Below are 72,089 nucleotides of genomic sequence, written 5' to 3' on the forward strand. Positions count from 1 at the left end.
AGTTGTTCAGAAAGAATCTCACTGTTATCTTTTAGGTGAGATATATGAGAATTCATTTTCTCCTGTAAATAAACCTGTTGATGTTTGTTCTCTGGAAAGAAGTCCCTTTCAGCTATCTGACTTTGATCACAATCATGTAGAGCAGTAGTCAGTCTACAATGACATGATTGAATTTCCATTTCCAGTGTTTCCTAGCTGTGTCTTACATTCTCCAGTTCAAAACTGAGCATTCTCAGTTGTCAAAATCCTAAGCTGTCCACTGTACTTAAATACTGGTGTTCGTTAATGCTTCTTCATTCAATTGTATAGCCTTTAGAAGTTTATCACTCTTTTCTTTTACACTTTCAAGTTCCTCCAAAATTTTATTTTCCCTTAGCTGGTTCTGATGTTTTGTTTCATCTAGTTCCAGTCTTAGCATGGCAATTTCTTCCCGCAACATGCTGTTTTCACGCAAGAGACCTTCTTCTTTCTTATGACTAAGAGAAAGCTAAGTAAACAAAGGGAACTTTTCGTTAGCACTCAATAGAATGACATATCATGATTTCTTCTAAAATTAAAGAATGACATTTAGATTTGTATAATGAAATAATTCCCATAGTGGATATTTCACTGGAAAAAAGTTGGACAAAACTTCAAATCTAAAAGAGTGTAAATTCCAAAAATTGAAATATTTATCTAAATACCATGAAAAATAAATCACTAGAGGATTTTTAAGAATTTCAGAATTGGAAAAGCCTTTCTCTGAATTACAAAAAACCCAGAGGCATAAAATAGAAGATTAATACATTTGGCTACATTTTTTAAATTGGGTTTACACTCTGATATCTAACCTACAAACCACACCATCATAAGAGCCTTAGCTATGCATATATTAGGACAGAAGCAATTCCTCAAAGTTCTTTAAGTTCCTTTTTCTGAGGAATGTTTTATCAATATACTGCTTTTCTAATATTTTTACAGTCAGTTATAAGAATTACATTTATTCATAACTGTTAAATCTAAGCATTGTACCCTTCTACAATGTACACACCGGCATCTAAGCATTGCACTTCTACATACAACACTCAACTCATTTAAGATCACGATTCTTAAAAGGAGAGGTCAAAAAATATATGCAGCAAGGACCAGTGGCTCACACCTGTAATCCCAGCATTTCAGGAGGCTGAGGCAGGAGAATCGTGTGAACCTGGGAGGCAGAGGTTGCAGTGAACTGAGTTTGTGCCATTGCACTCCAGCGTGGGTGACAGTGCAAGACTCCATCTAGAATACACACACACACACACACACACACACGTATATATGCAACGTGCAAGATTTTTGCCAGGTCTTCTGATGCTACTTCTAGTGATCCTCCACAAAATCAGTTGCTTCTGTGGTGTAAATATATAAATACAAAAGAAGCCTTTTATTTCAAAATACAAATGGTAAATAAGATATAACTTACAAGGCTTTTCTTAGAAATCATGAGATTATTTGCCATTGCAATAACTTTTCTTTCCTCTTCATAATGTTTGAAACATTATAGTAGTAAGTGTGAAATACGGGAACCATACTGAACTATTCATCTGGGAACAAAATACTTATCAATAAATTATCACTAAATGTGTATCATGGCATGTCATTGTTTTCAAAGCTCTTTGCATTGAAATGAGAAACTACTCGGAGCAAACTGTTCCTCTCCTCAAAAGCAAGGATAATGACATCCACAATGTGGCCTCTGACCCAGCTGTACATTTCCTACTTTCCTATTAGTGAAAATAACAAACTGACTTCTCTATTAATATTTTAAAAAGAACTAATGTCCCAAAACTAGCAAATCTGTTGTTAGTAGCAAAACTTATTTTTGATATTGGAAAGATAATCAATTCTTATGAAAAATATCAAATGCTTTTCCTTTGGATTGAGGCCATTGTGAAGGTCACTACTCGACTGCTGCAGGCAAATGCAGTTGAATTAAGAACATGGCTTTATCCTATGTGTACATATATAGATATATGATCAATGATATACAGGGTGTGTGTGTGTATATATATGATTTAAAAATCCTTTATACCTTCCAAAATAAAGCTTTTTTAAAATATACACACATATGAAAACATTTGATAATGACTAAAGAAAATACCTCAGAATTCATTTTCTTTGCAGCCACTTCTATCTGCTTTTGTTTATTAGTCAGAATCTCATCTTGTGATATTCCAGTGTTCTGTTCTTCAGAAAGTTGTTTCTGGGTATCATTTTGTTTGTCACTAGAAGAAATTTTAATTTTCATGAAATACTGGAGGTGTCCCTAAAATGATCTACAGGGCAAGATGGCACCATCAGATGTCATTCACACAATGTATATCTGCACATTAATCCAAGACAAGGCAAAGGGGTCTCACATCTGTTAACCCTGCTCTCCCAGTCATGTTGGCACCAGGGACTAGTTTTGTGGAAGATAATTTTTCCATGGACCTGAGGTGGGGGATGGTTCCAGGATGATTCAAGCACATTACATACGTTGTGCACTTCATTTCTATTATTACTAATATATAATGAAATAATTACATAACTCACCATCATGTAGAATCAGTGGGAGCCCTCAGCTTATTTTCCTGCAACTAGATGGTCTCATCTAGGGGTGACAGGAGATGGTGACAGATCATAAAGCATTAGATTCTCATAAGGAGTGAACAACCTAGATCCCATGCATGAGCAGCTTGCAATAGGGTTCAAGTCACACTCCTATGACAATCTAATGTCACCGCTGATCTGACAGGAGGAGGAGCTCAGGTGGTAATGTGACAGAGAGTGGCTGTAAACAGATGAAGCTTCACTTGCTCACCTACCACTAACCTCTTGCTGTGTGGCCCAGATCCTAACAGGCCAGGGACTGGTACTGGTCTGTGGCCTGGGGATTGAAAACCCCTGTGTTAACCCAAACTTTTTATGTTTATTTTTTGGAAACAGTTTCCACTTATATTCTTGATTCCTCTGTAATTTATAGACAACTTAGAAATTCCCTTTGGAACAAGACAGGGTCTAATATTGTGTTTTTAACATAGAACTTTGAATTAATTTTATCTGTGTATGAGAGAGAGATGTGAAATAAACTGATCATTAATCGCTTTCAATTTTACTTTTATTTCATGCATATTAAGAAGAAAACTGGGAAGCCCTAGGCAGAGCAATTGGGCAAGAGAAATAAAGGGCATCCAAATTGGAAAAGAGAAAGTCAAACTCTCTCTTCACCAATGATATGATCTTATGCCTAGAAAACCCTACAGACTCCTACAAAACACTCCTAGATTTGATAAATGAATTTAGTAAAGTCTCAGAGGTTACAAAATATACAAACACCAATGAATAGTACCACTATACACCAACTACAACCAAGCTGAGAGTCATATCAAGAATCCAATCTTTTTTACAATGGCTGCAAAATAGTAAAATACCTAGGAATATACTTAATGAAGGAGGTGAGTGATCTATCAAAGGATAACTGGAAAACGCCACTGAAGAAAATCACAGATGATACAAATAAATGAACATACATTCTATGTTCCTGGACTGAAAGCACTGATATTGTGAAAATGCCATAGTGCCCAAAGTAGTCTACAGAATCAATACAGTTTCTACCAAAGTACCAATGTCATTCTTCACAGAGTTATTTTAAAAAGCTGCCATTCATGTAGAACCACAAAAGAGCCTGAATAGCAACAGACATACCAAGCAAAAGGAACAAACATGTTGGCATCACATTACCTGACTTCAAATGATACTCTAAGGCCACAGTAACAAACATCATGGTACTGGTATAAAAGTAGATACACAGATCAATGGAACAGAATAGACAACTCAGAAAAAAGGCCACTTACAACCAAATGATCTCTGAGAAAGGATACAAAAACATACACTGGAGAAAGTACACGTTATTCAACAAATGGTGCTGGGAAAAAAAGATAGTCACATATAGAAGAATAAAATTGGATCTCTATCTCTCACCATGTAAAAAAATTAATTCAAGATGGATTAATGGCCTAAACCTAAGACCTGAAGACATTAGCCTAGGCAAATAATTTATGATGAGGACCCTGAAAGCAAAAGCAACAAAAATAAAAATAAATAAATAAATAAATAAAGACCTAATTAAACTAAAAAGCTTCAGCACAGCAAAAGAAATAATCATCAAAGTGAGCCAACAACCTATACAATGGGGAAAATATGGGCAAATTATGAATCTAACAAAGGATTAATGTCCATAACCTACCAGAAATTCAAACAAATCAGCAGGAAAAATACAAATAATTCCATTAAAAAGTGGGCACATGACATGAATAGACATTTCTCAAAAGAAGATGTACAAATGGTGAACAAGAATATAAAAACATGCTAAATATTACTAATCATCAGGGAAATGTACAATAAAACAACAGTGAGATATCACCTCACTTCAGCCAGAATGGTCACTACTAAAATAAAAAAAACAGCAGATGTTGGTGTGGATGTGGTGAAAAAAGAAGAGTTATACACTGCTGGTGGGGTACAAATTAGTACAAATCTATGGAAAACATTATGGAGAGTTCTGTTAAAGTAGATCTTACCATTCTATCCAGCATTCTCATTTCTGGATACCTACCCAAAATAAAAGAAATCATACTCTCAAAAAGACACCTATATACATATGTTTACTGCAGCACAATTCACATATGCAAAGATATGTTATCAGCCAGTGTCCATCAACTGATGAGTGGAATAAAGAAAATCATTATATATATATATATATGTATACCTGAGACTGGGCAATTCATAAAGGAAAGAGGCTTAATTGATTCACAGTTACACATGGCTGGGAAGGCCTCAGGAAACTTACAATCATGGCAGAAGGTAAAGGGGAAGCAGGCAGCTTCTTCAAAAGGTGGCAGGAGAGAGAGAAGTGAAAGGGAAAGAGCCCATTATAGAATTATCTGCTCTTGTGAGAACTCACTATCACGAGAACAGCATGGAGGAAACCGACCCATGATCCAATACCTCCCAGCTGGTCTTTCTCTCAACACCTGGGAATTACAATTTGACATGAGATTTGGGTGGAAACACAAAGCCAAACTATTGGGGGGGGTGTGTATCCTTACTTTTAAAATATCAAAATGTCATTATTTATATTTCAAAAGTAGCAATTTTTATTAGTAATGATTTTGTTTGAAAATAAAATGACCTTGTAAATTTTCTTCAATTTTAGCCTAGTATTTAGTCAAAATATAAAAAGCTGAATTTGCCAGCAGAAAACTGTAATTACTTTTAAATGAGGTAAAGATATATAAGAATATCACTGTTATTGTACTGAGAAGAAAGTGAATGAGAAAAGGAATTTAAAAAGAGAGTATCACTACCATATACATACATGAACTGACAAAGAGACTAAAATCTCCTACTGGAGATTATGTTAGGACTTGAGCAAAAGCTTCTAAAAATACCAAAAACAGAAAGAAAATAATTAATTTTAAGGAATAAATTATACAGAGAAATATGTATTTAAAAAAAAAGAAAACAGATCTTCCTGAGAGCTATTATTAACCAATTCATCTTGACCAAAATTTTAAAATGAAGTCTACAATTCTGGAATATAAAATAGTTTCATTTTGAACATAGTTAATTGAAGGCAACTTTTATACAGAAAATTTTCGGTTAAAGTTGACTCTAACTTAGGAAAGAAATGACTTGTACCAATGGTAACAAGAAGCCACCCAAAGCCAGTTTGAAATCTAGTCAATCAATGACCACTGCTCTTGCTCACCAACCAATATCAATGTGAGCAGCTTGCTTCTGAAATACAGCCATGCAGCAGCACGTGCTCCATCAGAATAGACAGCGCCTGACCAGTATTCCTCTTACTATAGGAAGCAAAAAATTCTAACTGTCTCTTTATTTCAAATACCAAAGGTTCATAATCCCTTGAAAAGAATTTGTAAGTCTATTAAATGTGCCACCGTATTAGATAAAATACTAGTGGCCAGGTGCAGTGGCTCATGCCTGTAATCCCAGCACTTTGAAAGGCTGAAGTGGGTGGATCACCTGAGGTACAGAGTTCGAGACCAGCCTGACCAACGTGGTGAAACCCCATCTTTATTAAAAATACAAATATTAGCCGGGCGTGGTGGCATGCCCCCGTAATCCCAGCTCCTTGGGAGGCTGAGGGAGGAGAAATGCATGAATCAGAAGGTGGAGGTTGCAGTGAACTGAGATCATACCACTGAACTCCAGCCTGGGGGATACAGCGAGACTCCATCTCAAAATAAAATAAAATACCAGTAAAGTTTGCAATTCCTCTGACTCAGTTTGCCATAACTACAATTATGATTACTAGTAAAAGAATAAATAGTGAATAACCACAATATTGGGCTTTTCTCTCTAAATAAAAAAAATAATATAAAGAATGTAGCTTATTATAAAAAGCCAAAACAATTTTAAAAATGCACGTAATTACCGGGCAAAACTGTTAGAATGAACCATGTCAAACATTTTTAAAGTGAGAATTAATCAAACAATATATCCAGGATAAACTCCATTCACTCATTTAATAAGTATTTATTAGGTAGCTTCATCCAATATGCTAGGCCTTTTTCTAGGCAGTGAGGATACGGTAGTGAAAAATAAAAACCCTATTCATGAAAGTGAGAAAAACACACAATAACAACAGACAGATAAGGCAAAATATACAGGATGTTACAGGAGAAAAACTAAAGCAGGAAAATGAAATGTTTATGTGTTTGATGGGGAGGGTGGTGGGAAAGTTGGGATGGTCAGAAAAGTCCCTGCTGAGAAAGGGGATTTTTTTTTCTAATACAAAAAACCTTTTATTTGTATATCAAAGTCTCTAAGAAATGATGACATAAGGTTAACAGCGTTGATGTCAAGATACAAATGGGTTTGAAGTTAGAGATGATAAATCACTTTGTTTCACTGAACCTTCCCTTCGTTACGTTAGAGAGCATCCCTGGTAGGCACCCAATTGAACCTTAAGCATGATGCGTCTGGGTAGCACACCGTTCTTCCTCAGAAAGTGGTTGTTCCTTAATGTGTTTCTTTTTACCCTTTTTCCTCTTCTTCTTAGAAAGGGGGTTTTAAATAAAGAACTGAAGGAATGGAAAGAGAAAGCTAGGAGGATATCTGGGGAAAAAGCATTCCAGACACAGGGAACTGCGAATCACAGAGGTGTGCCTGGCATCTTTAAGCACTAGGGGTAGATAAGGGATGGCAAGAATTCAGTGTGGCTGAAGCAGAGCAAGGGAGATAATTAGGAGGAACTTTGACAAGTACTCCGAGTGAAATGGGAGATAATCAGAAGGGCTGGGGCAGAGGAATGACACAATTTGACTTATGTTTTAAATACATCCACTGAGTTAAGAATTGATGAAAAGGGAAGTTTTTAAAAACCAGGACTATCAATTCCCAGTCTATGACACTCATCTAGACTGCAGATGAGGGTGGCTCAGATGTATGAGATATGACTGGCTTCAGGACATATTCTTCAGGTAGACCTGACAAGATTTACTGAGAGATTAGATGTGAGGTGTCAGAGAGAGAGAGATAGAGATGAGTCAAGAATGACACCGAGATTTTTGGCAGAGCAACTGGAAGAGTTGCCCTTAACCAAAGTAGGAAAGACTACATGAGGTGTAGATTTCAGGAAGGACATCAGTAGCCCAATTTTGGATCTGACAAGTGTGTGATACCCAATAACTAACCAAATAGAGATGTCAAGTAGGCAGGCTGATATAGAAATCTGGAATTAAGGAGAGAGATCTGAGCTGGAGACATACATTTGGAAATCACTAGCATATACACAGTAGAAAAAGTCATGAGGGGCTGGGTGCAGTGGCTCACACCTGTAATCCCAACACTTTGTGAGGCCAAGGCAGACAGATCACCTGAGGTCAGGAGTTTGAGACCAGGCTGGCCAACATGGGGAAATGCTGTGTCTACTAAAAATACAAAAATCAGCTGAGCATGGTGGCATGCACCTGTAATGCCAGCTACTCAGGAGGCTGAAGCAGGAGAATTGCTTGAACCCAGGAGGCAGAGGTTGTAGTGAACCGAGATCACACCACTGAACTCCAGCCTGGGTGACAGAGCGAAACTCTGTCTCCAAAAAAGAAAAAGAAAAAGTCATAAGAAAGAAGATTGAGGAGTGAGCCCTGGGAAACAACAATGTCCAAAAGGAGAAAGATGAGGAGGAGCAAGCAAAACAGAACATGATGAATGGACTAGAAAGGTAGGAGGAAAAGCCTGAGGCAGTGAGGTCCTGAAAGCCAAGTGAAGACGCCCTTAGGGAGGAGATGTCCTCCATTGCCTCAAATATTGCTGACAGATTAAATAAAATGAGGTGGAAGAAAAGTGCCTAGATTTATTACAGAAAAAAAATAGTGATAATCTTGAGGAAAAACGTTGGAGGACTGCTGAAATTGAAGACTTACTGGCATGAGATCAAGAGTGAATGAAAAGAAAATTTGAGTTCATGAGTGTAGACAGTTCTTTTAAGGACATCATACTTAGGAGTCATGGCTGAGAATGTTGTAATTTTCTTCCACAGTCATGGAAAAGTAATAGACAAATAGTTTCAAATTTTACATAACAGGTGTAGTTTTCAAATTTTATATAACAATTACATATTTTAAAGCTTATAAAAATTATACACATTTGGCATTAAAAATGCCAGACCAAGGTGTTAAATTCTTAAAACTATAGAACTAAAAGTTGCCTTGACCATTTCTAGATTACAGAAGCTGATTATTATTTTGTTCATGCTTATAGATAAAGACCAAGAAAAACTAAAAGCTTCAAGGAGAGTATTTCTTGCTTGATAAAAATCAGCCAATTCTAGGACAGTTGATACTCATCAAATACACAAAGTAATTGATCACCGTAAAATACTGAGTTCTATTAACAGGAATAAAGTGGCAGAAATGCAGAAAATAATCTTATTTTACAAATGAAATTTTAAAAATTATATGACATCACTGTGGAAAAATATGGTGAGGTGACTACTGAAATATATCCTTTTTTCAAAGGAAAGATAATGTCACACATGCAGGGCACTTTTACAAATAAGTGTTACTGCATTAGCAGCACCTTCCTTTTAGCACACGGGTCAGCAAATTAGCGCCTGTGGGCCAAATCCAGACCACTGCCTGTTTTTGTAAGTAAAGAATCTTGGAACACAGCCATGCTTATTCACTTTACAGTCCATAGAGTCAATTAGCTGGGTGTGATGTTGCACACTTGGGGTCCCAGCCAGTAGAAAGGCTGAGGTGGGAGGATTACTAGAGTCCAGAAAGTCAAGGCTGCAGTGAGCTGTGATCACACAATTGCACTCCAGCCTGGGCAACAGAGACCCTGTCTCAAAAAAAATAAATATATATAGTCCACAAAGCCTAAAATATTTACTAAATGGCTCTTTGCAGAAAAAGCTGGCCAGCTCCTGGTTTAGCAGATGAAAGATACTTTGATATATTTTAATAAAAGTTTTACCCAATATACTCAAATGTTTATATTAAATATAGATCCCCATGTACAATCCCTTGGCAATATTCAGATTGAAGGTCCAATATTTCGGCACTCAGGCACTGACAACAAAAATTTAATAACTAGCAATCTCGTTGCTAAGAAGGTACAGTGTCAATGTAGCGTGTAGCTTCCATTTGCAACACAGCAGATATTACAAGAATTCTAACAAAATTATCTTAAGATGTGTTACCAAACTAAATGCTTTAAATACATTTTAATTGTGAAATAATCAGTATACTCTAGATCTAACCTCATTTGTAAAAAATGGTTGCATACTGTATTATTTTCTGGGTATGAAAATTGAGCTATTTCCTATTGGTAAGGATTTACTTTTGATAATGATACATTCCTATTGATAAGGATCCATCTTTTTGATATAATAATGCTGTAAGAAATGTCCTTACACATAAGTATATATGTGACAAATCTATACAAATATCCTTAACATACCTATATATCCTTACTATGTTATATATATGTGTGTGTGAATATGCTATTAAATTAATGTTCAAAATGTATTTACCAACAGTGTATGAAATGTCTTTTTCAATGAGACCATTTCCCTTGCAGCAACACACATGGAGCTGGAGGCCACTATCTTAAGCAAACTAATGCAGGAACAGAAAATCAAATGCCACATATTCTTACTCATTACTGGGAACTAAACAATGAGAACTCATGGACACAAAGAGGAGAATAACAGACACTGGGGCCTACTTGAGGGTGGAGCGTGGCAGGAGGGAGACGACCAAAAAACTACCTTTCGAGTATTTTGCTTATTATGTGGCTGATGAAATAATCTGTACCCCAAACCTCCATGATACAGTTTACCTATATAATAAACCTGCACATGTACCCTGAAGCTAAAATAAAAGTTCACTGAAAAGAAAAGAAAATGCCTTTTCCCTCACATTTGCCAATGCTGGCTATTTTTCAAATAAATTAATGACTGGAAAAAACGGTAACTCATTGTTTACTGATTTTCATTTTTCTGATTAACAGGCAAGGCTGAATATTCTAGTAAAAGTATAAAATTTGTTCATCATGAATATTAGCCCAAATTAGGATTAGTTTGACAGCATATAGTTATCTCCTATTAAATGTTGCCATAGGCTTACCTGTGATACTCTTCATTCTCAGTGTCAGGAAATTGCTGATTTTCAGGTTTTCTGCTCGTCCTTTGTGGAATTAATCCATCATCACCATTGCCAGCAGCGACACCATTAGTCAGGTTTTCTGGGAATCCCACAGGATTACTTCCATGCTTCTTTATTTCTTCTTCAACCTTGAGTGGAAGTTTGATATTAAGGATGGTTATAACTTTATTGAATAAAAATAACCTTTTTAATTGATTTTATCAATTGACTCAGTTTGCCATTATTTTAGTCATTAAAAATATCTCACACTTAAATTTGATCATATATACAGAACTATTACCGTATAATTTTAAGATGTAATTATCATGTCATTAGTATATCATTGAAATTTTTGTAAAGTTTGCTTGATTGCTGTTTGAATAAAACAGAATTTTCCAAAATTCAAAAAGGGCCCTCCTTCATTTTGTGCTTTTATTCCCAAAAACTCTTCAGAATCTTATATATGAATTTACCCCATTTGACTCGTGGGAACACAAAAATAAAACGACATAGACACAAAATGTGTCTTCTGTCTTTACCACCTAGATTTTACATTAAACACTCAGATGTAGAGGATGAGACACTGGGGGACTTCAGGAATAGAAAGGAAGATGGCCCTTTTCTGCACTAAGATATTCTCCTCCCCCACTGCCTTTGATCGTTCTTTTTTCCTTTGGTTCCTGGATATCAAAAACATGATGGTGCTCACTGAAACATGAAAACCAAAGTTTGCCACAACACAAGGAGCAGAGTGAAACTGCTGAGGTGCAAGCGTGGAATTCCAGAAAATTAGATGCTCCCCAAATTTCACATTCAATAGCTATACAACTTTCCAGCTGGAAGTTACAAAGAATAAGTAATTATCTTCTTTAGCCACATTATCTAGTGATAATCAGACTAAAACCAAGAAAGATAAAATGATTGGTCCAAAGCTCCTAAAGTGGCATTTCCTAGCATTTTATGGCACCACTCAGGATTGTTCCATAATAATGAAAGAATCTCTCTAGGGTTTGTATCTCTTGAAAACTCAATGTACAGAATTCTTTCTGAGTTAAATATTAAATTTTTCACTGGTGATTTATGCTACTTACATGATAGGATCATGTATGCCTACACTTACTACACTTTGCTAAACAGCATAACATAAAAATCTAATTCAACAGAAACATTTGAACATAAAGGTATACCTCTCTATCCCAGTCCTTATTTATTTCTGGTTCTTGAGACATTTTCTGCAGATGCAAAAATAGAAGGTTAATTTGCTTGTTGTATTTCCGTGTATGTCTCCTCTTTTGGAATGCATGTTAAAATAATTTTATTCTTAAGTAATCAAGTATGGACATGAAAAATTAGAAAATAAAATAAAATTTAACTGTTAAAATAATTAAATAAATAATTAAAATTAAGAATTAACTTTTTAATCTATGTTTAGCTACTGCCACATCATTGGCTTCTGAGTAACATGTGAAAAATAATTCACCTCAGACAAAGGGAGAATAAAAACATGAACCAGCAAACTTAACTTTGTTACCATTTGTTTGAACTAAACTTAATTTGTTATGTGTTAAATCTACCAAAAATGAATTAGCAGATGATTTGTAGTGTTCCAAGGGCTTCCTCACTTGAAAAGAGTATATCTCATGAAACCCTAACTAGTGAGCCCCTACAGTGCACTGAAGTGCTTTTTTAAAAGATTCCTAATTGGATTGTAGGCATGCTTCAAATTTTTAGGAGCTGAAATCAACACCCAACAGAAAGAAATGCAAATTCTTAAATTTTAATTGAAATTATATGCTGTAATATGATAGTGTTATGTATCTAGATGATCTGCTTAAGTCCAGTTGTAATATATTCTAAGGTGTACTAATTACAATGGATAAAATTTTTTTAATAATCTGTACTGATTTTCTGCAACTAAAATAAGGTAGAAGGTTATTGTGTTTGTGCACTAACACCAAATGTCCCATTCTGCAAGATATGATTCTTGTAATAGGCAGTTGGGTTGCTTTTATGACCTGGTTCCCTCCCTGAACAGAAATGCTGAAGTCAGTGAGAGACCACAAGGCAGAATATGTCTTTAACCTTGGTATCAGTGACTGACAATATAAAACTGCAGATTTTCAATCACTGGATGTGATTATTCTTTAACCATGAATCCAGCTCAGGGACCTTCAGTGTTACATTGTTCATAGTTCTATTGCTTAATAATATAATCCAATAATTGATGTTACTTTATCATGTTAGGGTGTTGTAAAAATAAAAGAACAAACAAAGGTCTGGAATATGTTTTTGCCTCTATTCCAAAAGGAAAGATTAGCTATAAGCTAATCAAAAAGGCAGATAAGAATATTTTAAATAAGAATACTGTAAAATAAGAGTATTTTAAATTTTATAGTGGTTATGTTTTTAAGCTAAATATGAAATGTTAAATTAGAATTTATTGATTCTTCTGTTAATGAGATTGCTGAATTTATTAAAATAAATTTTAAGAATCTTATTAAAAAATTCTTAAAAAAAGAATCTATTGATTCTTAAAACCTAGTCTGAAAGGTAATTTCATTTGGACTATCTAATATTGTTAAAGCAAAGAAAACAACATTAAATCAAAAATTTAAATTTAAAATTTTCCATGCCTCTGACTGGCTATTTTCACTGACTTCAAGCCTTTGTGACTCTTCCTCTGATGTCAGCTTTAAGTCTTGTTCTGTTGAGAAATCCATATATTCAGTTAAGATGAACCACTTAGAACAGTTAAAAACTATTGCCTTTATAAAAATAGATTGAAGACAACATTTTATTTTATTTCATAAATTGAGTGTTTAGTCTTTCATGAAATAGTTACTTAGGAAATAATTCTCCAAAACTTCAACAAACCACTTGGGGAGACACCTGATATGATTCACTCACAAATTCATCCACCCCACATAAATGAACAAAACCACCAGAAACACAACTTTAAAATACAGTAGAAACATATAAGGTAACTCAGTATGTTGTTCACTTCCTAATAGTGAAGCAGTAAATGTAAAGAAAAGAAAATTTAGTTTTAAAGAGAAACAAGTTTTCCTGCACTTAGCTACTCTGACTCTAAGGATAGTATCAGGCAGGGCCCAGGAAAGGTTGTGGTGACCCTGTCTGAGAAGCCAGAGCCCACAGGTATGGGCTCCAGACATCCCAGAGAAAAGTTAAGAAAACAAATTCCTTTACCATCTCCCCTCCCCCTCAGCATTTATTCATAGCTATTTTTACAAATGCATATATTTTGCAAATTCTTGTTTTCCTTCAATGCAGCTGCAAGGTCACAAGCTATGCAGTGGTTGCAAAACTGTCACTATATGATTAACTGCCTTTGTTCTGCTTCTGTAAGTTTGCCTATATAAGCCAAGCCCTGTCTTTGTTCAGGGCTCAGGTTTTTGATGCAAATCCGCTGAACTGGTGTGCACCTAAATAAAATCCTCTTGTTTGACAAACTGGGTCTCTCCTGCCTCCTGTTTTCTGCAAAAATAGTACCTTACAAATGATTTCCAAAATTACTACTGACACCTTTGTTAGTGTACAATGTCTTCTTAACATCTAAAATGTTTCCATCCACTATTATGACAAATTTATATTCATTTTTCTTTTTTTTGTTTTTTTTTGTTTGAGCCAGGGTCTTGCTCTGTCACCAGGCTGGAGTGCGGTGGCACAATCTCAGCTCACTGCAACCTCTGACTCCCTGGTTCAAATGATTCTCCTGTCTCATTCTCCTGAGAAGCTGGGATTACAGGCACACACCATCATGCCCAGCTAATTTTTGTAATTTTAGTAGAGATGGGGTTTCACCATTGGCCAGGATGGTCCTGATCTTTTGACCTTGTGATCCACCTGCTCCAGCCTCCGAAAATGCTGCAATTACAGGTGTGAGCCACCACACCCAGCCTTATTTTCATCTTTTAAAACAATGCTATGGGAAGTCTTCCTTGATTCTGCAGATCTTTCCCCAGATAAACAGGTAACTCCTTCCTTGAGGTAGCCTTAGGACATCACTGATTTTTCTACTGCACCTTTACCACCTGAACTGTACATTATTCCTCCACAGGTCTGTCCCCTCTACTCCAAGACTGCAGAGGACAGTCTTGCACATCATCTTTGTAAAAACAGTCTTTATTTTACTCAGAAATTTCTTATTGAGTCCTGCTACATACATGCTAGGTGTTAGGGTTTAAAAAGAATGAAAATAAAGCCTGTCAGGGATGGCTTTTCTAGAACACCTGCCCAAGCAGAGACTTAAATACTGAGGCTAGCTAGATTAAAAGTGGTAGAGGGCAAGAAAGGGTGACAGCATGCCACACAGCAGCAAGAGCAGGAGCGAGGCCTGAAAGAGTGAAAGTATTTGCCTGCAATAGAAGGAGGAGTGAGTAGGGCATTAAGAGCCACTCAGTAATTCCAGAGAAAGGGCACACAGGGAAAAGGGCTAAAGATGTAGAGTAGGGCAGAAGTCAGATTATGAAAGCCTTATGTGTACTTTTAAGATGCTTAGACATTAACGTTCAAGAGTGGTCTCTGGTCCTATCTGTATTTAGATGTAGATCATTTTAATGCCAAAACCAATATTCCTAGTGAGCCATTATTCATTAAGACAAGGTGACAGCTAGCTCATGTGGACACAGCTGAGATGATACTATGTAGCAAATTCTCAATAATTCTAATGAACGCTTGGAAAGTCAATTCTACAATAAGTCATAGAAATTATAATAAATCACTTAATATTTGGGAAGGTGCTTTATAAAGTTATAGTGTATATGAATATAACTAATAGTTGTGAATTCAGAGCTGTGACAATAAAGCAAAAAAATCACACTGTGTTTGAGTCAGCAATATTTAGATTTCTATCTAGTCTTCCTACCCAGTCCATAAATTCTAAGTATAATCCTAGTACTCGCTCTCAAGTTTAAGTTAAATGCTAGCCTATACAAAAAACACTCTTTCTCTTACTTCTTTTTTGTTATTTATATGTTGCTTTGTTTAAAGGAAGAACACAAAAGTGCCCTGCTAAAGGGATTCTGTTTGGCTGCAGGCTGCAAGAGGGGAAAAACACAAAGCACATTTTGCAGAAAATGATTTTTTAGAAGTCAGAACTATGACATGAAGTCAAGCAGGGCACTCTAGGACTGATTTTGCTGTGATTCCTTAATATGCTCCTTGCTCTTTCTTTTCTGGAAGCTGTGACTCACACAGGTCATGGAGAAAATTTCCTACTCCTTCCTCATGTCCAGGTTAAATACTAGTGTACAACGTGGAAACCTGTAAATTATCTGACATTTCTCTGTCCCCCAAACCTTTCTCATTCAATTATCACTAAATCATATTGACTATACCTCTCTTCTTCCTCTGCTTTATATTACCACTGCCACTGAGAATATAAACATTTACAAAATGGCTTTTATTACAAACAACCCTTCCAACTATTAATGTTATTTCTTACATGAAAAAAATTAAGCAAAACAAATGAAAAAAGCATAACACCAAAAAAAGGCCAACACATTAAAATGAGTAACTGAGATTCCAAACTTTATTTTGCCACGGGCAGGTGAAAACCCTAGAATACATTGATACTAGTCCAAGGATGTATGACATGGAAACTATAGCTGACTACTGCAAAAGCTTCCTTTGTCTCCTGGTTTCTTTACATGGTTATCTTCCTTTTTTTTTTTAAATTAATTTATTTTTTATTGATAATTCTTGGGTGTTTCTCACAGAGGGGGATTTGGCAGGGTCATAGGACAATAGTGGAGGGAAGGTCAGCAGATAAACAAGTGAACAAAGGTCTCTGGTTTTCCTATGCAGAGGACCCTGCGGCCTTCCACAGTGTTTGTGTCCCTGGGTACTTGAGATTAGGGAGTGGTGATGACTCTTAACGAGCATGCTGCCTTCAAGCATCTGTTTAACAAAGCACATCTTGCACCACCCTTAATCCATTTAACCCTGAGTGGACACAGCACATGTTTCAGAGAGCACAGGGTTGGGGGTAAGGTCACAGATCAACAGGATCCCAAGGCAGAAGTTTTCTTAGTACAGAACAAAATGAAAAGTCTCCCATGTCTACTTCTTTCTACACAGACACGGCAACCATCCGATTTCTCAATCTTTTCCCCACCTTTCCCGCCTTTCTATTCCACAAAGCCGCCATTGTCATCCTGGCCCGTTCTCAATGAGCTGTTGGGCACACCTCCCAGACGGGGTGGTGGTCGGGCAGAGAGGCTCCTCACTTCCCAGTAGGGGTGGCCGGGCAGAGGCGCCCCTCACCTCCCGGACGGGGCGGCTGGCCGGGTGGGGGGCTGACCCCCCCACCTCCCTCCCGGACGGGGCGGCTGGCGAGGCGGGGGGCTGACCCCCCCACCTCCCTCCCGGACGGGGCAGCTGGCCTGGCAGAGGGGCTCCTCACTTCCCAGTAGGGGTGGCTGGGCAGAGGTGCCCCTCACCTCCCGGATGGGGCGGCTGGCCGGGTGGGGGGCTGACCCCCCCACCTCCCTCCCGGACGGGGCAGCTGGCCTGGCAGAGGGGCTCCTCACTTCCCAGTAGGGGTGGCTGGGCAGAGGCGCCCCTCACCTCCCGGATGGGGCGGCTGGCTGGGTGGGGGGCTGACCCGCCCCACCTCCCTCCCGGACGGGGCGGCTGGCCGGGCAGAGGGGCTCCTCACTTCCCAGTAGGGGCAGCCGGGCAGAGGTGCCCCTCACCTCCCGGACGGGGCAGCTGGCTGGGCAGGGGGCTGACCCCCCCACCTCCCTCCCGGACGGGGCGGCTGGCCGGGCGGGGGGGCCGACCCCCCCACCTCTCTCCAAGATGGGGCGGCTGGCTGGGCGGGGGGGCTGACCCCCCCACCTCCCTCCCAGATGGGGCGGCTGGCCGGGCAGAGGGGCTCCTCACTTCCCAGTAGGGGCGGCTGGGCAGAGGCGCCCGGGCAGAGGCGCCCCTCAGCTCCCAGACGGGGCGGCTGGCTGGGCGGGGGTCTGACCCCCCCACCTCCCTCCAAGATGGGGCGGCTGGCCGGGTGGGGGGCTGACCCCCCCACCTCCCTCCTGGACAGGGCGGCTGGCCGGGCGGGGGGCTGACCCCCCCACCTCCCTCCCGGACAGGGCGGCTGGCCGGGCAGAGGGGCTCCTCACTTCCCAGTAGGGGCGGCCGGGCAGAGGCGCCCCTCACCTCCCGGACGGGGCGGCTGGTTATCTTCCATCAATCCCAGCAAACTATAGGCCACAGGCCAAATCCAATCTGCCTTTTGGCTTTGTAAATAAAGTTTTATAGGAGCTCAGTCATGCCTGTTTGCTTACATATAATCATGGTGGCTTTCACACTACAACAACAGACAACAGCCTGGTTAAGTAGATATGACAGAGACCACATAGTCTAAAATATTTCCCACCTGGTCCTTTACAGAAAAAGCTTACTAACCCATTTTACACCATAAGCAGAATATGCCTTAATATTCAAATTTAATCTTGTAACTCCCCTGCTCAAATTTCTCCAATGAGCCCCTGCAGCACACATTGTTGGCTCCTATCAATAGCCATTCCTTATTCTTTCTTGGAGAAGAAACACAAGTCTATTGGGATATTTATTATCCCAATCCCCCTCCTCAGCCTCAGAAAGAGAAATGTTTATTCTAAGCTAATCATGTATTTGCCATCCCATTGCCTGGTTTGGGAATGAGCATGTGGTGTGACCCAGCCAATGAAATGTTACAGGAAGCCCCTTGCATGCTTCTAAGTTTTCTCCCTGTTTAAAAGACACATGTGAAGAAAAGCAGCCCTTGAAATGTTGTGTTGTGAGAACAAGATGTTTGGAGCTGCTGCGGATTAGCCAACCATGAAAGGAGACATGAAGAAAACACTGCCAACAGCACAGCTGAAAGAGGGACAAATGGGATCCTAGGATATCACTGAACAACCAAAACAACTCTGGTTCCTACTGTTTTAGCCACTGCTCATCTAGTATTTACAGTCCAAAGCATTCTACCTGGTAAATTTCCCATGGCCCACAGGGTAAGACCTACTCATTTCTATAGTATTAAAAAAGTCTATCATAAACTTGCCTTAGCTAAGTATTCACCTCATTCCCCACCTCTGGTGTCTCACACTTTTGGTACTAGCAAAAGTGAACTGCTCAGAAACCCTGCAAATTTCACTCGGCATCTTGTCCTTTGCACTTGTTGCTCTTCCTGCCAAACAGGCAATCTCATTAGATGTTCTTCTGGCAAACACACAAACTTGTTGCATGTTCCTTCTGCCAAAAATTATTCTTCTGCTTCTTTACCTAGAAAAATTCTTCTCACTCTGCATGCTTACTTTGAATCATACCTACTTTTTTTCAAAACTTTCATTCCTCATCACATATGTCTGGCACATAATTAATACATAATAAATCATAATTATAAGCTTCCAGTTGGCATCTAGCACACAGTAAGCACTGAATAAAGTAGTAAAATAATAAAAATGACAATGATAATAACAAGCTCCTGTCTGTATTTTTAATTGTGTGTGTTCTGTAGCATTAGAAAAATGATTAGTATCTAAAAGACATTTGATAGTTATTTGTTAAGTGGACAAGTGAAAACATAGAAATGTTTTCTTTGTAAATTCTGTTGAAAAAGCACAGAAATGAAATAGAGACACCTCTATTATGAGCACCTTAAAGATCAAAACTACATCTATTCCATCTTTGTCTTCTGCAACTTATAAAACCTAACTTACAGAAGCTTTTTGATAAATAGATGGCTAAATTAAAGGTGTCCTCATCCAGTTTGGATTATACAATGTATTAGGTGTCCACAAACAGGTGGCATACTAGTATTTTTGTTAATGTGAAGCATTTTTCTACTTTTATTATAATCTGCTGAGCCTAGAGTTGGGCAATTTGTACATTTATTATGACAATCTTTTGGTAAATGGTAGCAGAGCATCTTGTTCTAACAAAATTACTGTTATCAAGACAATTGACCAGCAGGTAGAGAACACATCTTGTTCCAACAAAGTAAATGTATCTCTTTCCAACTTCAAATGAGGAGGAATGAAGTCAGTAAGAGTGAGACCTTGTTGGGACAAGGATATGTAACATGACTTGTGCTTTGGCGTTCTTTTGTGATCAAAAATTCCTTACTTTTATTTTTTTATCTATGGTAGGACCACCCAGAGCAGGGGTCCACAACTCCCAGGTCACAGACTGGTACCAGTCCACGGACTATTATGAACCACACCATACAGGAGGAGGTGAGCAGCAGGCAAACCAGGGAAGCTTCACCTGTACTTACAGCCACACCCCATGGCTCATATTACTGCCTGAACTCTGCCTCCAGTCAGATCAGTGATAGCACTAGATACTCATTGGAGCATGAACCCTATTGTGAACTGCTCATCTGAGGGATCTAGGTTGTGTGCTTCATATGAGAATCTAATGCCTGATGATCTGTCACTGTCTCACTTTGCCCCTAGATGAGACCATCTAGTTGCAGAAAAATAAGCTCAGAGTTTCCACGGATTCTACATTATGGTAAGTTGTATAATTATTTCATTATATATTACAATGTAATAATAATATAAAGTAGCACAATAAATGAAACATGGCTGAATAATCCTGAAACCATCCCCACCTTCCCCCAGCCCATGGAAAGACTGTCTTCCACAAAACCGGTCCCTGCTGCCAAAAACATTGTGGACAACTGACCTAAAGTAATTCATTATCACAAGTCTTACCTGAATTGCTGCTTTCAGAAGAGATTTTTAGCATCTGTTTTTCTTTATAGTCAGAAAGTAATTCACAAATTCTATGTAAAAAAATGTAATAAACCAAATTACTATTTTAATACTGATATAAAAAATACTTACCAAATGTAAAATTCTTGGAGTATTTCAAACAATATCATAATATCAGAATTTAACAGTATTATCCCATACACTTATGAGTACATTCTACAAACTTTTCCTTAAGCTTCTAATTAAAGAAGAAAAAAAATTAGGTGAAATGCTCATAAATCAAGGGCACTGTGACCCAGTAAATCAGCATGCATTAGCATGACATAATAGAAAGTGTCCCAACTCTGCATAAGTCCTAGCTCCATAATGAACAGCTATTTGTTCTTGGACAACTTTCTTCTCTTAGGCTCAATGTCTTCTTCTACAAAGTGAGGACTTTGCTGCCTTATTTCACTAGGTTGTTATAAAGACTTAACAAGGTAACATTTTTTAAATGCTCAGAGAAATAGTAAAGCAATGGAATAATCTGTTCCTAAACTTTATGACTAAAATTATCTTGGAATCCCAAATAAAACCCCATGTGTATTTTGTTCATAGGTTCTAATATGCAAATGCTGTAGTTTTCAGAAAATGTTATTAAGTCCTAATTTTGCTTCTTAGTTGTCCTACTCCTTATGGCTTATAATTCAGGGCATCTCAACTGTGTCATAGTTTGTAACTAAATTTTTTCATAAATCTCTCATTAAAGTAGATAATGTGATTGTCCACTATTACGGAGTTGACCAATTTGTTGTGCTAAGGGCAGAAAAACCAATGGATGTTAAGACCTGGCTTGGAGCAATGATCCTTCTCTACAGACTCAAACTCTGAGCCAGCAGATGTTTGTTAGGATAATGCTTTATATTGATGTTCAATTCCAGCTGACATGGGAGACCAAAACTCTACTTTTATTTTTTTTCAGTTTTCATGAAGAAGCTGCAAATTGACATTCTCTAATTTTTGACATACATACTTATATTTTGCACTGAACACATTATTCAGCTCTAAATCATCTCACAGACCATCTTCCATGACTATTTTTGCAGCACAAATCACATTTCGATATTTTGGTGGCACCCATTTTGCTTTGATTCACACTGTTTCCTTAGAGCTAGTCAGCAAATAGTGAAATGATCTTCCAGTGACTGCACAAAATATGGAATGCTTCAAAGAGTTGTGCTGCCTCCTTATGCAGAAGCCATGCTAACTTTCTCTGTATTGTTCCAATTTTAGGATATGTGCCACCAAAGCAGGCACAAAGCCCTACTTTTACACATGATTTGTGATGAGTCATGGACAAGGCTTGGCTCTTGTCCAAGACTCATCACTACTTACTTAACCTACTTGAGATTCTGAGAATTCTCTTCAATGGCTTCCTGTGAGATACAATTTGAAAATATTTTAAAATCTTGAGCTAGAGATGGAAGTAGCTTGGACGATTTTCATTATCATATAAATCAGATCACTCAAGGGGCCAACCACAGCTGGGAGCCACTGCTTGGGGAAGGCTCATATGGGACTTTCTACTGCCTAAGGTTCTACACAGGATATAAAGGTGCCTCACAGTGTAGATCTGGTAGCAAAGAAGAAGAAACAAACACTGATCTCTTTCTGCCACATTATTTGAACCCCTCTGACCCTTTATAACAAGCCCACCTAATATCTGCTAGAGAAAAGACCAACAACGGCCTGAAAGGATCTCTTACCATGAAGGTCTCAGCTAATTCTTGGCTAAGATGTGGGTTCCACATTAGGTTCCGAATACAGGAGGAAGGGTCAATTTGCTCACTTTGTGTGCGGATAAAGTCAGGATGCCCAGCGGCCAGAGCAGGGTGCTGGTGCTTTGGGAACAATGGCTGAGCATATAAGCATAGGTAAGGGAACTAAAAAATGTTGTAACTTCAAAGTCACTGTATGAATCCCCATGAAGACTTGAGGGATCTGAATCAGTAAGGGCACCTTGGTGTCAAAGGTCAACAATTACCAGGCAGCAGAACCAGTTTGAGTGGCAACAATGCAGCAACAGAAACAATGGAAACAACAGAATGATTGGAATGTCCTTTTTTTTCTCCTCCTTCTGACTGGATAAAAGGGACTGTCTTCCTTGGATTTAGTGAACCCCTTTGGTTCTTGAAAAATTCAAGGAGTATGTAGGAGATAGTCCCCAGAAGACAGTACAAGGCTTTCTGCTAAACTGGACATTTCAAGACCCAAATAACTAATCCAAAAAATCAAAGATGTGAAACTCTTTTTTATCCCATGCATAGGTGTTATACTTGGATGAAATGAACAATATTGGGATCTCTAAGGATAAAGGTCTTAAAAGTCCTGAGGTAAAGAATCCTGCACCCATTGGTACTTCTAACTTGTCTTGCTTTTTGTCTGATTTCTGGCTGATGCAGGGGACTAACTCACTGCTACTCTAAAACTACCTGAACCAAACTATGACATCTCACCTGATATGTAAGATGCAATTGTTATAATTATTTTAAACCTCAATTTAGCATTAACTAGCCTTTTCATGTAAACACTTACACATGATGATGACTAGAAACAGCATACTCTCTGGCCGTCTGTCCAGATAGATCTTGAGAAGATACATCAACATTTTGCTCAAGTAGAAGATTGACTATACTTGCTGATCCACAACATACAGCAAGTATGAGGGCAGTTCTAAAATTACAGAGATAATTTCTCCTTTAGGAACTGTAATAAAGTTATTTTAAAAGCTAATTTGATATACTTTACCAATTTGACATCTTGCCTGTCCATGCAGAATCAAACATTTACATGCGCTAAAAGACATAAGCATCTTCAGTGCTCAAGTGTTCATCTTTGTAAAATACCACCAAGGTTAAAAGGAAGGGACAAAAAGGAAACCTCTTATCTCAGTGGGGTATTGCATAGCAGAACTACTAATTTAAAGTCCTTTGATGGGCAAGAAACAATGCTAGGGCCACTTATCTGAAGTGGACAAAGATTTAAGTGAAGATTTTGTCACAGCTTCCCTAGACTGATATGCTGTAATAGAAAATTAGCTAGGGGCTAAGATAAATAAGAGCTCTCTGCATGCTGAAAGCAGTAATATTAATAATAATGGTAAGAATAGTAGTCACAGGAGTTTCAGTTAATGATGCCAATAAGCATGTGCTATGCACTGAATTAAATGCCACATATATCTTTCTTGCTTATGCACAGCCAACTTTGAAGGATATATTCTCCTACTTTTCACATATGACAACATATTTGGTGGTAAATAACGTTCCCAAGGTCACACACGTAGCAAGTAAGAAAGTTAGGAATTAAACCCAGTCTTGTGTGAATCCAAAGCCTAGCTCTTTTCTGTTTATCACCCACCTACAGCTTGCCTTCATTAAAGGAAAAGTATATCCACTTAAAACTATCTTCACTCCCTCTCTCCATACCAACTAAGAATAAAAACATCAAAATACACTGGAAATAAAAAAGGAAAAAAGCTGTTGAACCCACAGTATGTGGGAATAGCAATTAATTGTCATGTAGGGATAAGCTAACATTAATATTCTTCAAAGAAAGCAACATAAAGCAGAGTCATTGAAAAGATAAAAGGATTTTCAACTCCTATTTATGTTTAATACAGCATATTTAGTGGAAAAGCATATAAGATACAGAGGTTAAAACCTACTAGAAAGGGTTAAGAAGTTCATAAAGTAAACTGAAAGTTAAAGTTCAAACTTCATAAAATTAATATGAAATCCCTTTAGCTAACATAAGATCATGTAACCAAAAACATCATACAACAAATAACATCAGTCAATATAATAAGAGAAGATGAATCCTACTAAAACACTTCTTTATGTTGCCCAGTCCAAATAATTGCTTTTCTACTTAACTGATTTGTGTTGATATTGATCACTATGTCCCAATAAGTATAATTTAATCTTATTAATTTATTATTTATGACTTGAGTGACTGCTATCAATCTAGAACAACACACAGATTAAAAGAAATAACCATACCTTCCATATCTATCAAGTGCATTTAAATTAGCTTTTTTCTTGATTAAAAATTTCACCACTTGCTGTTTTTGTTCATGTACGCCAAGCAAAAGTGGTGTGAGGCCACACTGTAAAACAATATAAAACAAAAACAATATTTAATTCAAAAAATTATGTATCTCTCTACTGAACTGGAAGCTTATGGACTTACACTCACAGAAAGTAAATAAAATTTGGTCGCTTCCTTCTCACTCTTCTGTACTTTCCCACATGCCACTCCTTCCCTTGGAAACATCCCTTCTCTGCCTCACCACATTAAATCTGATCATCTCAAAAACTCACTTTAAACATTTACTGTTTCCAAGACTCTTTGTTTCTAAACGAGCATTTGGCATGGCACTTTTGGATGATTTTTTTTTTTCATTTAAACAAAAAGCTTCTTGAGGGCAGGGGCTGTATCTTTTATCTCTATATTATCCAACCCTAAGACAAAATTGTTGTGTATAAAGCAAGAATTTGAATGTAAAATATTTCTTTAGTTTCACACGTTTTACCAAAGTTCAAGCTCCAACGTGCAATAAATATTGCTATTAATACTCACACTGCCCATTTCAAGAATTTTTCCAACACTTATTCATTTCAAATCTATTTGTATTTAATTTTTCCAGATTGTTAACTAGATAGATAATCAGTTCATAGGATTACTGAAACTAAGAGATTTCCTATCTGTATTCTTAATAACTCCATGGTTTTTAGTGTTTAAACCTGCCATCCTGATTAAGCCAAAGCTCTACAAACTTAAGAGACATACTGGATAGCCCATAATACAGCTTCAATTGACAAAAAAAGGTTTAGAATTTGCTACAATTCTGAGAAAACTCTGCTCTTAAAAACGACTTGCTGACCTAAGCACTTGAATGATTGAACAAAGGGACACAAAGTCCTGAGAGAGCCATCCTCTACTTATTGGAAGACTACTCACTGCAAATTTCTAAAGACCTTCTGAATGGCAGTGAATAACTGATGGTAGAAAGGAAAAGGTATTATTCTGTAAGCTGATAGATAGTGCCAATAATATTCATTTTAATGTCCCAATGACAGAGATAAGTCAGACTAGGCCAGGAATGGTGGCTCACATCTGTAATCTCTCATTTTGGGAGCCTGAGGTGGGTGATTCACTTGAGCCCAGGAGTTCAAGATCAGCCTGAGAAACATGGCAAAAACATCATCTCTACTAAAAAAAAAAAATACAAAAACAGATTGGAGGACCACCAGAGCTTAGGGACGTCAAGGCTGTGGTGATCTGTGACCGCACCACTGCACTCCAGCCTGGGGAACAGAGTGAGACCCCATCTCAAAAACAAACAAACAAAAATTTAGATTAATGTTATTGGAAAGGAAAGATTTAAAGGAATTAGCACATATGCAAATCCAACTCTTCTAGAAATATCTGAAGTTTCTGAGATATAAGAATTTACATATTACACTTATGTATTCAGTGGTTAAGCAGGAGTGTATCCGGATTTTGAGAAATTTGCTGTTGTTGTTGTTAGAGACAGGGTCTCATTATGTTGACCAGGCTAGACTAGAACTCCTAAGCTCAAGCAATCCTCCCACCTCAGCCTCCCTAGCAGCTGGGACTACAGCCATGCACCACCATGCCTGGCTTCAAGGAAACCTTTTAAAACATACATATCCAGGCTTTATTAGACTTACTCTATCAAAATCTTCAGGGGAAAACCTAGACTTGAAGATTATTTAAAAATTTTCCTGAGGTAACTGGAATGCACAACTCTAGCTGGAAGCTAGTGCAATAGACAATTATTTCAGTCTCATCTCTCATCCACATAAACAATTCCCTTTATCATTTGAGGATTTGGCCAAAAAGAGGAAAGAGTAGGAGAGAGACTCATTTGCTGAAAACACCACAAAATTTTCCCCGGTAAGAGTAGAAAAAGGTCTAGTAAACTCAAAATCCAACCTGATCTTTTTACTTATAAGCCCCTTATCTCCCACCTTCCCATCAAGACATTCTAGAATTGAAAGCAGAATTGAGACTCCAATTGGCCATTTCTACCAGAATAGGATACTAAGTTGGTTAATTACTTGTTATTTCTTCTACTCAAGGGTTTCCCACTACATTACCACATATTCACTGCCAATCTGGTTCCTCAGAGGCCTCCTAAAATTGATCTCTAGGCAGTTTACAACCCACTAACTCCCTCTCCCAAACTGAAAACTGTCATTCTCTAAAATGGAAAAGAACCCTGTCTCACCATATAAAGGAAACAAATGAATGAACAACAATAACAACACACACACACACACACACACACACACACACACAAAACCTCTTCATGGTCTTTTCCCCCATTACCTAATTTCCAAGTTGGCCTTGATATTTCTGATTGCTGCATTTTTCCCTTTCCACTTCTGCCTCATGAGGAATCAGAAATATCTTAAGCCTTGCCACTGGGAGATACATCACCTCATATCTATTAGTGTTTTTTTAGGAATTTGCCAAAGTAGCAGGATTACTATTCACTGAAACATGTTTAAGTTTTCTTGGAGTTTTAATGTAAAACCTATTCCAGGGCAAATTTTGTCATTTTACATTTGTTAGGGAAAAAAAAACTTGGCAGGGAAAAATTGAAAAAAAAAAAGTATTACCTTTTACAAATTCAGTGTTTTTTTTTTTAAAAAGCATTAACCACAAGTGCACTGAAAAAACTGTACCCTCTAATGCTTCTTTAAAAGTAACAATATTTAAAATAAAGTCTTAGATAATTAAGTCATTTCAAAATATTTTCATTCAGGTTATGCTTGAGCTTCCAAATATGGAAAACTGTCCCTTACACAGGTCAATGTTAACACGAATGCATTTCAGTATTTTGAAGATAAAATTGGTAGATCTATACCTTGTTTTTTGATTCAATATCAGCACCATATAAGAGCAGTGCTTTGGCCATTAATTTATCTTCATTGTAGATAGCATAGTGTAGAGCGGTATTTCCATACTCATCTGGAATATTTCGATCAGCGCCATGTTCCAGCAACATTAACACACATTCATCTTCCTGGCATTGTACGGCCTGTCAGTATTAGACCAAAAACAAATTATAAGTCCTAGGAATTCAAAATAACATTCCACAGCTTTCACCAACTAGTTATATTTAAATGAGAAAACTCATTTTTATGCTATCTATTGAAATCAAACCTACCTCACGCTGATATAGTTGGCTACTGCATACCTTTGTCAGAGCTGTCCTTTTTTTGTTGTCAAGGATATTAAGTTGACATCGTCTGTCCAGCAGGAGTTGTACTACTTCTGAATTTCCATTGGCAGAGGCCAAATGTAGAGCAGTCCTATGAGAGTGAGAAGACTTCAGGAAATTGTAGTGCACTAGCTAATGCCACATTAATGATTCATGTAGTTGCAAACACTGAATAGCCTATTACTCTGCCTTCAAAACAAACTCAATTTTCCTTTGAAGAAAGCACACTACTTATTACCTCTCATTAGTCACTGTATTAATGAAAGAGCAGCCTATTTGAATAGAAAGAGCATAGCTCTTGGATGACATTCAACTTGGGCTGGAATCCTACTTGAAGCTCTGTCACTTCCTAGCTGTTGCTTAGCCTTTTTGTGTCTCAATTTCCTCATCAATAAAATGGGAATGAAAATAGTCAGTTTCTCAGAGGAAACCACTGTAATGCTTAAATAAGACTCTACACAAAATATAGAATAGTTCCTAACACAAATAACAGCTCAAAAATTGTAAGATATTATAATTTTTACTAATACCGCTAAAGACAACATTTGAATTAAGTGAAATGATACAATTATACCTACACTTTCAGGTACATTTTAAAGATTACAGGTAGCGTTGTACTGTAATTTATTGAGTCTAAGATGATCATTGTCTCCATGTTTTAACATTTCTTACACTGAAATACCACTTATAATTCATGATTTACTATAATTATAATTGGCAGCATTTAAATAATTTTCTTAGTGAGACATAAAATAATGGGGCATCATACAATCCCTGGTGCCTTACATTAAGTAGAATATGTTATAATATAACAGGTCTGGGGCAGTTCCAGTCAGATGACTAGCATTTAGATAAATTTTAGTTCTTAAAAGAACTATGGAATAAGAGGGCTGAGGTGAAAACAAAAACAATTTTCTAAAATAATCTATTTCTTACTTTGGTTTTCAAAAACTTTAAGCCAAAGAAAACTTGAAATTCAAATGAATAGCATGGGCTCATTTTTTTCAATACTTAGATTTATACAATGTATGTACATCAGATATTTCCAATCATTCATATTAGGATTTAAGACTGTTATAAATTTTCTCTTTTTAAAATGGATTTATGAAACTATTTGTGGAGCTTTTTTCAACTTTTACATTCGGGGATACAGGTGCAGGATGCGCAGGTTGGTTAACATAGGTAAACGTGTTCCAAGGGGGTTGGTTGTACAGATTATTTCATTACCCAGGTGTTAAGCCTAGTACCCGTTAGTTCTATTTCCTGCTTCTTTCCTTCCTCTCACCCTCCACCCTCTGATAGGCCCCAGTGTGTGTTGCTTCCCTCTAGGTGTCTGTGTGTTCTCCTCATTTAGCTCCCACCTATAAGTGAGACCATGCAGTATTTGGTTTTCTCTTCCTATGTTAGTTTGCTAAGGATAATGGCCTTCAACACCATCCATGTCCCTGCAAAGGACAGGCTCTTGTTCTTTCTTTTATGGCTACATAGTATCCCATGCTGTTTATGTACCACATTTAAGTTCTTAAAACAGCTAAAACAGTCTTTACCCAAGTCTTATAAATTTTCAAAAGGGCAGTTAAGGGTTATCTTTTACTATTTTCCACCTTCAGAAGTGCTTTTGTTTGAAAGGAGGGAGGAAAAGCTTCAATTGAGATTAAGTCCTAATGCCCCAATTTTGATTCTCTCAGCTTGCTCAGGCGCAGCAGGTAAACATGAAGTTTTCAAAGGTGGAAGGATCCTGAGAGATGGCAGAATATGCCTGTCATATAATAGGTGTCTGGCTTATGTTTGATGACTAAACGGATTGAAAGAATGGATAAACATAGGTTGGAAGTTCAATATTTTTAAAAGAAAACTCCTGTTGAGCAATACATTTGCAATAGTAACGATCATTTATATTTGCTATTTTAGTTTTCATAAATATATAACTAAACTAAAATAATTAATCCATACTATTTACACGTTAATCTATATATAATAAAATGTATATACAATAAAATCTACCAGAAGAGGTAAACAGAAGCCCTCTACTTCTGAAGAGGGTAAAAGTTCACAGAAGATAGCCATCCACAGGTATAAAAATAAATAATAGAATGTGAGAAATTATTTGTATCTATGCAAGTAGCATATTCCTTCTCTTCCCAAGGATTATTTCATTACTAATGAAACTTAACTAAAACTTTTCAGATGTTCATTGCAGAAATCACAGATAAGAGAAAGGGAAAAACTTCACTTACAAATCCCCAGAAATAAGTTTGATTATATTTTCCACATATTTCCAGCTAACACAAGAGCAGATTCTGTTTGTGTATATGTATAACAAACTGATTTTTTCTATCTCGATATAGCAAAGTACATCTCTGCATGCCGACATATCTCTGTATCTACTGACACCCTCAATGGTTACATATTATTCCATCCTATGGATGCACTGAAATTTGTTCATAAAATCTTCATATGAGTTCTTCTCAATACATGGCTATTTTAAGCAATACTAAGAAAAACAGCTGTGTCTGTTTCATATAGATATTTCAGTATAATGGAATAGATGGGTAAAAGGCATACACATTTTAAAAATGTGGTTCTTACCATCAAAGTGTCTATTTGAAAAGTCGCAGCAACTTAAACTTTCAGCAAGTATATAAGTACCACTGTTCTTCACCCTCACAAACTTTGTGGACAGAAAACAGTATTTCATTCCTTTATATTTATTTATTTTTTTTTTTGAGATGGAGTCTCACTCCATCACCCAGGCTGGAGTGTAGTGGGGCAATCTCAGCTCACTGCAACCTCCGTCTCCCTGGTTCAAGCAATTTTCCTGCCTCAGCCTCCTGAGTAGCTAGGATTACAGGTGCATGCCACCATGCCCAGCTAATTCTTTGTATTTTTAGTAGAAATGGGTTTCACCATGCTGGCCAGGCTAGTATCAAACTCCTGACCTCGTGATCCACCTGCCTTGGCCTCCTAAAGTGCTGGGATTACAGGCATGAGCCACCATGGCCGGCCTTTCATTCCTCTTCTAACTTAAACAGAAAATAGTCTTTCATTCCTCTTCTAACTTCAATTCCTTCTCTTAGCAGGAATGCTATGTTTTCCTATGTGCACAGGTCACTGGTAGACATGCAAAAAAGTACCTTGCCCAATTTTAAATTGAGCTTATTTTATTATATCTGCATATATATATGCCGGTTTCAGTGGCTCATGACTGTAATCTCAGCACTTTGGGAGGCTGAGGTGGGTGGATCACAAGGACAGGAGTTCAAGACCAGCCTGGCAAAGATGGTGAAATCCCGTCTTGATTAAGAACACAAAAAATTAGCCAGGCATGGTGGTGGGTGCCTGTAATCCCAGCTACTTGGTAGGCTGAGGCAGAGAATTACTTGAACCAGGAACCAGAGGTTGTAGTGAGCTGATATTGCACCACTGCACTCCAGCCTGGGCTATGGAGTGAGAGTCTGTCTCAGAAAAATAAATAAATATTTGCACATATAAACAGGCATTTGTGTTTTCTTCTGGTACTTTTCTTCTTTTGTATCTTTAAAATTTTTAATCTATACTCCAGGAACTTATTTTTGTGACATAAAAATCTAGGTAGTTTTCTCCAAACAGCATGCATTTAATTTATGAATAATTCACCTTGTTTTACCAATATGAAACATCACCATTATCAAGTGCTAAATTCTTACATATATTTGGGTATTTCTGGATTTCCTATTCTGTTCTGTTCATTTATGTCTTTTCAGCTGTTAGTAAACAATTTGTGGAAATAACACATGCACATTTTGATATCTGGAAAAGCAAGTCTTTTTCCATTCTGTTACAAAAAATCAATTTATCACAATGATAAAATAATCATGTGCAATTTAAAGACACTAAGACTTTGCTATTTTTATTTGGCTTATGTAAAAGTGACAAACACAGAAAAAGCTCACATCTTAAGAAAAACGAACCTTCCTATTCAAAGATATGAACCATACTTCCCATTTCAGTTTCCTTTTAAGGTTACTCAGTAAAGAACGTATTTACATAGGGTACACATCGATATAAAATCCATATTGGATTTTATTTGAAAAATATTTAGCCCAGAAGTTGATATATTATGGGACTTAGTTCTCAATATACACCTTTCTATAGTGTATAGAACATTGTTTTAAAATGTGTACATTAAAAATAATCTGCTGCATCGACTTAATTTTGCGAGTTAAATCACTTTAAAACCGTCTATTAGTGTTCTATAAGGGAAATTATAATTGGATTGGAAATCAGTTAAAGTTTTGTTTTTGTGTTGCTGTTTATAAAGGGACCTGGGCCCTGACCTCTCTGAGGTTTCCACACCCAGGGTGGTGTGAGGCCTGCGGAAGAAGAGAAAGCCTGGCTCCTCCCTCCCTGCGCCAGGAGGGTATGTCCCCATCATCCCCCCATGTCCCGCCTCCTCCCATCCCAGGCCCGGTTACCTGTTTTGCTTGTCCCTCTTGTTCATGTCAGTGTCCCTGAGCATGACGATGAGATCCTTTCTGGGGACTTTACCCCACCAGGCAGCTCTGTGGAGCTTGTCCAGATCTTCTCGACGGACGTGGTACCTCGGCTCCATGAAGGCGCTGTCATCGTAGTCTCCCCAAGTGCCCACGTTGCTCTTGCCGCTCCCCCTGCAGCAGGGGAAGCAGTGACAGCACCACTTGCCCATCTTGCTCCTGAGTGTCTTCATAAAGGAGTTGTCATGGTCTCCAGAAGTGCCCACATTGCTCGTGCCGCTCCCCCTGCAGCAGGGGAAGCAGTGGTGGCAACACTTGCCCATCTTGCTCCTGAGCGTCTTCATAAAGGAGTCGTCGTGGTCTCCAGAAGTGCCCATGTTGCTCTTGCGGCTCCCCCTGCAGCAGGGGAAGCGGTGGTGGCACCACTTGCCCATCTTGCTCCTGAAATCAAATGGCTTCTTCACAGCAGAGGCAGCAGGCATTGAACAAACCTCAGCCACCATCTGCTTTTAACAGCCAGGGGAGGCCGGTAGTAGCGAACAGATCGCGTCTACCAACCAGTTTCACCAACTAGCAGGAAACCCTGGGTTTCCAATCTGTTTGAAGAGAAAGGTCAATCCCAGCCAAAACTTGCCAACCCCAGCAAGGGAGCCCAGCCCACCCCACCCAGGGAAAACCCACACCCACCCGGGGAAAGCCCACGCCCACCAGGGGGACCCCACGCCCACCCCAGGAAAGGCCAAGCACCCCCTCCCAAGGAAACACCCAGCCCAGTCAAGGGAATGCCAAACCCAGCAGAGAAAAGGTCAAGCCCAGCAAAGGAATGCGAGGGAGGAAACGCCAATCCAAGCAAGAAACACCAGGCAAAGCGACTAACAGCCAAGCCAAGCTAGGAACGCAAGGCCAAGCGAGGAACGCGAAGCGAAGCGTACCCGTTACAGGTAAGCCAAGCCGTTATGCGCGTGCGGGGCGCGCGTGCGGGGCGCGCGCCTCAGACGTTATGCGGCGTGCGCGTGAGGCGTGCGCGTGTCATTGCACGTGGTGCAGGAAGTGGCCGATGTGTGCAATCCGCGTGCGCAAGTCTTGGCGCCACAAATGTCAGTGACAGCCTTGCGTTACTGGCAAAGTTCATGGGAGTTGGCCCAGCTTTCTGGCCACTGAGGAGAAGCCTGTGGTGGGAAAAAGCCTCTTGAAGCAGGACTGGGGCTAGAGCGCCTGGAACTCGAGGATGCTGACAGCCTCCTCTGAAGAAAGCCCCCAAGACACTAGTGGTGGCGCTGTTGCGGGTGGCCGCCGCTGCAGCTTAGAGCTCTGGTTGGCGGAGCTGGATGCAAATGGCCTCAAAATCTCCGAGCACAAGACGCCCACGGAGCCCAGGGCCTGCCTGAGGCGCCTTCCACACCTGCTCCTCCTTGGTCCGCACCCAGAACACAGGGCCATCAGCAACGGGGCACTCGGGGCCACAGAATCGGGGCTGGGCTGCTAGCTCCTGCTGTGGTGCCCCCTGCCTGGTGTCCAAACCAGGGCCAACAGCTGTGGGGCTTCTGGCCCGGGGTGCTTCGCTTCACTGGCATGCAGTAGGGTTGAGGTGCAGGCCGCTGTCTCCAGGCCTGCAAGAGGGAGCTGGGAGGAGCACCTACCACTGATGGGGAGATGCAGGAAGGCACCCCCACGTGCAGATCCTGGGAACAGGACACTGCCAGCACCAGGGAGCCAGATCGGAGCCTCCCTGGCAGCCTGTGAGCTGGACCCAGGCAGTGGCACCTCGACCCTCCTGCTGGGACCCTCCTGCTGTGCAGGCTTATGCAGCCAGGCTCCAGGCTGCTTCACCCATACTGCAGGTGCTTTGGTGTGGGAGGAAAAATGCATTCTGGCCAGGCACTGTGGCTCACGCCTGTAATCCCAGCACTTTGGGAGGCTGAGGCGGGCGGATCATAAGGTCAGGAGATAAAGACCATCCTGGCTAACACGGTGAAACCTCATCTCTACTAAAAATACAAAATACTAGCGGGCATAGTGGTGGGCGCCTGTAGTCCCAGCTACTCGGGAGGCAGGAGAATGGCGTGAACCCGGGAGCCGGAGCTTGCAGTGAGCCCGAGATCGCATCACTGCAACCTGGGCGACAAAGCAAGACTCTGTCAAAAAAAGAAAGAGAGAGAGAGAGAGACAGAGACAAAGACACAGACGGAGACAGAGAGACAGATGGAGAGAGAGAAAAATGGATTCTAAGCCTGGGACACCGACCTGCTCTTGCCAACAAAAGCAGAGGGGAAGCCAATTACAAGTGCAAAAAAAAAGTTTTTATTTCAGTGGGATGAATGTCTAGGTGTGCAGTCACTGGAGTAAACATCACTGGGACATGCTGTGTAATTCTTTGTGTACATTGCTGAGTTCTACTGCTAATGTTAGCCCATTTCATTCATGAAATTGGTAATTTATAACATCCCTTTTTTCTTTATCATTATTAGTTAAGGTTTGTCAATTTTCTAGATATTTTCAAAGAACCAGCTTTATTTCTTTGCTTTTCTTTGTTGTTTTCTTTTGGCTGTTTCATTTATTTCTGCTCTTTTCCTTATTATATTCTTTCTTATATTTGTTTTGATTTTATTTTGCTACTATTTTCTGCTTTCTTGATGTGATAGCTTGAATTTTTATTTGAGAGATTTCTACTTTTCTATTATATACATTTAGTGAAATGCATTTTCCTCTCAGCACTGACGTCAACTGTGTTAAATCAAGTTTGATATGTTGTATTTTTATTTTTATTCAGTTTAATATATTTAATTGTTTCCCTTGAGACATTCTCCTTAGAAATGTGCTTGCTGTTTAGCACTATTCACAATAGCAAAGACATGGAATCAACCTAAATGCCCATCGGTAATAGACTGGCTGAAGAAAATGCAGTACCCATACAACATGGAATACTATGCAGCCATAAAAATGAAGGAGATCATGTCCATTGCAGGGACATGGATGGAACAGGAAGCCATTATCCTCAGGAAACTAATGCAGAAACAGAAAGCCAAACATCTAATGTTCTCACTTATAAGTAGGAGCTGAACAATGAGAACACATGGACACAGGGAAGTAAGCAACACACACTGGGGCCTGTGGATGGGGGAGGGAGAGGGAGAGCATTGGGAAAAATCTCTAATGCATGCTGGGCTTAAACCGAGGTGATGGGTTGATAGGTAGGGAAAACCACCATGGCACAAATTTACCTATGTAACAAACCTGCACATCCTTCACACCTACCCCAGAACTTAAAATAAATAAAAATGTAAAAAAAAGAACTAAAAAGTATGCTGTTTATTTTTCAAGTATTTAAGATTCTGCTGTTATTTTACTTTTTTATTTTTAATTTGATGCCATTTTGGCTGGAGGATACATTCTACAGGATTTCAGTTTTTAAAAAATTCTTAATGTTTGTTAAAATCCAGGATACAGTCCATTTTGGTTTATGTTCTGTGGGTACCTAAATGTTCTGCTGTATTCTGCTGCTAGGGGGTGGAACCTGTTTTTTTCTTCTTTTTTTATCTCCAGGTACAATTTGCCCTATGAGACACCTGATATAGTAAGTAGCCCATCAGGTATCCAGCAGTAAAAACTAAATTAGTGGAAGGAAGTCCTGTCCCAACTGGTTTGACATATTGTGGCTGAATTTTTAGGTTTTAGTGAAAATAATAATGATGGCTTGATCTTCAAAGTTTTTTTTTTTTTTTTTTTACCATTTCCCAAATAGCTGGGGATTATTGTAGTGTAACCACTTAAAACTCTGATGAAATGTGGAAAGAATTTCTTTTTCTAATTGATACTTTGTGAGTGCAACTACTTTGCATTGTGCAGAGAGAAAAAAATATATTCCAGGCATTCGCCAAATCAAAAGTGCATGAACAAGTCCCTAAATTTCTTCCTGTCCTCAGATTTCCACCATAAAGTTTCAGACCAAATAAAAAATTGTTTTTTCACTAATTTTCTTTGAGGAAATGTAAGAGAAAAAAAAGAAAGAAACAAGTGTTTTGAAGGGTAGAATTTTGGCAATTATATGAGATTGTAAAATCCGAATGTGGATTAGCTTCAACCCATCAAAGATTCAAGAACAGCTACAGTTCTAAGAATGAGCCAAAAAAAATGGGTATGCATTGAGGGGAGGGAATTAGGAAGGGAATTTATAGCCATTCAGACATTTCCCAACATTAAGCCTTCATGAATTTTGCATTGGAAAGAAATATTTATAAATTAAGAAACTCAGTATCCAGTCCACCCTGTGATAAATACTGCAATGTGCCCAAGCATTCCAATTTGAGTATGGCTTTGTGCTTTGCCAATCATAACAATGGGAGATAGAAGTAATAAGAGCCTGCATGAAGCACTGTGCTAATGATAATTTTCCCAGTAAGAACAAAAGAGAGGCCATTACTTTTAAACATCATTGAATATAATCAAACACTAGGTAGGCTTGTCTGTATTTAGATTTTATAACTCTACGGTTATAGCTATAAAGTAAAAAAGACATATTATAAAATTTCTGTCATTAAGAAAACTATTTATTATTACAAATGTGAATTTCTCTAGACGGTAAATTCTTTGGAATTAGTTGACTTCATGTAAGTTGATTTGTTCAGTAACACAGAGTAGACTTCTTGTAAATAGGAACAAGTGTGCATCTGATCAAGATCCACTATTTTCTTATATGTATATTCCTTTTCTGCCCTCCCTCAGAATACTATCTTTCACAAAACAACACACATCTCTTCCACCAACTTCTCCCCAGAATATTGCATATTCGATCAGTGTCCAAAAATGTTAGATACAGAATGTTAAATTACTATTAGGTTCACGCAAATGTAGTTGTGATTAATGGCAAAAATCGCAATTATTTTTGCACCAACCTAATAGTAACATTGAAACACAATATTAGTTATTCAACATCAGAAAGATCTTCCAGAACAGTCATCACCACAGATGGGCCAAACTATTATTTGTAGGGCACTGCAGTAAGTTAGAATTTTATCAAATTCATAAATTAATGGATATTTTGTTAAGGGATATGAACAGCCTGTAGTATAAATTTGAGCTATACATTGTTGGGAGAACAAAATAATAAAACGATATAATAGTAGCAATCACGTGTGACCTTTCTGTCACACTTACAACTTTCAATGCACTTGTCTACTTATTATTTCATGTGTGGATGGGTTAGCTGAGTGGTGGGGCCATCAGATGACATATATACAGATGACTCCCTTCTATACACCATTCTGCCATTAGTTGATGTATATTTTACTTTTACTTTTCCCTTCCCATTTCACTACTAGTTAAAAATCCTAATCTTGAGTTCTAAATCACACCTAGTTTTACTCATGTGTAGTTGTACCTGACAAAGAATTACACTACATAAATTCCATCCATTAGAGGTGTGGCCGAATGGACGGAAAACCATTAACATTGATTACTTCAGTGCATGTGGGATTGCAAATGCAGATGAGAAGGAGAAGATTTTTATTTTTTCTTTATATAAGTTTACCTTATGTATTCTAATGCAAGGCTCAAGTATCATTTATAGTGAAACATTAAAATGTTCTTAAAAGTTCATGTCCTTAATGTTCTGTAAAGGAAGCATAAACTCATTTATTGCAACAAATGCAACAATTTATTTCATTCCTCAGATTATTGATCCTGATATAAATAAAACTGTTCAGAACTTGCACAGAGATATTTAAACGAACAAAGAAACAAAAAATCTAGGGAAGAAGTGAAGAAAAGAATGCTTTTTAAATTACTTAATCATTGTTGATGGACTGAAAACATCCAACTTACATCTCCTGAATTAAACCTGATATTTTCTTGGAGAGTAGTGAGGAGTAGTTGAGGGTAGATAGGAAAGAGAGTGTATTTTGAAAAATGTAAAATTTAGAGAAGCTTAATTTAAACACTCCCTGTGTGTCAAAGAGCTATTAAATAAAATTTTCATGATTTTAATATAAGTGAATCTGAACTAGCATATGGTCTAAGTTTCTTTTAAGTTGCACAAGGATTTAAAATATAGGGGAAAAAGATCACTTGGCAAATATGTTTTTGGTTTTGAAAAACTTCCAAATGTTTAAAAAGTACTTTTCAAATCAACCATACCCATATGCATCCAGGTTTTCTCATCCTCACCAGTGAAGGATAAAAAGAAATAGAATTAAGGCAAAATGGATGGAGAGGTGATACATATGCTGTAAAACTATGTCAGAAATATCAGTTGATTCTTTAGGGAACTGGTTAAAAAAATAAATTTAGTCCTTATGGCAATTTAACCCAAAGAATCTAATACTTATTCTTAGTGGCTTAGGATCATGGATGATATTAATCTGTCACAAAATGATTCTATGACTATTTCCAGAAGTGGAAAAGTGCAGAAATAGAAAATGCATATGATATTGCTATTTTATTTTGTTCCAAGTCTTGTTACTATTGGTGGAAAACAGTGTTCCAAAGGAATGAACATTTAGATAAATTATGGCATGAAGAATCATTTTCAATCCTTTATGCATAGATGCATTGATAATAACTGAACATCTTTGGCATCTGGCTTCCAGATACGGTGACGATTCCTTCAAGACATCTAGAAATTAAATAGATGTGCATGAACACTTTAAAAAATGTAAATACATTAAATGTCAGTTATTTTGAAATAAGTTATTTTTTTAAACAGGAAGCATTTTTAATTAAAAATTAGAAAATAGCTATATTTGGACAATTAGTTACTCAATGTTTTTTCCAAATAACAGATGAAATATACTTTGATGTTTTTTGTTTTAAATAAATGCAAATATATGGATGCAAAACAAATCAAACATTGCTACAAATGAAATATATGTGCTGTCAGTAATTCTCAAACATTGAATAATATTCAGTGAACTTCAACACATACCTTTGGTGGCCCGTTAAAATTCATTATAATGAATTTTGAATTAGATTCCAAAATGAACACACTATTTTCTTAGCTTTTAGCGTCTGTCGTTTTTTTCTATTTTCATTTTTCTTTTTTTTTTTTGACTGAGGTGGCGTCTCACTCTGTCACCCAGGCTGGAGTGCAGTAGTGCAATCTCGGCTTACTGCAAGCACCGTCTCCCAGGTTCAAGAGATTCTCTTACCTGATCTTCTCAAGTAGCTGGTTACAGGTGCGTGCCACCACGCCCAGCTAATTTTTGTATTGTTGGTAGAGATGAGGTTTCACCATGTTGGCCAGGCTGGTCTCGAACTCCCGACCTCAGGCGATCCACCCACCTTGGCCTCCCAGAGTGCTGGGATTACAGGCATGAGCCACTGCACCTGGCTGGTTTTTTTTTTTCTATTTTCATTACTAAGACTAAACAATAGTTATGTGACTGAATACAGCTGATCATTTTACCAACTCCTTTCAGCAAATTCATTTTGTCATTTTAATTAAGTTCAAATTTAAGAAGTGAATAAATATAGATACTATAGCACATATATTTCCCAAAACATAATATAATATGTGTGTGTGTGTGTGTGTGTGTGTGTGTGTGTGTGTGTGCGCATTTGGGAAATAAAAGAATATTATATTTTACTCAAACAACATCAAACATGCGGTCAGGTAAGTTTGATGAAGAAGGTAATATTTCAGCCTAAGAATGAGAATTCTGTAAGACAATATGTTACTTTATAGTATCAGTTATGTGACCCTTCCACACTGATATTTTGGGTGCAATTGCACCCTCTTTGCCATATACTCTTGGGAGAATAGAAGGTTCTTCACATTTTTCCATTCATTGTAACTTCTCCTGTAGGACAGCCCACAGATACATTTCCTGGACTATATTAAGGAAACAAAAGCAAACAAATATGAGAAAATAATAAAGGTAAGTGTCTGGGAGGGTGAGAAATCAAATTCAGTGGGGTTTAAACTATATCTCATACAAGTGCCCCAAAGTTGTGCTTTTGGAGAAATTCACCTTGGATAGAGACATGGTCAAGTGACCATGTCTCTTTACCTTTACCTTTTTTAAAAAACAATACATAGCTGTATCCTTGGAAGAGAGGCAAGGAGTGCTGTAGGGTGACTATCTTTGATTTCTGTTGTGGTTCAGAGGAAGTGTAACTTTCTTAAAAGATACCTTGACTTTTGTCACATTTAGCTATTCGTTCCTTTTTATTTAGGAAAAAAAGGCTGAGCCTGCTGTGGCTTGGGCTCTTATTATCTTTTCTTGGGCTTCTTGGATCTCATAAATAACTCTACTTTTATTGTTGCCTTCTCCAAAGGAACCTGAATACCAGCATCACCTTCATTTACCCTAAAGCATGATTCTCTGCCTAAGAAAACCCCTATGGTTGACATTTACATTTACTTTATACCTCTCTTAATCTTTTGAGGAATGCCTCTCTACCTATTCTGCATGGTAAAGTTCTAATTAATTACAACTATGAAACAGATATTTCCTTCTTTTCTTATGTTTCATATATTGAATTACTTTATTATTGCCAAGCACAATCTGCTTTGCTAAATTATTCAATATAAGCTTGCTTCTTCCATTAGACTTTGGAATTCCTGAGATAAGAAATTACACTTTATTCTGAAAGTGTGCTTAAATCAATGGAAAGTTGGTTTGTCCAAACTGGATATAGAAGAATAGAGTTATTCTGTACACAGCCACCTTTAGTTGCAAGAGCGGCTAGAAATAGGAGTTATGCTACCTTTTCAAAGACATGTCCTCAGCCAGGTGCAGTGGCTAGTGCCTGTAATCCCAGCAATTTGGGAGGCTGAGGCGGGCGGATCATGAGGTCAGGAGATCGAGACCATCCTGGCTAACACGGTGAAACCCAACTCTACTAAAAATAAAAATAAAAATAAAATAAAATAAAATAAAATAAAATAAAATAAAATAAATTAGCTGGGCATGGTGGTGAGTGCCTGTAGTCCCAGCTACTGGGGAGGCTGAGGGGCAGAATGGCTTGAACTCAGCAGGCGGAGCTTGCAGTGAGCCGAGATCGCACCACTGCACTCCAGCCTGGGTGACAGAGCAAGACTCTTTCTCAAAAATAAATAAATAAATAAATAAACAAAATAAAGGTAGGCTATACTAAGTTAAAGATGCTGGCTGTAACCCTAGAGCCGTCACAAAATAAAATAAGGTAAAATACAGATACAGTAAATAAGCCACTAGTGAAGACAAAATAGATACAATGAAATTAGAAAAAAATTAAAATCCTTTAAAAAGCCCCATTTGCCTCGATTTTCCTAATTACACAAAGGAGGCAAAGTGTGAAAAAGGATAGATCACGTTCCTCTAAGGACCCATGTCAGGTATCTGTGGAATGCAGGCGGTGCAGGAGGGTGGGAATGGGTGGGTGCCCAGCATTGCTAAAGCTATGGAGTGTCTTCCCATTTTTAAAGAAATCCAGAAGTGCAGATCTATTCATTCAACCATTCATTGATGTAAAATCTGGTTTCTAAGGTGTTCAGTTTGATGACTAATATATGTATACTTTGCCATCAAAATCAAACTCATTCACATTCCCATCACCTCGCAGAGCTGCTCTCTTTCATGTGTGTGGTGAGAACAATAAGATCTACCTCCTCAGCAAATGTCAAGTATACATCGCAGTGTTGTTAGCTATATTCACAATGTTGAACAGTAGATCTCCAGAACTTATTCATCTTGCATAACTGAAATTTTATACCCTTTGACCAACATCTGCCCATCTCTCCTTCCCCCAGCCCCCGGCAACCACTCTATACCCAGCAATCCCATTTCTTTGGGGATATAGCCAAAGGAAATAAAATCAATATCTGGAAAAGATACCTGCACTGTTATGTCCATTTGGGCATTTTTAACAATAGCCAAGATAGTCTGTCAATGGATAAATGGATAAAGAAATGAAAAAAATACACACACACACACACACACACACAGTGGGATATTATTTAGCATTAATGAATAAAAAAACCTGCCATTTTTGACAGCATGGATGGACTTGGAGAACATGCTTGGTGAAATAAGCCAAGCACAGAAAGACGAATAACACATGGTCTCACTTATAGGATGACACTGCATTCACGTTTCAGCCACCTCTGCCACACCCACCCATGCAAACACACCCACCCATCTCAGTTCCTGCCCCTGACTGGGGGACAGGGTGGGCGCTCTCTGGCACGTGTTCCACTCATGCTTCTCCACCTCCAGCTATTTTAGGCTCTGACACTGAAAATGAAATTCTTACCAAGATGATATGTGTTGTGTTGACATAAAACTGATAGAAAGTGTACCAAAAAACATGGAAGTTTTAAACATAATCCACCAAAAGAACATACTCACAGTCGACGTTTCTTTCATTATTAAGAATGAATGTCCATAACCCTCACTAAGACAAAAGTCATCCCATTTGTCTACATTTTTTTTTCTTTGCAAACACACACTGAATGACTGTGTGACAAGCTGTGAAGTTTTACCAATTCTTCAAACTCTTTGATTTGCATTATGCTGTTTAATCCTGAGAGACGAGCAGCTGTCGCTGGTAATTCTAAGCCTAGAATTCCACCACCTAATAGGTGAAAATTATAGTAGGCTGATCATAAAACCATGTTGTTAACTTTTTAAAATTTAATGACTACCAAGGAATTTCACCTTAGTGATACATCTTTTGAGAGATTAGAAAATGAAGAAATGCACGTGTTCAATGATCCATTTTAGAATTTAAAAAGTCTTTCAAATGAGCATCTTATTCATATATTGTGAAGAACCACTGGAAACAGTTATTTAATAATGTGGCTAAACGCGTATTCAGAGTAATGCTTCCTGTATATTTGCACATTTATACACTTATGTCCTGCTCCTGGAATAGACTTACCAGTTTCCTTTTCAGAAAATTTCAGAATTTCTGGAATGTGCCGAAGTACTAGTGGGTAACTTAGATTTGGAATACACTGTATTAAGTGTAACTGGAAAACTGAGAGGCTTCCTACACTGGAAGGTCAAAGATCTTTCCTGGAGGAGAGTTAAGAATTTGCCTTTTCTTACCATGACTCTGTTAAAAGAGAATATAAACAATGCAGTTTCACAAAAGGAAGGGGACAGTGGTGTAAATAAACCTCCCCATCATGTTCTGGTGGCTTTCCTGTAAGTCTTGAACGTTTTCCACTGGGTGTTACAGTCGAGAGGCCCCCACCTCCTGAGGAAGCAAGACCCCGAAACCCCGAGACGATGGGCTGTGCTGCTTTGGCCCCATCTTGCTTGTGTTGTTTGAAGGGGCCCTGCTGCCACCCAGCTGTCATTAACGCCACCCTCACCTCCCAGGAACTGCATCACTCGGACGGACAAGACACCTATGTAATGACCATAGTAAGACCCCATGTGCGTGGCTAATGAGGCAGTGCCCGACGTGGCGTGGAAGCCCTGCTAGGGAAATCCCACCCCGCCACCCCAGATGCGCCACCCCAGACCTGCTCTCGGACCTGCGGCCCCTGGCCCCTGGCCCTTTCCCGTTGTCACTGAGGCTTCTTGCTAAGAAATGGAACTTCAGAAAACCCCCAAATATATACTGCATTAGGCAAGGGTTTCATTCTAATGGAGTCCCATGTGACCCTGGCTTTCCGTCCGGCAGCAATGCACTCCTGTCTATGAATGAGATGAAAAGAGTGCCCACAACAAGCCAATTTCTTTCAGGAGCGACTAAGACATGCGCATGTCCGGGGGTGCCTCAGAGCACCCGGGAGGGACCCAGGCCTGGGCAGGGAGGCGGGGCCGGCCCTAGGGGAGCAAAGCTCTTGAAACTGGCCTCTGTTGCCGGGCTCCTGACCCTGCCCTCCCATCCCTGCACTACAAGAGGACAGCGGCGACTACAGGAGGCGCCGAAGACGCTGCTGAAGGCCCTAAAGAAACTTCAGCAGAACCGGAACTCCCCTTGCAGGTCCAGCCGCGGGCCCTGCGCCCTCCCGCTCAGCCGAGCGGGGCCGAGGGCGCGTTTGCTGAGTGTCTGGTGGCCTCTACCCAAGCGCCTCTTCAGAGGGCTGTTCCTGCGGCCCAGAGACTGCTTGAGGCGCTCGGGGAAGGGAAAGCAGGCGCTGGTGCGCCGGGGGCTCTGCGGGGGACGGCGCGGAGCTGACTGAAGGGCCGCTGCGGTAGCGCAGGGCGCAGGAGCTGCTCCGCCCTGGAGCGCCGGGAAGGTTGGCGCTGGCAGCCTCCAGCGCCTGCCAGCCGGGCGAGAGCAGGCGGAGAAGGAGGATGCACCGTCACCTATGGCTCGCCTCCACCGGCCGGCCCGCAAGGTGAGCTCTGGGTGCGCCCGGCGGGACAGTGAGGTAAAAGGGCGGGAGCGCGGGAGAGGACTCGTGGCCCCGGCTCAGCCCGCACCCCTCTCCTCTGGGATCCCGAATCGCGGGCTGCGTGGTGGGCCAGGAGAGGTGCAGAGCAGGCGGGGCGCCGCGGCCAGTCCGGAGCGCAAACTTTCCCTGGCGACTGCAGCGCTGAATCTGGGCGCAGGAGAGCGCGGCGTCCGGGCTGCTCAGCCCTGCCCGGCGGGGTACCTGGGCGCAGCGCGCATGGGTCAGCCGGTAGGAATTGCGGGATGGGGGACACCCAGCGCCACCGTCGGGAGCCGTAGGAGCGAGATGGACCACCTGGAAGGCCCGGGTCAGCCCTTGGGCTCTGAGGCACGCGGCGTCCCGGCGCTGGTGGCAGGGTGGACTCGGATCCCGCGAGGGTGTCGCGCTAGTCGCGGGGGCTGCTTGAGGCCGGGGGACTTCGAGCCGCCGCTGCACCACTCGCTCCCAGCCCAGGAGGAAGGCGCCGGCTGGCGTTGCGCTCTGCTCGGACTCAGGGCAGGAGCGGGGGAGGTCTGCGAAAGCCGGGAGCGAGCCGGGGAGGGCCCGCGAACTGGAGAGGCTCGGCGCGCCGCTGCGGACGCGGCGGATGGCCGACCACGGGTGCCAGGGGAGGCCCAGGCTGCGGCGCCGCAGGGCAGCCCCCGCGCCCACCTGCCCCTGCGCGCCGGCCCTGGCGAGCCTCTGTGGAGGTCAGGGGACCGTAGCCTCTCCTGGGGTTCCTGCCTAGCGACTGAGGGGCGGCAGGAGGCGCAGCTCCGGTTTCCTGCATGCAGCGCCGCGTGCTCGCCGCCTGGTTTTGTCCGGGTGAGGCAGACCAGCCCCAGGACGCGCCCAGGCGACCCACGCATGGCAACCTGCCCTTCTTGGCAGGAGTCGCAGAGGGCCTTGGCTTCTGAGGTGGAAGTACCTGTTATGTCTCCTAATTCCGGAGTTTGCGGGGGTTTGGGCTGGCGGGGGGCTCATTGGGAAAATGCTTTTCAAAGCATTCTGTTTGGCTACCGTGAGCACCTATTTGCCTTATGTGCATATTGAGAAATGTGTGCTTCTACTAAGGTTAGTCGCTGAGCCCAGGGACAGTGTAGGCCTGGATTTCAAATGCATTAATTAGGGTCCAGCACCCAGCCTAGAGACTTCCACAAATGCAGTAGTTACTTAGTCACGGGGACTGAATGCGGAGAAAGTAGCCACACTGTTAATAGGCAATTGTTATACCCTTGTGATCCTGCAGAAAACCTGTTTCTTAAATGTGCTTCCCCCCTCTTTCTTTCTATGTACTTTCAGTGCCTTGCAGAACTAGGAGTAGCGTGCTGACTTTGAACACGTGGTAGATATTTCAGAAAGGTAAAATTGTTAGGCTTGTGGATTTGACAGATACAAAATACAGTTGCTCAGACAACTAAAGCATTTATTTTAATAATTGGACTAATGTTTCATTTGATAACATACTAAAAAATAAAATAGAGGTTGGGCGCAGTGCTCACGCCTGTAATCCCAGCACTTTGGGAGGCCAAGGCGGCGGATTACGAGATCAAGAGATCGAGACCATCCTGGCCAACATGTTGAAACCCCATCTCTACTAAAAATGCCAAAATTAGCTGGACGTGCTGGCGTGCGCCTGTAGTCCCAGCTACTCGGGAGGCTGAGGCAGAATTGCTTGAACCCAGGAGGCGGAGGCTGCAGTGAGCTGAGATTGCACCATTGCACTCCAGCCTGGCAACAGAACGAGACTCCATCTCAAAAATAAAATAAAATAAAATAAAGCAGAGTATTTGAGACATAGAAAACAATAAATTACGATGACTCTGCACTCTGAGTAGAAGTAAAAATAAGCCAACTTGTTAATCTTTTTATGTTTCAACTTACTGCCCGGTGAGCGTGGTGGAAAATTCCTTGCGTGCAGCTGTGCCAGGGAAGGACAGCCAGCTTCCTTTCTCTAGGTTACAGCAGGGAAGGACAGCCGGCTCCTTTCTCCAGGTCACAGGATCTGCTCTGCTTGGATTTGATACGGTGGTTAGTGCAGCCCATAGTCCAGTTGCTGCAGCAAAAGTTGCTTGAGTCTTTGATAGGAGAGGACACTTGAAAGCAGGAAATGAGAAACACATTTTGATCTTTATGTAGGAGCTCATTGTTCCTGACTCTCTCCTGGGATAAAGGACAGGGAAGAGTGGACTTTTTTGCACTTCTAGTTCCTTCTCCCTGTAGCTGTAGTCGTAGCAAGTAAAGGGGTTGTACTGATGCTTTTTAAGGCATATTATCAACATACAGCCATGACTTGTCCAGAGAATCTCACCTGACAAAAACTCAGAGAAGAAAGAGAAAGAAGATGAAATGGCTGGTTTTCAGGTAAATGTGTCCCAGTTCAAGGGCTGTGACATGGATAGACTGCATAGTGGTGAAGTCAGGGCTTTTAGGGTATCCATCATCAGAATAACATACATGTCTCTGAATTTTGATATTAGCCATCCTAACGTGTGAAATGATATGTCATCATTGTTTCTATTTGTATTTGCCTCATGATTGAAGATGTTGAGCAGCTTTTCAAATACTCTTAGTTTACGTCTTCACTAAAAAAAATTTCTTTACCTTTTAATCATGTTATCATTACTGTCATTATTATTGTTGTTTTGGTTTTTTATTTGTATGAGTTCCTTACATATTTTGGATATTAACCACTTAACAGTGGTTTGCAAATATTTTCTCCCAACCTGTAAGTTTTCTTATTGTTTTCTGCTTATAAGTTTTTTAGTTTGATGTAGTCCAACTTTTTTATATTTGCCTTTGTGGCGCACTTTTTGTGTCAGATCCAAAAAAATACTGTCAAGACCAATATAAAGGAGGTTGACCACATTTTGTTTTCTTTTAGGATTTTTAAGAATTCATGTGTTTTATTTGTCCTTATTTTGAGTTAATTTTGGGATATGATGTAAGAAAAATCATCTAATTTTATTCTTTTGCTTGTGGATACCCAATTTTCTTAACTCCAAATAATAAAGGGATTTCACTTACTGCATTGTGCATTTTCAATATCCTTGTTCAAGATTAATTGATTTTATAGGCATAGGTTTTTTTTTTTCTAGGCTTTCTACTTTGTTCTGTAGGTTTTCGTGTCCATTTTTATGCACATGCTGTCTTGTTTTTATTACTATAGTATTGAATATAATTTAAAATCAGAAACTATAGGGGCGGGTGCGGTGGCTCACACACCTGTAATCCCAGTACTTTGGGAGGCCGAGGTGGGTGGATCATGAGGTCAGGAGTTTGAGACCAGCCTGACCAACATGGTGAAATCTCGTCTCTACTAAAAATATAAAAATTAGCCGGGCATGGTGGCGAGCACCTGTAATCCCAGCTACTCAGGAGACTGATGTAGGAGAATCACTTGAACCTGGGAGGCAGAGGTTGCAGTGAGCTGAGATCGTACCATTGCATTCCAACCTGGGTGACAGAGTGAGACTCCATCTCAAAAAAAAAAAAAAAAAAAGATCAGAAACTATAATATCCTTAGCTTTCTTCTTCCTCAAGATTGCTTTAGCTATTCAAAGTCTGTTGTAATTTCACATAAATTTTAAGCTTGTATTTTCTATTACTGTGAAACAAGTTATTGGAATTTTTATAGGGAGTTTATTAAATCTATAGATCATTTTGGATAATGTAGAATTTTAACAATATTTACTCCTCCAATCTATGATAGCTTTACATTTTTTGTCTTCTCCAATTTCCTTTATCAATATTTTATTTTTCAGCATAAAGATCTTTCACTTTAGTTGTTAAATTTGTTCCTAAGAAATTTATTGTTTTTTATTTTATTTTAAATGAAATCATTTTCTTCCTTTTAATTGGATAGTTTGTTGTTAGGGTATAAAAACACAGTTGAGATTTGTATGCTGTTTTTATATTCTGAAAATTCATTGAGTGCATTTATTAGTTTAAATAGGTTTTTGGTGTACTATTTATGGTTTTTGTATATAAGATCATGTCATCTACAAAAAGTGACATTTTTTCAATTTAGATGGCTTTAAAATATTTTTTCCCAAATTGTTCTACTTAGGACTACTAGTATGTTAAAATAGAAGCATTAAAATTGGTCACAAGGTGGCTTCATTGTGACTCCTCTTATTCTGAGCAGACTCAACTGCTTTCAGAACTTTGATCTGTAGGGCAGATGCCAGGGCCAGGGTTCTGAAGCTGGGTTTGCATATGGCGGCCCTGATAGTAGGTGTGTGGATGAAGTGTGACTTCTGCTGACTACCTGAGAGGGTTTTCTCTCCCTTTGTGGGTCTCTAGGTGGGCAGAACTGTCTATAAACTATGGTGAAGAGGGCTGAAACTGAGTCACAGACCTGCTTCAGAGGCCACAGTAAAGGTGAAAGGTTAAATTCTGTAGGTCTGCCTCCATTATCATGAATATTTCTCCCCAGTTCTCTGTATGGGAAGGAGTAATTCCAGACCATAACTGGGAGGCATTGGAGATGGTTACAGAGTCACTTCAGGATTCTCAGTGTGACTGAGTAGGATGGGTCAATTCCTAGTCTGTAGACAAGATCAGGGCTTCTCAGGTTTGCCCCCTGAATGAGGGCCTGCCTTCCCAAAACAGCCCTCCTCAGTCTTTGTTTTTCACAGGGTATCATAATGCCCTCTCTAATCCCAAAGCTCCCATAAAGGCACTTTTGTCCATGGATGGCTGCAAAAGTATTGTAGCTGTGGGAAGATAAACAAGAGTGATCCCCTTATTCCAACATCCTTGCTGATGTCACTCTCCTTATATGGTTTCACTTTGTATTTTGCTGTATTACAAATTTGTCTGTCATTTTAGATTCATTCAGAACAATATGCTATAATTTCCACACCATGTAAGAAGTAAATCAGACAGGCACTCCCTATTTATTAAAATGTTCATTTGTACGTTACAGTTAACTGAAATCATATAGGAATCATTAACATTCTTGTTTTCTCAACCTATATCTAAATGATAAATTACAAAAAATTATTTCAAAATATTTGCATTGTATATAACTCATATTTTACAACATACATGGTTTTACTTTATTTCAAAGTCTAATGCTTTTCTTTGCTTCTAAAGAGTGAATTGCAGCCTTTTTATTTTCTGTAAAAATAGCATCAATATATTAATAGTAACACATTATCTTTACTGTCTTTACATAATCATTAAAAAATTTTACTAGAGCATTTTCTTAATGTCTGTAGTGCATTTTCTGTAAAATTTTACTGCCATACAGTAGACATCAATGATTCCAAGTATGTGCGCTCCATAGGTGCACAATCACAGGTGAACTTGGTAGTTACCTAGAAAAAGGTGTTATAATGATATATCAATGTTGCATACAGAATTTTATAGGTAAATGTTTATCTTGTCTTGCAATTCCTAATTACTGTGTTTTTAGTAAGGATACACTTATAGGCAGTTTATTGTGTTTCTGTTTTACCTATGTATTATAATTTTGAATGACAATTTGCAACTCTGTATATATACTTTAAATCAAGGTGGGGTTTAATTCAAAGATGAATTAACCAGCTGTCTATCACTGTTAAATTATACATATGTATGTGCATGGTTGTCTCTATAAATATAACACCAACTTTGTTTATGGTTCATCTTGTGTATTTCTCCTCTTGGCTGATTTTTTTTTTTTTTTCGACGGAGTCTCGCTCTGTTGTCAGGCTGGAGTGCAGTGGTATGATCTCGGCTCACTGCAACCTCTGCCTCCCAGGTTCAAGCGATTCTCCTGCCATAGCCTCCCAAGTAGCTGGGATTTCAGGCGTGCACTACCATGCCCAGCTAATTTTTGAATTTTTAGTAGACAGGGTTTCAGCATGTTGGCCAGGCTGGTCTTGAACTCCTGACCTCAGGTGATTGGCCTGCTTCAGCCTCCCAAAGTGCTGGGATTACAGGCATGAGCCACCGCGCCCAGCCCGTCAAATATTGTATTATTTTTTGTTTCTAGATATCCCATATAAGTGTATTCAGACAATCTGTCTTGTTGTGACTGCCTTTATTTAGCATGTTAAGATTTTGATTTTATATGTTACATATGCTGATTTTGAAAAGCTGAGCAATATTCTATTTTTATATTCCAAATTTTATTTATTCATTTAAGAAAGTTTAAGCTGCTTTAGCCTATCAGCTTTTGTCAATAATGCTGCAATAAATATGGGTGTGCAAATAACTCATTTGACCACATATGTGTAGCTGTATTTCTAAGTTTTCTATTGTTTTATTGTTCTTGTTGTGTGCATTTATGCCAGCACCAAATTCCTTTAGCTACTGTAGCTTCATAATGTATTCCAAAATCAGGAGGTGTGATACCCCCAATATTGTTCTTGATATTTCAAGATTGTTGAGTCTTCTTGGTCTCTTTATAGTCTATATAATTTTGGGGTTGCTTTTTTATTTCTTCAAAAATAAACTGAGAATTTGGAAAGGACTGTATTGAATCTGTAGACCACTTTATGTAGTCTGGACATCTTCATAATATTAAGTATTCCCACCCTTGAAGAAAAGCATGTTCGAGGGTGTATTGTTTAACTCCCATATATTTGTGAATGTTTCATTTTTTATTTTATTCAATTTTGGTTATAAAGAATAAGCAATAATATTTCAATTTAAAAAAAGGTGTTAAGACTTGTTTCATGGCCTAACGTCTTCTATCAAGAATATTTTCTGAAATATCGAAAACATTGTGTATTTTGTTGGATGAGGTGTTCTCTACGCATGTTGAATTTGATTTTTATAGTGTATTCAAGTCTTCTGTTCACTGTGTATTTCTTGCTTCAATGTCATCAATGTTTGCTTTATAAACTGGAAACCCTGATGTATGATATAGATGTATAATTGGAAACCCTGATGTGTGATGTAGATGTAGATACAGGTATAAGCACACACACAGGAATCCACACACAAACAACATATACAATTTTTATAGGTTTCCAATGAATGAAGCTTTGTATTATTTAATGTCTTTTTTATCCTGTAGTTTTGAATTAAATTTTATAAAATATGATAATGATTGACTTAAAGTCTTTTGTCACAGTGACTACTTCTGCTCTCATTTGGCTAACATTTGCATGGAATATCTTTTTCCATCCTGCTTTTAGTCTATCTTTGTGATTGGATCCAGTGATTCTCTTGTACACAGAATATAGTTGATGCTGTTAATACAATTTTTAGAATCTCTTCATGAAATATGTCTTTTGATTGGGAAAGTTAGTCCATTAATATTTTTAAAGTATTCTGAAATGGAACTTACTATTATTATATTAATCATTGTTTTATTATTGTAGCCATTTTGTTCCTTTTTCATCTTTCTTGCTGTCTCACTGATTTCTCTGGTGAGATGGTCTGATTTCTTTCTCAATTTCTATGCTGTATTTCTCTAATATTTGTGGTTATCATGAAGATTACAAAAATCTTCTTAAAATTACAATATATTTTGAATTGGTAAGATATTCAGATGCATAGTTTTTTTCAGTATGTCTGCTCTCAACTTTGTTAGTAAGTCACAAATTATATTGTTATATTGTGTTTATAACTACTTTCATGTTTTTGTCTATCAAATTCTGAAAATAGAATTGTTTTCTGTATTATAATTTTAATACAATTTCCTGTTATGTGCATGTCTTTATTAGTTATGTGTTTTTTATATAATGTAGGTTTTTTCTAGAATTTTATTTTCAGTGGAAGAGACACCCCTAAGCATTTTTAGTAAGGCAGATATACTAGTGATGTACTTTTACTGCATTTTGTTACTTTGGAATTTTTTTTGAAGAATTTTCCTAGTTATAGTATTCTTGCTTTGAAAGTTTTTGTTTCAGCACTTTGACTATATAACTTAACTTTTTTTCTGGCCTGCAAGGACTGTGTTGATAAATCCACTGCAAATCTCAATGAAGCATGCTATAGAGGACACAACAGGTTTATCTTACTGCTTGCTTCCAAGATTCCTTTTGCCTACGGCTTTAAAAATTTTGCTTATTATCTGTCTTGTTATGAGTAACTTTGTGTTTATCTTAGCCAAAGTAATTTAAGCTTCTTGATATTTTACAAGTATTTTGTTTGAGAATTTCTGTCTTTATGACTTACTGTAGTCTTCAGCTCCATAATTTTTGAAGGTTTTTATAATTTTTTGTGATATTCTCATTTTGCTGCTTTCATTTAGTTGTCTATGTTCCCATTTCATACACTGAGCATCATTTAGATGGTTATTTTGAATATTTTCAAGTAATTTGTATATCTCAATTTTTTAGGGTTCATATCTGGAAATTTATTGTGTTTTTTTGGCCATGTTACTCTGGTACTCTGTTGTCATCTTTCATTGTGATTTGAGCATTAACAGAAAGCTGTCACAGTCTTTATAAAGTGGTTTGGAGTCTGACACCAATTGACCAGGCTAGAGAGATTCTGGAGGTTTCTAAAGCCTGTTCTCAGGCTGTGTCTACTCTGGGATTGTGTGTTTATTTTCTTTCTTCAGAAAAAAGTCAGAAGTTTACTTCTATAAGCATAATGCTGCATTGGAGAGGAAGAAGGGCTGTGGTGGGTAAATGCAACAAATTTTCCTTCCTCTACTATGTGGCTTTTGGCATTGTGCTTGCCTGGGGTGCTGCAAACTCTTGATTTTTAAACTTATCACAATGGAATTTTGTTCAGGATATTTTTGTTAAGTGTATATGTATATGAAGAAATTAGGGCCTATGATTTTTATTGTGCCATTTTGCTAATGTGCTTGACATAACTTTATACATTAGGTTTCTAACACGTACTCACCTGAATCTAATAAGTGAGGTAATTTATTTTCCCTTTTCCCAGATGTGTATTCTCATTTTATGGAAGACATGTTGCCAGAGTAAAGCACAATATATTCATCTTGAAATGTAATACTGAGAAGATATGGAAGTTATGGAAGTTGTGGCCTTCAGAATTGACACTTACGGAGAGACTAGAACAGCGTGGGTGAGTTGTGAGGGGCAGGAAGCATGTCATAATGGACTTAACCAATTTTCGTCAACTATTCACAGTAAAATCTTTCAATGTAAAAAATTTAATAATCTGATAAACAATAAGCAAAATATTTGAATAGGCATTTTTCATAAGACGTAGAAAGGGCAGACAGGCATACGAAAAGGTGCTCAACATTTTTGATCATCAGACAAATGCAAATCAAAACTACAATGAGATATTATGTGACTCAGTTAAATGGCTTATATCCAAAAGGTAGGCAGTAACAAATGCTGGAGAGAAGTGGAGAAAGGGAGCCCTTGTATGCTGTTGACAGGAATGTAACATTTTGAAAATTCTTCAAAACAACTAAAAATAAAGCTACCATATAATTCAGGAATGCCACTCCTGAGGATTCACTTACTAGAAAGGAAATCCATACATTGAAGAGATATCTACCCTCCCATGTTTGTTACAGCAGTGTGCTCCAGCCAATATTTAGAAGTAACCTGATGTCCATCAAGAAATGATTGGATAAAGAAAACATGGCACATATACACAATGGAATACTATTTAGCCATAAAAAATAAGATCCTATTATTTGCAACAACACTGATGGAACCATAGATTAAGTGAAATAAGCCAGGCACAGAAAAACTAACTTTGCATGTTCTCACTTATTTGTCAGAGCTAAAAATCAAAACAATATAACTCATGTAGGCAGAGGTAGTTGCCAGAGGCTGGGAAGGGCAGTGGGGAATGTAGGGGATGGTAGGGATGGTTAATGAGTACAAAAAAAAGAAAGAATTAGTAAGACCTAGTGTTTGATAGTACATCTGGGTGACTATAGTCAATAATAATTTTAATTGTACATTTTATAATAACGAAAAAAGTAAAATTAGATTGGTTGTAACACAAAGAATAAATGCCTGAGGGGATGATGGATACCCCATTTTCCATGATGTGATTATTGCTTTCTATGCCTGTATTCAAGTATCTCATATATCACATCAATATATCTCCAACTAAGTACCCACAAAAATAAAAAATTTAAACCAATTCAAAATGCCAGAATTTCTATACATTAACTATAAACTACCTGAAAAAGTCAAGTAAACAATTTTATTTATAATAACTACAAAAAGTTTACTCATAAATGTAACCAAAATGGTGAAAGATTTCTATATTAAAAACTAAAAAACACTGAGTAGAAAAACTTTCTAAATCACAAATAAATGGAAAGATATTTCTGGTTCATTGATTGGCAGAATTAATACTGTTAAAATGTCTACACTGAGCAAAACAATCTACAGATTCAAAGCAGTCTCTATCAGTATACAAATGAAATTATTTAGAATATTTCAAAAATTCTAAAGTTCATATGGCATCACAAAAACACTAAACAGCAACAGAAATTAAGCACAAATAATACAGCTGGAAGCATTACACTACCTTTGAAATACACTACAAAGCTTTAGGAATTGATACAGTATGATAACTGGTTTAAAAAGAGAAACATAGGTGAATAAAGCAGAATGCAGAGCCCAGAAACAAATTCATAAAATTTCAGGATCTTACACAAAGGTGACAAGAACACACAGTGGGGAAAGGACAGTTACTTCAAAAGTGGTGTTATGAAAACTGAGTATCTCCAGGCAGAACAATGAAATGAGACCCTCCACCAACATAAATCAAAGACTCAAAACTCTGGAACTGCTACAAAAAACAGAGTGAAAGCTCCATGACATTGGTAGGGACAATAATTTTTTCTTATTTATTTCACCTCAAAATCCCAGCAAACAAAAGTGGAAGTAGACAAATGAGATTACTTGAAAACTGAAAAGCTTCTACACAGCACTGGGTACAACCAACAGAAGAAAAATAACGTATAAATAAGAGAAAATATTTACGAGTTATATATCTGACAAAGGGTTACTATCCAAAATAGACAGGAAACTCAAACAACTATAGAACAATAAACAAGTAACTATTAAAATGGGTGAAAGATGTAAATAAACATTTCTTAAAAGAAGACATACAAATGGTAAAAAATATATGAAAAAAATGCTAGGTAAATTATCATAAAGCTAATCTAAGGTTAAGGCTAATCTAAGGTTAGGACTAATCTAAACCTCTATTAGATAACAACTCACTACTGTTAGAATGACTATTAATAAAAAGCCAAAAAAATATTATTGGCAAAGATGTGGAGAGAAGGGAATGCTTGCGCACTGAATGTAAATCAGCGTAGCCATTGCACAAAACAGTATGGAGATTTCTCAAACATTAAAAGCTGAACTATCATATGATACAGCAATATCATTATTGGGCACATATCAGAAAAATCAAGTATGTGAAAGAGACATCTGTGCTGTTATGTTTATTGCAGCATTATTCACAATAGCCAAGATATAAAATCAAACTCAGGGTTTATTATCAAATAAAATGATAAAGAACATGTGGCATACATCCATTCTGTACGAACGGATTATTATTCAGCCTTAAAATAGAAAATATTGTCATTTTCAATTACATGGATGAACATGAAGGAGATTATGTTAACTGAAATAATCCAGACACAGAAAGACAAATACCTCATGATTTTGCTCATATGTGGAATTTTAAAAAATTGATCGCATTGAAGTAGAGACTAAAATAGTGGAACCAGAGGCTAAGATATTTTGGAAGGGGATTGGGTAGATGTCTTTCAAAGAATATATAATTAGTTAGATTAAAGGAATAAGTTAAAAAAATCTGTTGTAAAGCCTGGTGACTATAGTTAATGATGACATACTGTTATGTTTTAAAAATACTGATATAGTCAATGTTAAGTGTTCTCCATCACAAAAATGATAACTATATGAGGTAAAGCACTTGTTAATTAGCCAGAATTTAATATTACACAATGTATGCATGCTTTAAACCACATTTTACATGACAATACATATAATTTTATCTGTCAATTTTAAAAATTTAGAAACATGAAAAGGTAGTGTTTCAAATAATCAGTCTGTGTCTTATTCATAAGCTTAGTGGAGTAGTATCAAAATATATAGTTTTTGTGATGTTTTTGTCATTTCATTTGTCAGTCATAAGCATAGAAACTCTGATATTTACCAGCATGTGCAAGAACCAGCACAGTGCATGGGAGAATCCTATGTACTTTAGAGCTTTTACTTTGAGCTCCAGGTACCTGGAGTTCCTGGTATAGAAGACACTAAAAAGGCAGGTGCTGCTAATGGTTTCACCTCTGGCCCTTGTGTAAACACTGAAAACAGGTTTGCATCCAAAATCACTGAGAAAATGTTTTAATCCAAAAGCCTGCCATTGTCTTTGAGATTTCTCTAAAGAGAATGACCTAGAATTTGGCTGTAATTAGGTGTCTGAGAATAAAAACTGTGGACTGTAACTGTGCCCATTCAAATAAAAGAAGTTATAATAATATGAGTGAGAAATTTCCCAAGATGGCAATACGAATCCGCAAAAAAGATTATTCCAAATTTTAAACCCACAAAGGTTATTTTATTTTTGTCCAAAACTTATTATAACCACTCAACAACAGAAGATTCTGCATGGAAACATAAGCGGTGGGATAAATATTTCATAGAAATTTGAATTTAAAATATTTTACTTACCACTAACTCTCCTTAATACAATTTTATTTCTAAGACATGTCTCTAATGAGATATCCAAATTTTGATTTGTTTTCTTATGTAGCACTAATAATACATGGCCCACTGGTATTAATACTTCACTTAGTCTAATTTGATATTTACCATTCTTTGTGTTATAATAACGTTTTTCTTTAACAAACAATGCTATCTGTCCAACGATCTAATCCATGGATACTGCATTATCTTATCTAAATTAAGTGACAAGAATGTTGCATTTGTAATCTATAAATGACCTCAAATTCTCCAGCTACAAAGAATTTTTAGGCACATTAAAAATAATTCTAACTTGTCCTCAGAACCTGCAGAGTACTGTGTGAAATAACATGGGGTGGGGAGAACAGTGAGCAAGCTGTTGCCATAACACAGGCAAAGAAAGAGAAGGGCTGTAATGCACATGTATTTGGGGGTGAAGATAAAAAGACAGTGAAAGAAAAACTGAAGATAATTAGAAAATAAAAGAAGCAGAATTTATCTGTCTAAATTTAGAGTTAGTTGTGCAGCCTGACTACAGATTTCCTCTCTCACCATGCAAAACCAATGCCACTTCTTCACTCTGGGTGTTTTTAATCTCTTACATGAAGATACAAACTCACTCGAGCAGAAATATTTCCTGATAATTGTAAAGCATTTGTTACACACCTAGCACCGTCTTGTGTTTGTTTACTTCATACAAATGGCAAGAAAATCCCATGGCTTATGAAGCCTCCCGAGTTTTTACCTTAAAAGCATGGCTCAATAAATTCAATAATTATATCAAATATGTCTACTATAAAACATGAAAGAAACAGTAATAAAAACATTTTGCTTAAATAGAATTCTCTAATTGAAAAGATTAAATATACTAATTAAATAATAAAATTTAACAATATACTCACTGCAAAATTACTCAGCTCTTCAAGTTATTTAGTTAGCACCATTACATTTTACCGAAAGAGCTATAATCATTAGGCAGGTCACGTAAAGAATACTTCATGAACTTTGAAAGAAGAAAATTGTATATTAGGTCTAGCATGAATAGAAGGCAAGCTAGAACAAAGGGTTTGGATGGGCAGATTCTGAACCACAAGATTTTAGAGATGAATGGAAAGCAGAGGAAATAAATTTGCTTTCAGAATCTGTGAGGTTTTAGTTTGCTAGTGTATCATAAACACTCATGAAATCATCTGCTTTGTTCTGATATATTTTCCTACTCAGAATAGGTCCACACTCACATAAAAACAATTACTTCTCCAATTCTTTTATATCTAAAGTTTATCTTTAGAGTAATATATTTAGAAATTTTACACCATGTAAATTAAAACTAAAATTTTGTGTTTGTAGAACCAGAGATAACATGTTCAAAAAAATGTAGGCTGAATTTTCTAAATAGTTATTCAGAATTCAGAAATGTAGGGCTTTTGATTATACTCCTATATAATCTTCAGTATAACCATCACAATAACTTCACAGTTACAAAATAAATAAAAATGTAACACGTGGGAACAATATTCTCTAAATTATTTGAAGTATAAGGCCACTGGGAAAAAGAATCACTACAGATGTTATTCCACCATATTACTTAATGGTATAGTCTTACCATGTTTTACCTACAAGCCTGAGTAAGGTAGAATAAGTTAATGTTGACAGCAGGATGACACTTCAATCAATGCACAAGACCCTTAACATACTAAAAATATTTTTTATTTGTTAAAACAAATAAAGTTTACAAATAATCTGAGACATATCAAAATCCACTCTATTTTATTAGTTTTATGTGCATTTGGTGAAACAATTTTCTTCTAAATTTTACAGTGTTTCTTTATTAATAAAATGCAGAGGCTATGCACTGAACACCTACCTCATGCATCGCTTACAACACTGTTATCACTTAACCACAAACAGCCTCTCCACTTAGATTTTCTTCATGTATCTTACATTTCCAGGTCCTTAATCTTTTATGGAGAAGTATATAAATGATGACCACCTAATACAGAAGGACCGCTCAGAGCTGTAATGCATCAAACATTGACCACATGCTTCCATATAAACATTAGGAATAAAGGCAAAGCACTAAGTTATTCGAAAGTTTAATTATATCAATACTTGCTATTCAAAACATTTAAAATTATTTTAATGCAAATAATTACACTCTGAATATAATTTTAAATCTTCAAGAAGCAATCTCCTACTACTTTTATCCTACATACAAATAAATTATCCAATTATTTTAACTTTGGATTATTCTCTATAACGAACACTCTGAATAATTTAACTCATGACAGGATTCATACAATTAACCTTTTAAACATTTGTCTTATAGTTTACATCACATTGATTATCCTTTTATCAGATCTCAGTAGCACCAAAAACCTGACAATGGTATAGACACTGCCCACTAGCCTCTAGACACCACGGTCATATGCCCATGGCAACGTTGAGGAGGTTGAGATGATGAAGTCCATCTTGTACATGCCCACCGAGAAACTCACTGGCAGCAGGATGCGCTGATGGCTCTTGCCTCTGCAAAGATCCTTAGGTAGAGGCTGGGGCTGTGAAGGTACCAGGATCTCCTGTAGTTCCTGAATGAGAGTCATCATGTAGACACTTGAGAACAGCATTATTTGTTTAAGAAAAACATCTCTGAATAATGACAGAGTGAAAAACAGTCCTCTGATTATGGAGTTTATTGGGAAAAGTGAACAGTATTTACTGACATGCAAATTGATCTGGGTCACATTGGAAGAAGCCACAGTGTAAAAGATCAGGCTACTACTAACAGGAAAACTGAGAGACCATGAGAACAAATGGAAGGTAAAAATTGTGGATTTCCATTTAAACCTCACCGACCAGGAAATGCTGGGGCTGATGTTGATGACCTGCAGCACGCCCAGGAGGCAGGTGGTACAAATGGAGAGGACCCTGATCACCCTCCTCAGGTAGAAAGATGCCTCATATTTGAAGTCATTCTGAAAATTCAGTGATTCAAAGAGCTGTGGAGACAAGAACACCATGGTGAGAAGGACCACCATGTGGATGAGGGCCACATGACAGACTGGTAGGTAAGTGTGCTCTGGCCTGAGATCCAGAAAAAGCAGAAAAGGAGAAGACGCAGAAAAGAAGGAGAAAAGTGTTGGCTGAGATGCCAATACCAGCTTAGAAATGAAAGGCATTTTTCATGGGAACACAAGTGCAAAGTAATCATCTGAATTACAAAGACAAACATACTTTGTACAACAAAATATGAAGTATAAAAAACATTTTGTACTTCACATCATCTGTATTATATATTCTATGGCCAAAATTATCATAAACATTATTTTTATTCCACTAATTTTTTCTTAATTAATCCTATCATATAAATCCTTGATATATATAGTGTATGTGTGCATGTATGTATATATAATTTGATGTATAATGTTGAGAATGTATTTTGAAGAATGTATACGAAAAACTGGCTCACTTTTTACAAAGCATTTCTTAATGAAGAGTGATGGTTACATAACAATAACTCACATGTTTGTATAGTTGAGCTAAAGTAAATTTTATGTTAAGGGAAAATAATCACCTAAAGAAAAAGTTGAAAAAAAAGTTTAACTGACTCACATCACAGCACTCAGTTTCTCTTATTATTTCTTTCACTTTTAAGAATACTTATAATTACATTAGGCCCAAATCTGTAATTCAAGTTAATGTTTTTGTTTTAGAGTCAGCTGGTTATCAACCTTGATTTCATCTGCAGCCTGAATTCCCATTTGTCATATACCATAATACATGCCTAGAACCTGGTGGTTAGACATGGGGACCTTTGCATGGCATTATTCCACTTACCACAAGTCCTATTAAACGAATCCCTTAAAATAATTCTGGCTCTGTTCAAGTTTTGTTTTTATCCCAGAGAAATCTCATGAAAGCTTTATTTCATCTCAGGAGGAAATTGCTAAAATCCAGTTTTCAATGCTACAAGTACATGGACTACCTTTTTCTACTTTATGGGATCCATGAATTTGCATTAAGTGATAATTTTCTTGATGCTTCACTTTATACAGAGATACCCTTCCATGGAAGATACCCTTCCATGGAAGATACCCTTCCATGGAAAGATGCCTTTCCAAGCCTTGGAAAAACACCAAGGTCACTAATAGTAAAGATAATTCTCCATCTCTTAATCATGATATCTCTGTATGAGAACCCTTCATAAAATTTTATTGAATAATTCTGCAATTACTTTCTTCTTTGCCCTGAATACAGTCATCACTATTGTATCCAACTAATTCAGCCCGCAGCTTAGAATAATAGAGCTCTGGCTCATGCCTATAATTCCACCGCTTTGAGAGGCTGAGGCAGGGACATTGCTTCAGATAAACAGTTTGAAGTTAGCTTGAGCAACACAGTGACACCCTGTGTCTATCAAAAATAAGAAAGAAATTAGCTAGGCATGGTGGCACGTACCTGTGGTCCCAGTTACATGGGAAGCTGACATGGAAGGATCACTTGAGCATAGGATCTTGAGGCTATAGTGAGCCAGTGAGTTGTGATGGTACTAATGCACAAACCACAAATATAAATGTGCGAGGCAATGAAGATGATTTGACAGTATTTTTTACCTCATACTCAGAAATTAACATCTGAGTTAGAAAACTGCTAACCAATTTTAAACCACCTGATATGGATGAGTTTACAAAAAGGAAATTGCATAGTTTATATATCAGTTATTATTTTTTCTCCTAACACATAATCTAGTATAAGTACACATTTATCTCAATGTCCAGAACCAAACAATGGATAGTTGCCACCAAAATATACTGATGCCATCAACATGATATGGTTCTTTTGTCATGTTAAACCTAAAAGAAGCTCCAGGATAGTATCAGAGTAAAGCCATAATAATCTCCATATATTAAATACTGCAGTCTAGTTCCAGAAAATAAACATGGACAATTAATATACAAATAACTACTTACTACTTATGTAGAAATCACTTTTACTAAATATACTGTATGTATTAAAAGTTATATCACAGAAAGAGATAATACAATTAGATAAAACAACATACGTAAGAATTCTATTTTTTTCTCCCCATAAGGTATCCAGATCACACACTTTAATTCATGCCACACCCTCTCTAATGACTACTACATACCGCAAAAGAATGTATCTGCTAATTATCAAACTTTATTTTTCTCTAATGAAGGTTTTTCAGGTCATTAATGCTGAGTCTGGAGAAAAGAACAGTGGCTCCCATGAACAAGGGTTGACAAATGTAACACACTTGGTTATATTTGAATTTCAGGTAAATGATGAATTGTTATTTGTATATACTCCAGTAATTGCTTACACATATTATACACAGATATAAAAACATTGCATAGCTATACTAAAAAGTTATTTGTTGTTTACCCCAAATTTAAATGTAACTTATGTTTTCTCTATTTTATGTCACAAATCTGCCACAACTACCATAGAACTATTGTATAATTTGAGACAACATGTTACAAACATGGGAAAACAGAATAAAAGAAAAAATATCAAAGGTTTTATAAAGGCTGAGTGCTGTGACTTATGCCTGTAATTGAAGCATTTTAGGAGGCAGCAGTGGGAGGACTGAGCCCAAGAGTTTGAGACCTGCCTGGGCAACATAATGAGAACCCATCTTCACAAAAAAATTTCAAAAATTAGCCAGGCATTGTACCACCTGCCTGTAGCTCTGGCTACTTGTGAGGCTGAGGCAGCAAGTTCACTTGAGCCTACACGGTCAAGGCTTCTGAGACCCCTGATCAAACCACTGCACTCATTCCTGGGTGGCAGAGTGTGAACTTGTCTCAAAAAAACATCAAAACATGAGATGCAGCAAAGTATTGAGAGAAATTCACAGCAGTAAACACCTACATTAAAAATAAACAATTCTAAATTAATAACCTAATGCTTGGCAAAAAATAGTTAAGGGCTAATTAACTACTCATCACACCTTGGAGAAAGAATATCAGTGCGGCAAGCAAAAGTCATGTAGAATATCTAAGAGAAAAGACTGAGGAGTGAGGTGCCTGGGGGATTCGGGCTTTGAAAATTATCCACATATTCCTGAGAATCCAGAAGCCCATAAGCATGTTCAGGGTCAATCAAGGGACAGGCAAATGCTCACAAAGACCTACGAAGCTGTTATCTCTCATGTCTGCTTTACCTCCAAGCACTGCACAAGCAGGAAGAAAAGAAAACAGCAAAGTTGTAATCTTTCTGGCTAAGTAAACCCAACTGCAAGAACTAGTAGATTTATATTTGATGTGAGCAGGCATTTGAGAAAATCTCTGTCAAATAACTAGCTCACATGAAGCTAATAAAGCAGAGATTTTTATTGCTAAACACGACAAAAGGACGATATTTTAAAAATACTTTTGAAAACTCACCAAACAAACAAGTAAAATTTACAATAAGCAACAAAAAAACCCAACGGGATGAGAGAGAATATTATTTCAGGGTTGTTGTAATAGAAAAAGTCTAGTTTTCAGCACCAGCAATGAAATACAAAGTGTGCAAATAAATTAATGAAAAAATAATGGCCTGCTAATAAGATAACAGATATTAACAGAAACAGTCCTAGAGGAATCGTAGGCATTGAAAAATCTAGAAAAAGTCTTTAAATTACCTGTCTTAAATGTGCTGCAAAGATAAATAACATCAAAAGGAAAAACATTTCAGAAGAATAGTGTCTCATCAAATAGAAAATATTAATAGAGATAGAGATTATAAACTGAAGCCAAACTCTGAAGTTGAAAATTAAGATAACTAAAATAAAAAATTCACCACAAAGTTTCAACAAAGATTTAAGTAGACGAAAGACACAACCAGCAAGCTTGAGGTCACTTCAATTCGTATTATCCCAACTAACAGAAATAAAAAATAATGAATAAAGATGAACAGAGCCTAAGATAACAATGGGATACTATAAAATGTGCCATTACAAGCATTGTGAAAACTCCCGAAAGAAGGGAGAAAGATAAAATGGGGCAGAAAGAACATCTGAAGAAATAATGGCTAAAAAGTTCCCAAGCATGATGAAATACGTGAATCTACACATTCCAAAATCTCATTGAATTCATAGTATAAACTCAAAGAACTCTACACCAAGACAAATTACAATAAAACTTTCAAAAGCTAAAGAGACAACTTTGAAGAAAGTTATGGAGAAAAGACTACTATTTGCAATGCATCTACACTGACATTAACAACTCACTAAAAACTAGAGTCCAGAATATAATTTCTCACTAAAAACTACGGAGTCCAGAATATGATAGGACAATATATTTAAAGTGTAGAAAGAAAAAAAAAAAGCCAACAAAGAACCCTATTTTCAGCAAAACTGCTCTTCAAAGATGAAGGACATCCTTGAAGACCTTTGAAGACACTAAGAGCTATATAGATTAAAACAAATTTAACAGCTTGTCACTAGTAGACCTGGTCTGCATTAAATGACAAAGGTTATCTTTTGGGTTGAAATGAAATGACAAACTAGGTAATAATGCAAGGCCATATGAAAAAATAAAGAATGCCAGTAAAAATGAGTACATGGCAAAATATAAATGCCACTATTAAAGAATATTTTGTAACTTTTATCTATTGTTCTTTTTTACATATAATTTAAAATACTAATGCATAAAATAATTATAAATTTTTGTTAATGTCATACAATGCATAAAGATGCAATATGTGACAAAACAACATAACATTGGAGGAGCAGATCTCTATTGAAACAGCTTTTAAAATAAAACTGAATTACGAGTGGTATTAATTTAAAGTACAGTTACACAGTGATGAGATTAATTGTCATCCTTAAGGTAGCCACTAAAAATACAATTAAAGAAAGAAGTGAAAGAGGAAATGAGAAGAGAAACAAAACAGTTTTCGAAAAATACTAGAACATTAAAGATGTCAGTAATATAGGAGTTAATTAACAAAAATATACAAGACTTTAGAAAACAACTAGAAAAATGGCAGAAGTGTGCCCTTCCTTATAAATAGTTTAAATAGAAATTAATATCTACAATTACAATGCAAAGATTGGCAGATGGTTTAAAAACAAACAAAAACATGAACTAACTTTATGTTATCTACAGGAGAATCTCTTTAGTCCTAAACTCACAAATAGGTTGAAAGTGAAAGGATGGGTAAAAAGATTTCACACAAATAGTAAGCAAAATAAGCTGGGGTGGTTACCCTTAGACAAGATAGGCATTAAGACAACATTGCTATAATTAATTGACATAGGAAATTTTATAAATGTTAAAAAATTATAAATCTATCAAGAAGATAAAATAGTTTTAAATATGCATGTACCTAACAAAGACCCCAATATATGAAGCACAAAATGGCAGAATGGTAGACGTAGAAAATTCTCAATGTGAACTGCTGACTTTAACATACCAACTAGACCTAACGGACAAATTCAGAAACACCTAATCAAAAACCTTGAAATGAGCAAAAATTGATTGCATTTTCAGATTGTTTTCAAGCAAGCAATTTAACCACCTTGCTATTTTATGGCATGCTTATTTTTTAAAAAAAAGTTATGATGAAATATGCATAACATCATACTCAATACAAAGTTTCTGGTATATTTATAATTATGCAACTATAGCCATGGTATAACTTTAAAATATTTCCACTATCAGGACTAGACAATCATTACTGATTTCCCTTTTATGGACATTCCGTTTTATCACCTTTATTGTTTGGTTTGGTTTCATTTTTGAGATGGAGTCTCTGTCATGCAGGCAGATGGAGTCTCTGTCATGCAGGCTTGAGTGCAGTGGTGCGATCTCAGCTCACTGCAACCTCTGCCTGCCTCGCGGGTTCAATAGATTCTCCTGACTCAGCTTCCTGAGTACCTGGGATTACAGGCGCCCGCCACTGCACCTGGCTAATTTTGTTTTTAGTAGAGACATGGTTTCACCATGTTGGCCAGGCTGCTCTCGAACTCCTAACCTCAGGCAATCCACCTGCCTCAGCCTCCCAAAGTGCTAGAATTAAACGTGTGAGCCACCATGCCTGGTCCATTTTTATTACCTCTTCATTATTGTGGTATGATTACTATTTTGTATAAATGGAATGATACACTGTATTATGTTTTGTGTCTGGTTTATTTCACTTAATGCATGTGAGGTCAGTTATGTCATTTTTTTTTTTACTAATTTTTTGTATATTTTAGAAAATGCATTTAGAAGAGAATAAAAAACTTTTAAAATAACTTCCATATTTCTCAATGTTGTGCATTTTTTTCAAAAAATAAGCAAATATTTTATTTTTTTGGTTTCTTTGAGACAGATCTTATTCCATCACCATGGCTGGAGTGAAGTAACATGATCATGGCTTACTGCAGATTCTACCTCCTAGGCTCAAGTAGTCTTCCCACCTCAGGCTACCAAGTATCTGGGACCACAGCTGCACACCACCATGCCCAACTAATTTTTAAATTTTGTGTATAGATGGGGTCTCATCATGTTGCATGGGCTTGTCTCAAACTCCTGCACTCATGAGATTCTCCTGCCTAGGCCTCCCAAAGTGCTGGGATTACAGGTGTGAGCCACCACACCCAGCCTATTTTTTTCTAAAGACAGGGTCTCACTCTGTCCTCAGCTCAAGTGCTGTGGCGTAATCATAGCTGAAGGCAGCCTCAATGTACTGAGCTCAAGTGATCCTCCCTCACTGACCCAAAGTGCTGGGATTACAGGCATCAGCCACCATGTCCAGCCTGAAATAATATTTTAATTAAACATTAAGAAAAATAGAAGAAATAAGATCTAGTGTTTCGTAACACAATAGGACAACTATAGTTAACCGTAATTTATTGTATAAAAGATAGAATTGTTGAGTAAGGTGTGAGCACCAGTTTAGGGTTTTGGCACATTCTTTACACTTGAAGAGTTTCTATCTGTTATATGAATTATTTGATGTTGAGTATGGGTTGAGCGTCTGTTAAAAGCTTTGCCACATTCTTCACATTTGAAAGGTTTCTCTCCAGTATGAATTCTCTGATATTGAGAAAGGTGTGAGCTCCTGGTAAAAGCTTTGCCACATTCTTTACATTTGAAGGATTTCTCTCCAGTGTGTATTCTCTGATGTTGAGTAAGGTGTGAGCCCTAGATAAAAGCTTTGCTGCATTCTTTACATTTGAAAGACTTCTCTCCAGTGTGGATTCTCTGATGTCGAGTAAGGTGTGAGCCCCTGTTAAAGGCTTTGCCACATTCTTTATGTGTGAAATGTTTCTCTCCAGTATGTATTCTCTGATGTTGAGTAACGTGTGAAGCTCTGTTAAAAGCTTTGCCACATTTTTTGACACTTGAAAGGTTTCCCTCCAGTATGAATTCTCTGATGCTGAGTAATGTATGAGCTTCTATTAAAGGCTTTGCCACATTCTTTACATTTGAAGGCTTTCTCTCCAGTATGGATTCTCTGATGTTAAGTAAGGTATGAGCCTCTGTTTTTAACAAGTGTAACATTCCTTACACTTGATAGGTTTCTTTCCAGTATGGATTCTCTGATGTTGAGCAAGGTGTGAGCTCTTCTTAAAGGCTTTGTCACATTTTTCACATTTGTAAGGTTTCTCTCCAGTATGAATTTTCTGATGTCCAAGATGTAAGCCCCTGGTAAAAGCTTTGCCACGTTCTTTACATTTTACTGATTTCTCTTCAGTGTTAATTATCTTATGTCTCTTCAGATGTGACTGACTAAAGACTATTATACATTTTTTATTACATCTTTGTGAGCTCTCTCCAATATAAGTTCTTCGATGTTGAGTAAGTTTTGAGGATGGGTCAGAAGTTTCATCACATTCATTAGGGTTGTAAGGCTTTTCTTGAATATGGATACTTTGAGGATTGATAAAACACTTTCTCACATTCATTACATTTGTAATAGTTTTCTAGAAAATGAGTATTCGGATGTTTACTAATATTTGAGTCATGGCTAAAATTTATCTGATTTTTATTACAAAAGACAGATTCCAAAAATTGATGTTGATATTTACTCACAGGAATACATGGTTCTGTAGGAGTAGCTGGCAGAAACTGAGGCTTCTTCAGAAATATTCTATGTTTTTCATCTCCTTTCACAGTTAAATTTTTGTTATGAGAAGTTGTCAAATATTGGCTACATAAATAATAACATTCTTTTTGTCCTTCACCTATACTTTCCCAGTTTTTCCATAAGCATAAATTTTCAAGGCCACAGCTCCCATATCTTCCCAGTGTTGCTTTTCCTAGTGTTGCTTTTGTGAATGACTCTTCTATGCCTTGCTCTGGTAAAATGCCTTGGTTGTAATAAGAATATATAGCTCAAAGTAGTAAAAATAACTAATTATTCTACATACTGAATTCAGCTGAATATACTTTACAAATCTAATATGAAACTTTACCAAGCTGAGAACATGAGCACAATGCCATAGTAGAAAACCAACAGAGGACAGAGCAAGATGGTTAAACAGAAGGCTCCAGTGATCATTTCCCCTGGAAGGACACCAATATAACAACTATCTATTAAAAAACAAACAAAAACCTTCGTAAGAATAAAGGCGAGCACTCACAGTACCTGGTTTTAACCCTGCAGTACACAAAGAGGCACTAAAACAGGGTAGGAAAGACAGTCTTGAATCACTAATGCCACTCCTCACTCATGCCCTGGCAGTAGTCACATGCTATGTAGACAGAATCTGTACACTTGGGAGAGGGAGAGCACTGGGATTGTGAGCATTGAACTCAGTGCTGCCCTATCATAGCAGAAAGCAAAACTGGAATGAACTCAGCTGATGCCTGCCCACAGAGGGTGTGTTTCAACTGGCCCTGGACAGAGGGGAATCACCCTCCCAGTGATTGGAACTTGAGTTCTGGCAAGCTTCACCACCATAGTCTAAAATGCTCTGGGGCCCTAAAGAAACTTAAAACAGTCTAGGTCACAAGGACAGCAACTCCCAGGTAAGATGTCATGCTGAACTGGGCTTAGAGCCAGTGGACTTGGGGGCCACATTACCTACTAAGATACAAGCTGGGGCAGCTAAGAGAGTTCTTATACCACCCCTCCTCCAAACTGAGGCTGCACAGCTCACAGATTCAAGAGACCACTTCCATCTACTTAAGAAGACAGAAAGAGTAAACAGGACTTTGTCTTGTATTTTGGATACCAGCAAGGCCACCAGTCAGAGTTATAAAACACCCTTCTCAGCCACTAGCTCCTAATTAAAATTTCTAGGTACATACTGGACTATAAGGAAATCTGCTGCCTTGAATGAAGAAATCCGGTACTAACAAGACCCATCAACTGCTAAGTAAAGAGCCCTTGGCCTGGAATAACCTGCAGTGATAACCAGGTAGTTTGCTGTGAGCTTTCATTGAGACTCTGAGGCTTGCTAGAATCAGGTGAGACTTGGCACATTCACAACTGTGGTGGCTACAGGGAGACACTGAAAAAGGTAGAGGAAAAACTAGAGAACTTCATCTTGCAACTTAGGTCCCAGCATGGCCAAAGAGAGGAAGAGCACCAAGTGGGCTCTTGGGGTCCCTTATTCCAGGTCTTGGCACTTGGATGGCACTTCTAGACCTGTAGTGGGACAGAAGGGACACCACTGACCAAAGGGATGAGTACCAGGCCAAGCATCATTCACTATAAGTGAACTAAAGAGCCTTGAACCTTAAGAGAACATTGGTGGAAGCCTGGCAGTATTCCCGATGGGCCTGTGGAGATGGCAGCAATAGGATGAGGCCCCTCTGCCTGTTGAGTAAGGAGGGAAAAATGGGAAGAACCAAATTTCATGGTTTAATTGCTAGCTCTACCACAGTACAATAGAACACAAAGTAGACTCCTAAGGTTATTGACTCCAGCCCCTGGCTCCTGGATGGCACCACTGGGCTTGCCCAGAACCTGAGGGAACTCACTACTCTGAAGGAAAGGATACAAACCTGGCTGGCTTACCACCTACAGATTATAAAGCCCCAAGACCTTGAGCAATTACTGGTGGTACCAGGTAGGGTTACAGCTCACCATGGGTGTGATCAAGTGCTGTGCTGGTTTCAGGTCTGACCCACTGCAGTCCTACTGATAGCAACAGAAGACAAACTCCTAGGCAGACAGGGATGGGTGCACTGGTGAAACTCGACCTTCAAGGAAACAACAGTCTAAAAAGCCTGAAAACTGAGCTACCAGTTCCAGAAAGAATTCATGGACTAGAGTGAGAACTTCCATCCCTGTCTAACCTGCTCTCTATTGGTTCTTTGAGAATGATGCCTTTTAACCAATTGAATGGTGTCTTTTCCAAGCCCACCCATGAACCAATCAGCATGCATTCTCCTGTTCTAAACCCATAAAAATCCCAGACTCAGCCTCACAGATGGCTACCTACTTTCAGGTCCCCTCTTGCTGCTGATAGCAAGACCAGAAAACAAATAACAAAATGGCAAGAGTAAGTCTTTATATAATCAATAACAACACTGAATGTAAATGGACTAACTTCTCCAATCAAAAGACACAGAGTGGCTAAATGGATACAAAAATTAAGACCCAGCGATTTGTTGCCTACAAGAAACACACTTCACCTATAAACACATAGATTAAAAAGATTTAAAAAAATTCCATGTCAAAGAAAACAAACAAAAATAGCAGTAGTTGCTACACTTATGTCAGACAAAATAGATTTCAAGACAAAACTATAAGAAGAGACAAAGATGGTCACTCTATAATAATAATGAGGTTAATTCAGCATGAGGATGTTAAGAATGTTACATACATATGCATCCAACACTGAAGTACTCAGATATATTAAGCCAGTATTATTAGAGCTAAAGAGAGAGACAGGCTCCAATATAATAATACCTGGAGAATGCAACATCACACTTTCAGCATTGGATAAATCTTCCAGACAGAAAACCAACAAAGAAATCTCAGGCCTAATCTGCACTATAAACCAAATGGACACAATGGATATTTACAGAACATTTTATCCAATGGCTTCAGAATACACATTTTGCTCTGCAGTGCATGAATCATTCTCATGGATAGACCATATGTTAGGTCACAAAACAAGTCTTAACACATTTAAAAAATTAAAATAATATCAAGCATCTTTTGTGACTACAATAAAAAAACCTAGAAATCAATAACAAAACAAATTTTTGAAACTATACAAACACATAGAATTTAAACAATATGCTCCTGAAAGGCCAGTGGGTCAATGGGGATATTAATAAATAAATTGAAATATTTCTGTAATATGTCACAATGGAAATACTTAGGATTTACAGTAAAAGCAGTACTAAAAGTTTATAACTAAAAGTGTCTACATAAAAAAATGCAAATAAACAACTTTATGACAGATTTAATGCAATTTCCATGAAAATACCACCAGTATTCTTCACAGAACTAGGAAAAAAACCCTAAAATTAATATGGATCAAAAAAGTGCCTACATAGCCAAAGTAATACTAACCAAACAAATAAATAAAAAATATGGGGTCATCACATTACCCTGCTTCAAATTATACTACAAGGCTATAGTTATCAAAACAACATGGTATTGGTATTAAAATTTACACACAGACCAATGAAGCAAAATACAGAATCCAGAAATTAAGCCAAACACAGGCAACTAAACTAATCATCAACAAGGCATATAAAGACACAAATTGGGGAAAGAACACCCTATTCAATAAATGGTGCTAGGAAATACTGGCAAGCCACATGCAGAAGAATAAAACTGGATCCCCATCTCTGACCTTATACAAAAATCAATTCAAGATGGATCAAATATTTCAATCTAAGGCCTGAAAGCATACGAATTCTAAATGAAAACATAAGAAAAAAAACTCTTCTCGACATTGATTTAGGCAAAGAATTCATGACTAAGACCCCAAAAGCAAATGCAACAAAAACAAACATAAATAAATGGGACCTAATTTAGCTAAAAAGCTTCTGCACAGCAAAGGAAATAAGCAGCAGAGTACACAGACAAC

At 37.9% G+C, this 72,089-nt stretch overlaps 1 protein-coding gene, 1 non-coding gene and 2 pseudogenes across 2 annotated transcripts; all 4 read right to left on the bottom strand.

Moving 5' to 3' along the window:
• Positions 1–297: 297 nt before the first annotated feature.
• LOC100615278 (POTE ankyrin domain family member B3) lies at positions 298–33,145 on the bottom strand. The gene is given in 12 exon segments (XM_054667310.2): positions 298–412; positions 414–487; positions 2,123–2,246; positions 10,662–10,828; positions 11,867–11,911; positions 13,313–13,383; positions 20,408–20,478; positions 22,982–23,119; positions 24,445–24,551; positions 27,342–27,515; positions 27,675–27,789; positions 32,153–33,145. Coding segments are annotated over 12 exon segments (1,620 nt in total). The 5' UTR covers positions 32,674–33,145; the 3' UTR covers positions 298–399.
• LOC112205823 (U6 spliceosomal RNA) lies at positions 21,597–21,703 on the bottom strand. The gene has a single exon (XR_002939906.1). It is a non-coding gene; the product is annotated as a U6 spliceosomal RNA (small nuclear RNA).
• PANTROV1R-PS289 (vomeronasal 1 receptor panTroV1R-ps289 pseudogene) lies at positions 56,423–56,922 on the bottom strand (annotated as a pseudogene).
• On the bottom strand, positions 59,425–60,280 carry PANTROV1R-PS290 (vomeronasal 1 receptor panTroV1R-ps290 pseudogene; annotated as a pseudogene).

Source organism: Pan troglodytes, chromosome 16, assembly GCF_028858775.2.
Source record: "Pan troglodytes isolate AG18354 chromosome 16, NHGRI_mPanTro3-v2.0_pri, whole genome shotgun sequence".
Taxonomy (NCBI): domain Eukaryota; kingdom Metazoa; phylum Chordata; class Mammalia; order Primates; family Hominidae; genus Pan; species Pan troglodytes.